Here is a 65246-nt window from a genome sequence, read left to right on the forward strand (position 1 = left end):
AGAAGAAGAAGAAAGTGTACTTTATTGGTCCCCGTGGGGAAAATCCCTCTCTGCATTTAACCCATTCACTCAGTGAAGCAGTGGGCAGCCATTGGGCGCCCGGGGAGCAGTGTGTAGGGACGGTACCTTGCTCAGGGGTACCTCAGGGTAGCTGTTCAGGGGAATCGAACCCCCGACCTTCCGATCATGGGGCCACCACTCTACCTACTGAGCTAGAAACGGGACATCAGAACGTTTCAAAGTGAATTCTGCATCTTGGTTCACTCCCTCGTGTCTTTTCTCTTTTCAGAGTCTTCTCGTCCCAGGTCTGAGCCCATGTCCTTCTTTCAGGGGATTAAGCTGGTGATGGGGTATGGACCATATGCCAAACTGGTCATGGCCTTCCTCTTTACCTCACTAGGTTTCATGGTGCGTACATGAAAGAGCCACACACACTCTGTATATTTTACTGTAAATGAATTTGTATACAGGATAACTTTCCATGTTTGCGTTTTTCAGTCACTAACTTCAGCCTGTTTAGTGTCTCGCATGTTTGTGCTCCCAGCCAGAGTTTTCTTGGCCCCATGTGCATGTGTGTGCGTGTTTGTGTGTTCAAGCAATACACTGAGTGACCTCTCTGTCTCATCCTGCAGCTCCTGGAGGGAAACTTTGCCCTGTTCTGCAGCGCCACACTGGGTTTCAGGAACGACTTCCAGAATATTCTGCTGGTCATCATGGTGAGTAGAGACACAGAGGAGGTGACCGGGAGGTGGTTTATTGTGACAAACACATAGACACAGACAGCTAGGTGCACTGTTCCCATAGAAATGACTCCAGCCACCCCTGGCAGGTGAAACCCAGAGCAGCCCGTTTGTGCGGAACAAAATGAGCCATTAACGTCAGCATGCAGACAAAAGCCTTCTCTGGTAAATGGTCTTCAATTACAAAATCCACTCTGTACTCGGTCAGAAAGGAAGGCTCCTGCATGGCTGTTTCAGTGATGTGTGACTACTCGGCCCGAATGCCACCCCGTTCCCACAGACCGTAAAGAAGCCACAGTCACCTCTGCTTTCATGTCTCTTTTATATAAACCTGTGGTATAAGGGGAACAAAAAGCTTTCATATCAAAGAGTCACGCAAACTTCCCGACGAGTATTAAAGCTAATTAATCCACAGATGTGCTGAGCTCACGCAACGGTATGGGGTGAGAAAGTGCAGGTTAGCAAGGGTGAAGAGATTAGATGCTTTGAGCCTTTACTTCACGGACAGGATTATGTAGCCAAGGTAGTGACCATTAACCAGTACGTGCAGTCACTGAAATGACTTTGTTTAATCAGCACTGAGAGATGGTAATCCTTGATGATGTGTGAGGTGATCTCATTATCTTATAATGGCAACGATAAGATAAACCAAATCAAATTGGCACACGTTATAAAAGCACATGTACCTCACACTGGCTGTCAGTCGAAGGAGCAAAAGCAGCAAAGGTCAAAAGTAATGAATAACTGAGGGAAGAGGAGGAAGGCAGAAAAAGCCTCCTGTGTGGCGCCTGTTCATGTTAGATCCAGCTTGGATGCACAGCACGTACAGTCGTTCTTAAGGATGTTTGTATGAGAATGTTGTGCTGCTCAGTTTCAGTGAAGGCAGTTTGTGTGAAACTCTCTTCAAAGTTGGTTTAGAAGATGAAAGCTGATGCGTGATGTTGATATTTGATTTCTAAGGAAAAAAACAGCGAGGCTCATGGGGGCAAAGGTTTGAGAGAAGTGTTTGCAGAACAGCAAGACTAATTTCAAGTGCATACATTTTAAAACAGAGTGTGTGCTCGTATACTAAAGTGAAACTACATGAAATGAGTCTGAAAGCTACAGATGACTGCACAGAGAGACTGAGGTGACGGGAAGGACATGAAGAGTCCTTCATGTACTTCCTATCGAAGGCATTCAGAAGGAGAGGTGGGGAAATACCGAGAACACTGTGCACAATGGCTGGGTGTTCTCGCCGCCTTGGTCAAACACGCGCAGGTCAAAGCCCACGACGATCTGGGGGCTGTCCCGCCTCTTCATGTCCTCTTTAGGTCAGATGATATCTGAAGTGCTTTGTGACTGCATCAGATGTCTAACATGCTTCTCTTCTTTTATATAACACAGATAAAGTAGGGTTTTTGTTGTTGTTTTTCCCGATATTGACCTGGAATACGGAGGGGCGTTGGAGAAACTTACAGGAACTTCTCTGAGTTTTGGTAAAACAGTTGGTTAACCACACTTGCTTTTTGTTTCCCCCCTCTTTCAGCTCTCCGCTACTCTGGCCATTCCCTTCTGGCAGTGGTTTCTGACTCGTTTTGGAAAGAAGACAGCGGTTTACGTTGGCACACTGGTAAGTCCCTGAAATCTTGTTAAAAGTATAAACAAACCATAAAACTTAGGGGAATTTTTCTTTCATAGGAAAACTGATGCAGTATCATTAAGAGACCTGTTTTGGGATTTAAATCTCTCACTGCTGTCATTTCCAGGCTGTGATTCCTTTCATGATCCTGGTGGTGTCCCTGAAGAGTAACCTGGCTGTCACCTACATCTGCTCCTTTGCTGCTGGCGTTGGAGTGGCTGTCGCCTTCCTGCTACCTTGGTATGCCTCTCCGCTGGCTCGTATTTGATGACTTTATGGATAAAAACGTTTTTTCTTATCAGGAATGCACATAAATGACCAAGCCTCACGTTTTGTTTGTTCAGGTCTATGCTGCCCGATGTCGTCGACGACTTCCAAGTGCAAAATCCTGACTTCACCGGCCACGAAGCGCTCTTCTATTCCTTCTATGTCTTCTTCACCAAGTTTGCTTCTGGAGTCTCTCTCGGCATCTCTACTCTTAGTTTAGAGTAAGCACTGGCACCAAGTTTAAGCATTTGCAGCGATTTGTTTAGTTGAATTTCTCAGCACCTAAAATCCCACATCAAAGCAAGGAGTTCCTTTCCGTTCCATTAGATTACAGTGAGGCTATAGAGTGCATGTGGGTACATATCACATGAGCAACCACAGCAGTGTTTTTCATTTGATGAGTAATTTGTTACTTTTCCTGCACATCAATATCTCTGCTGCGCTAAAAGCTAATAATTTTATTTCTCTTCTTTTTAGCTTTGCGGGTTACATCAGCCGAGGCTGCTCTCAACCTAAGGAAGTGGACTTGACGTTGAAATTACTGGTTTCGGCGGCACCCATAGCTCTGATGGCGATTGGCCTGTCCATAATTTACTCTTACCCGATCAATGAGGAGAAGAGGCAAGCTAACCGCAAACTCCTACAGGACCTGAGGTAAGTGCACAGACCCAAACGCTTCACCATCTTCTGTGTGTGTGTTGCATCTGTGTGAGGCAACCCTCCAACCGAAGTCTCTCGTCTCACAGGGAGAATGAGGCGGACTCTGAAACGGACTCAGCAGAACTAGCCAACGTGGTCTAGCTCATTTTCCAGACAGACCAGTGGGGTGAACGAATGGCACTTTTGCACCGGACGGCACCAACAGACCCGCGACTGTCGGATCACTGCCTTGTCCACTAATGCTGCTGTTCCAGAAGTACTTGATTCACTCAAGTGTCATTGTTTCAGCCACCCTGAGGCCTTTTCTAAAGACAACCCTCCCATCTGTGAATCTGTGATATTTTCCTGGCACACTTCTCTGTTTCTGTTTTTCGTGGGGAAAAAAAGCCTTATTTTTTAGATGTACTGTGAAAAGATCCTTTTCATTTTCTTTGTTTAGTTGGTCTTTCTCTGAGTCAAAAATCACACAAGAACTATGAAAAGCATTAAGAGCATGTTTTCATTAGTATTAATGGTGCTATGTACGCACGTCGATCGTGAGCGACCTCAGGAGGCTCTGAGATGTGAGCGTTCGACACGAGGAACTTGAACAGCGGTACAACCTTAATTTGTTCCCCTGTTTACGGGGTTTTAAAAAGCTGATGCAAACGTCGGGGGGTTTTTTTGTTTTGTTTTTTTAAAATAGAAATTGTATTTTTACATTTTCACTTCATAGTTTACACAATCCAATCAGCCAGCCTGTTTCATCTTATTCCCATCCCACTGGCTTTTCTTATAAGAGGTTATAAATAATGGTGATGTTTGAACTTGTGGCCAAACAGGAACACCTGCGCTCTAAAGGGCTTCTAATAGTACTCCACCGTCACACTGAAACCACTACAGGAGTGAAAGCAGTTATTTTTCAAAAACATAACTGATGTCTGTATATTCAGCAGCTACATTATTTCCATTATTTATAAGGACAGCTGCTGATGGCAGGAAAAACCTTTTCTCTCTCAATGCTTTAAATTTAAGTTACTACAGGCACCTGTAATTTAGTGATATCATTATTTAAATATTTATTAGTTTTCATTTTTCCTTTTCAAATTCATGTTTTCTAGAAAGCCATGCTTCTTGGATTATTTAACTCTATTTAAGGCCTGTAAAGCTGTTGCCAACTGGGCATTCAGGTTTAACCTCCTTTGCGGTCTTTGCTTCATATGCATTTTATAAAAGGGAAGCGCATCATTTTGGAGAAAGAAGAAGGGGGGGGGGAAAAAAAAAAGATGAAGATAGAAAGCGGAGCTCTTATCGATGGGTGTTTATGTTTATCTGTATATATGTTTTTATTGGAGAAGCACATGTCAATCTGTCATCACGAGGATTATGTTTCATGTCTGTCGATATGGAAATGTGTACATTGAGTGTCATATGTTATACATAATGTTACATCTTTGGCATTTGATTCGGACAACTGAGTTGCCAATGTTTATTTCATTCATGCTCGTTTTCTTTACCCTCTGCTGAAGAGGACAGAGAACGTACATCCTTACAATTACTACAGGTTTAGTCTACATCCTGTAAATGCTGTCTTGTTTTAATTTGTTGTGTAGTTTTTGTTTTTTTTTTGTTTTTTTTTTATTTTTTTTATTATTGACTCTTGAGTGAGGCTGTAGCCAAATGTGTGAAGCTTTAATCCCGACAAAGGCACACAGGCGCCTCCTGTGCATATGTGTATATACTTGTGTATATATCTTTGTTATATTTGTGTCTGCAAGTGGGATGAACCCATCTACACTGTGGTGTAGCTATTTAAGAAAAAAAATACTGTGATGGAGGAAAAATATGTTAATAAACACTAACTGATAAATGTCCATTGTGCACTGGGGGGGAAAAAGAAATTGGCAGTAGTCTTTACTTCCTCCTTGTGTGGATTAAAAATAAGGAACTTCTTCTCCATCCACACATCCCATGTGGATGGATGAGATTCCAAGATGCATTGCTGATCAGTTGTCTCCCTCTATGATCAGAGGGGATTTTGGTCTTTCTGGTCCAGGATTTGTAGAGCTGAAGCAAGTTTATAGCCAGCACAAACACTGGTTTGGGCCTCTGGTAATAATAATGACCTGATGCACTCTCACTAATACCTCGGCATGCTACTGATGAGACGGTGGATGGTGTTTTAGGGGATATCCTCCCAGACATGGATTATAGCATCAGGGAGCTCTAGGAGAGTGTGGGGACTAGACACAGAAGATGTGACAGAGGTTCTCACAAGGATTCAGGTCTGGGAAACATGAGGACCAGACAGTGGAATTGATAGCAATACCTTCATACAAAAATTCAGTATTATACCTAGTTCTGTCCAAACAGTCACCCCAGCTGTATTGACACGATGCAGCAGTACCATCTAGTGGTTACACAGCTCAGCAGCAGGTCAAATATGTCAAGGAGTCATTTACCAACTCTGCACAAGAAATTAGTCCCATATTATATATAGTGGAACCCACTGGAGAAGAAAAGTCATGAGTAATAACAGGTAACAGAAGAGGCGCAGCATCAGTCAAAATTATACTAATTTATTAACCAAAAAGGGGGAAAAAAACCCACCATGAACTCCATGAAAAGTGTTAGTGTGTCAGCAGGCGAATGAATGAACACAGTGCGAAGCCTAAACATAACCAGAGCTGGGTGGATGGGATTAGAGAAGCCCGAGGCAGCTGTTTGCAGTTTAGGTGCTGAAGAGTGATATGATCTGTTTTGATATTAGTTCAACTGTATTTTAAGCGTTTTAAGAGAGATCTGCTGAACCGTGTCGTCTTGATTAATCAGTAATGTTTAATTTCATATAATGATACATAATTCGTTACTAACTTCTTTCAAATCAATTTATGACCTTTCAAAGTAATTTGACATCAATGAGGCTTTAGGTGAGAATCGTACTATGATTATGCATATTTTTAAAATATAACATAATTAGGCTGTTATTTGCTATTTTTATTGTAAATATTTATAAGGGGAAAGGGGGAGTAAAGTACACAATGAGGCCCAGCTTATGTCATCAGCTGTGTTGTTTGCCTCCAAGACGTGTCTTCCCGTCCTCAAACGGGGAAGCGAGTGTGCAAGTATACAAGTACAAACTGTGTGTACTTAGTATTGAGAAACACCTGCTGACATATTTGACCAGATCAGCGTCATCCCTGTGCCCTGGCTCTAATGGGTAAGGCTGACAGATTGCAGATTGCCAAGGAACCATGAAATAATCAATTAAATGGTGAAATAATAAAATATGTCTTCAAAAAAGATTAATTGACATATGTATTTAATACACTATTTATTTATTTCCATTTTAATTACGTACTCATCCATTTAATTGCTTAATGGTGTATTTAGTGATATAATTTGGCCACTCTTTGCACTCCAACTATGACGAGAGTCCTCGTCGTATTTTCAGGTGTGGCTCTAGTGAAACCCAGTTTTCACATTCACATGGTTTATGATTCATAATGAACTGATCCCATCTAGTGTTCAGTCACGAAATTGCAATAACTGTTTGGTGAATGTTGGTTTTATTTCGCACACATAAACGGCGACATTTGGATGAATATTTTCTTCCTGGTAGAAGTTATACTTTAAAAAAAAACATCATTACATAAATAAACATTTAACCGTTGTCATCTGCGTGTTGCCGTAAGATAAAACGATAAAAAATAAAACCTGATGTCGTTTCCGTGAACTTTTATTTTGAAAGGAGAACTATTAGCCGGAAGTTGTCCAGTTCCTTTGCCTAAAGGCGGTATTTTATGTCTTATCTCTGACAGTGCGTGCTTTGTGTTTCTCCATAGCGAAGATATTCTATATACCCACATACCCTAAAGAAGCAATCCCGGCAGTCGGCTTTATGTGCTTCGTGGACTCGTGAAACCGGTGTTTGCTAACTGCTTAGCTAACATGGCTGCTAACCCGCCGGGACAGGGCTTTCAGAACAAGACCCGTGTGGCCATCCTGGCGGAGCTGGACAAGGAGAAGAGGCGGCTGCTGCAGAGCCAGTCCATGAGCAGCCCCGGAGCCAACATCCCGCTGTCGTCCAGACCCAGCCTGAAGGAGGTGAGGGACAGCGCCGAGCAGCAGCACATCGCAGCCCAACAGAAGGCCGCCCTGCAGCACGCTCACGTCCACTCCTCCGGGTTCTTCATCACCCAGGACTCCTCGTTTGGGAACCTCATCCTCCCGGTGCTCCCCCGGCTGGAGCCCGACTTTTGACTCTAAATTCTGACCCCGACCCCTAAGACATTAAAACTGGTTATTTTATGGTATTGTTGATCTGATGACTGATATTATATTTTATTCTGCCAGGGAGACTAAAAGACGTCACAGACAGAATAAAATATTTGAGCGTAATGTCCTGTGTTAAGCCCTCACACAGATTATTTTTCATTAATTATGCGATCATGACTGTGTTTCATTCAGATCAGTGTGAGTCAGGATGAGAAGTCTGCTGCTGGCATAATAACAGATTTTACGTGGCAGGTGCTTTCATCTATGAGAGTTGGAAAAAATCCAAAGAAGCAACAGGATGTAAAACGAGTTTCAGAAATTGTGTCTTCAAAAGGAACTGAATACTGAAGATGCAAGTCTGGATAACCAGATGGAAACAGTTACCGACGTCCTGGAAGAGCCCGAAAACCCCAAGTTTACTGCATACAGTTGCATCACCAACTCATTTTGTTGTTCCTGGTATTTTAGAACCGTTTTTTTTAAGTGTGTTGTACTTTCATATGTCACAGTATTATTAACATAGCACATTTCAGCCCAGGGGTACTGACTGGTTTGTGAATATCTGGGCTCATAATTGCAATCTATGGGATCTGTGTAGGTTACAACAGTTATTTGCCCAGAATCCCTCAACAGATGACTTACTATGGAAGCACAAACATGAGATGGGTTTAAATAAACTGTTAAACATATTCTGGCATAATTCATATGTTTAATTATACAATTTTCTTTTGCATTTCCTCATTTTATGTTCATTCCAAAGAAATAGATTTGAAACCTTTGTATAACAACTTACACAGAAGACTATCAGGATATCCAAAAGCGAAGGACAGTGTCCTACAGGTGAAGAAGAGAAGGGAGGGTGGAGTGGGTGTGTCAGAAGGATAGCAGCAAGAGTGAAAGGGAATGTTTACAAGATAGTAGTTAGACCTGCTAGGATGTGTGTACAGAGGCGGTGGTATAAAGGATGCTGAAGGTGGAGCTTCCAGGCAGGAGGAAAAGAGCAGGGCCACAGAGAAGACTGATGCAGGCGATGCAGAGTGAGAGAGGAGAGCGAGTGCTCACACACATACCTGTGTCAACACACCTGTCAGTCAAAGCAACCACTCCCCTCACTTCACTGTCTCTTTCTGAGACAGCCTCAAGTGGCTTAAAGAGGAACAGCAGTTCTCTTTTTTTTGCCGCTTCCTTGTTGGCTTCATTTTTAAATCAAAAATGCAAGAAACAATTTAATTAATCACTGTTCTTCACTTAATTCCTTAACTTATTATAAAAAATAAATAAAAACTTTTCTGCTGTCTCACCTCTGTCAGTTCTCATGCTGTTGCAAGAACAGCATGATCATCACCTCTTTTTAACCTAGTCTCAGCAACTTTGTCCCATAGCTTGCACATCCTTTCCACCTCCATCTTTCTTCTCAGCCACCTGATACATACCTTTCCTCCTTCCTTAAAAGCCAGCCTAAGAAATGTGATTTTATAATTGCCCGATAAAGTAAACTGCCATTTTCAAAAATGTTATCATCCAAATTCATGCAGCGTGGCTAAATTAAGAATGAATTACAAACCCTGGCTTCTTTGCTAACATGATTAACAGCTAAATACTATCATAGTGGAGGTGTAACATTACTGCTAAAATAGCTCATATGAACCCTGATACTGACCTATGTATTTATCAAAACAAATGTTCCGATATTACAAAGAAAACTAATGGTTGCTTTTTACAGTATTAGCCAAGGGCGTAGATTTGGTTTTGGCATTGGTGGGGACGGATGATTCAACCACTGAACTCTGCCCTGTTTCTTATTTTTTTCCTTTTTGTCTTTGCTTCTTGATAAAAAAAGGAGAAATATACTTGCCTACATATGCTATTCTACATGCTTTTAAACCATTTAAAATCACAATTCATAGTTTTATACAGTGGGGCAAAAAAGTATTTAGTCAGCCACCGATTGTGCAAGTTCCCCCACTTAAAATGATGACAGAGGTCAGTAATTTGCACCAGAGGTACACTTCAACTGTGAGAGACAGAATGTGAAAAAAAAATCCATGAATCCACATGGTAGGATTTGTAAAGAATTTATTCGTAAATCAGGGTGGAAAATAAGTATTTGGTCACCTCAAACAAGGAAAATCTCTGGCTCTCACAGACCTGTAACGTCTTCTGTAAGAAGCTTTTCTGTCCCCCACTCGTTACCTTTATGAATGGCACCTGTTTGAACTCATCATCTGTATAAAAGACACCTGTCCACAGCCTCAAACATTCAGACTCCAAACTCCGCCATGGCCAAGACCAAAGAGCTTTCGAAGGACACCAGGAAAAGTATTGTAGACCTGCACCACTGGGAAGAGTGAATCTACAATAGGCAAGCAGCTTGGTGTGAAAAAATCAACTGTGGGAGCAATCATCAGAAAATGGAAGACATACAAGACCACTGATAATCTCCCTCGATCTGGGGCTCCACGTAGTGATGGCCAAATGAAGCTTTCTGAAACACTGAAGCTTGTATTGAAAAACGGTTCATTACTCGAAGCTTTTCAACACAGTCCTGTTTGGTGACATCTGGTGGACAAAAATACAAAGAGCAGCTTGAATCCACAAAATAAAACCAACTGCTTCATTATGATTGCCTACTCTACAGAGTGGAGTTTTGTCTGATATTGGGCCGCTGTTGTGTTGCTTTGAACGTGTATTTTTTGGTGGTTAAAAAAAAGTGTTTTATTTGTTTAATAAATCGTTTTGACCAGTAAACTCTCCTTGTTTAAATATGCACCATGGTGTGGTCTTCCTTTGCTTGTGACTTCTTGATGTTAGTAAATACAATAATTGAAAAATACCACGTTACATATAATATATACATATAATAATGTACAACACATTATGGAGTATGCTTCTGCTCTGAGGTCCTGCCTCCATGCACTTATGCAATTAATCGCTAGACAGGTGTATCTATAAATAATATTATATTAGGGAAATTTTCCCAGACATATTTTTGACCTGGGGGTAGAATTGATTGTGAAATGGAAAGGAAAAATGCTTATGAAATTGCAAATTAAAAACATGATGCATTTAAGGTAACCCTTTTTCATTTTTATTTAAAAAGAGAATTTGTTCTAATGTGCGATGGCCGAACCTGTTCCTTTTCGTGGAGATCATTTATCCTGCCTTAAGGAAAATCCCTTCACATGGCCCAGAGGAGGCTGGAGTGCAGAGAAACTGGTAGAGATGCAGTTTTACAGTCTACCTGGGCCCCACCAACTATCAGCTAAAGAGAATAAATAAATTCAATTGCTGCACATTTGGCAGACTAACATTTTCAGATTAATTAAACAATAATATATATATTTTTACAACATTACATGTAAAGAGTCAAGTGAAAGTTTTTCTAAAGTTATTTAATGATATTTATATTATGGAGGCAGATTTTTGACATTTTACCTTTTTCCCGTTTTCAGATATAATAAACACGCACAAAACAAAAGTAAACGGCCAGAACACAAAGCTGTAAAACCCACCCGATTGACAAAAATCAACTCAAAATTCTCCCACACAACAGAACCTCCTCTATATTCCTCGCTGGCTCCAAATCTCTCAGTGGAATGATCAGTGGTTCGCTGTCACCATCAAAACACTCCACAAATCCCGTGAATGATTCGCTTCCTTATAAACCATTGAATCAGACATCGAAGCAGTTAGGTTCTAAATGAAGCTTCGGACGTCACTGATCACGTGACTCTGGCCAAACGAATCAAGCTTCGATACAGTGCTTCTGAAGCAGTGTGTTGATTTTTTTGACACACGCGCCGGAGCTTCAGCTTCAAGCGGGCCATCACTAGCTCCACGCAAGATCTCATCCTGTGGGGTCAAAATGATCATGAGAACGGTGAGCAAAGATCCCAGAACCACACCGGGGGACCTGGTGAATGACCTGCAGAGAGCTGGGACCAAAGTAACAAAGGTCACCATCAGTAACACACTACAACGGCAGGGAATCAAATCCCGCAGTGCCAGACGTGTTCTGCTGCTGAAGCCAGTGCATGTCCAGGCCCGTCTGAAGTTTGCCAGAGAGCACATGGATGATACAGCAGAGGATTGGGAGAATGTCATGTGGTCAGATGAAACCAAAGTAGAACTTTTTGGTATAAACTCAACTCGTCGTGTTTGGAGGAAGAAGAATACTGAGTTGCATCCCAAGAACACCATACCTACTGTGAAGCATGGGGGTGGAAACATCATGCTATGGGGCTGTTTTTCTGCCAAGGGGACAGGACGACTGATCCGTGTTAAGGACAGAATGAATGGGGCCATGTATCGTGAGATTTTGAGCCAAAACCTCCTTCCATCAGTGAGAACTTTGAAGATGAAACGAGGCTGGGTCTTCCAACATGACAATGATCCAAAACACACCGCCCGGGCAACAAAGGAGTGGCTCCGTAAGAAGCATTTGAAAGTCCTGGAGTGGCCTAGCCAGTCTCCAGACCTCAACCCCATAGAAAATCTGTGGCGGGAGTTGAAAGTCCGTGTTGCTCGGCGACAGCCCCAAAACATCACTGCTCTCGAGAAGATCTGCATGGAGGAATGGGCCAAAATACCAGCTACTGTGTGTGCAAACCTGGTAAAGACCTATAGTAAATGTTTGACCTCTGTTATTGCCAACAAAGGTTATGTTACAAAGTATTGAGTTGTATTTTTGTTATTGACCAAATACTTATTTTCCACCCTGATTTACGAATAAATTCTTTACAAATCCTACCATGTGGATTCATAGATTTTTTTTTCACATTCTGTCTCTCACAGTTGAAGTGTACCTCTGGTGCAAATTACTGACCTCTGTCATCATTTTAGGTGGGGGAACTTGCACAATCGGTGGCTGACTAAATACTTTTTTGCCCCACTGTATGTGAATTATATAATGTTAAATTACTATTAAAGAAATGACTAAGTATTTTAGGCTTTAGTTTACTTCAGCCATATTCCATATAAATCAGGTATCATACAAAAATAACAATAGCTTCAAATACAGTCATGACAATAAAAGAATATGACTTTAAGGACTTAACAACATTACTTCAGTTATAGTGCACCAACACCTGTTATAGCACTAAGGGAACACTGAATGACCTGGTGGTTTTTGTCCATAAAACTACTCATCTAAGATTATCACAAAGTAAAAGATCTCTCAGCAAAATTATGCAACATTTTAGGCACTACTGCCCCGATCAAATCAGTGAGCTGGGATTTCTTATTCTAAACAGGAACTACTGTTACAGCTACTGGTGCCCCACACAACAACTCAATGTCCACTATGTGAAGGAGCCAAACACATGCCTTCTCCTCTCATTAACTGAGATAAACTGCTGGCATATTTGTTTTACATCTATACTGTCCAGTCTCTCCTGGTGGACATGGCATACAGCAGCATTGTTTAATCTCATTTGAGTCATTGTTAACCGTAGCCATCTTTTTAGTCTTCTGAGAGCACTGAAGCTTCTTTCAGCCTCAGTACCTGCGTTTTATCCTCAGATTAAAATTATTATTATGTGCTTGATGTGCCTCACCTTTGGCCCTGGCTCTTCCCCTCTGACTGCACTAGGACATATTGCCACCTGATAAAATAACACATTGATTCGTGCCATATAAAAAGTGAGACGTGTCAATTCAGATTCTTTGTCAAATGTACACTAATGAATATATTTACATCAGCAGCCTAACAATTGTTATGATAATAAATACTAGTTAATCTATAGCACCAAATCATCAGTCAGTCACCTGTGACCTCGCCTCTTCACCTCTGTCCAAGCTACAACATGGCAGAGCTGCCTCTGTCACCTGATAAATAACAGTGAGACATTCCACATACATGCAGTCACACATGTGCTTCAAATACAGTAATGAACCAACAAGTCATCATCCAATTCCACCTGTGATCTTGTATCACCATTACTCTCTGAGCTTTGTGTTGGTTCTTCTGTCACCTGACAAATAGGACAAACATGACAATAAGAATAAAATGTGTAGCTGCTTCAGTGTTTCTGTCAATTTGTGCAGATCTTGACTCATCAGTAATGTTTGTAGGGTGAGTGCATTTGTAAAACAATTTGTGCAAACTGCACTACAAGGTGGAATATTTGTAAAATCATGACTACCTCATGATATATTGTCTCAAAAATTAACCCTGTGAATATGTCAGTGCCATTAGGATGAAATTATTGTGTCACCAACATTTTAACGTTAGACGTATAATTTTAACAGCCTCTGTAAACTAATATCCTGGCTTGCTCGAGGCTGCCGTTTTCTCTGACAGTTTCAATCAAAATTAGAAATGCTACTCTGAGACTGAGAGAACTAATAGTGCCGCCTGTTGTGCAGTTAGTTTCCAAAACACGTTATTCATGGCTACATACAATTTTAGACTGATGTGGGCCAAAGCCTAGCATAGCCTGTAACGTTATTATGACGGACACATTTTATGAGTGAACTTGACTTTAAGTGACTTACAGGTTTCTTTGAAAAATACTTTATTATATCCAGGTTCTTCCTTTTTGCTGCCATCCTGCTCTCCTCCTTGCAGGTCCTCACTGCGCAGGCTTGCCGCTGCTAAAACTAAACAGAGCTCCCTGAAAGGCACAGCCAATCACATTGGCCATATTTGTCACATGACGTAGGACTCTTTCTGCACCACTGGGTGAATGAGACGTTGACAGATCGTTTTTTTTTTCTTTCTATCGGGTTTGTTTTTCTTTACTCGAAGAGATCAAATTATTGGTGGGGACAATTCAATAATCGCTGGACATGTCCCTTCCGTTCATGCCAAATCTACGCCCTTGGGGTCCGCCTCTTTCTTGCTCCAGAAACAGTTCACTAAAAGTCAAGGGTGACATTGGTCATACACACAACACACCGAGTGCCTTAGTGACAGGAGGGTCTGGAGCACTTTTAAAGCGCACCCAAGAAATCCTGGAGGTGACTGAAATTCAAATTCCAACAGCAGAATGAGTTCTTAATTTTACTACAAGCACAGATCTAAAAGTGGCAGAGTGAACTCTTTAGGCCCTTTAGACTTATCTGACAAGAGAAAGAATTGAGTCTAAGCAAATATTCAGATGTCAGAAACTTTAGTAGACCAGTTTTACTTGGAACGCTTCTCTGTTCATTCATATATCTGTCTTGCGTAAAAAAAAAAGTGCGTAAAAAGCTTCCTACAGTCCTAACAAGGACTGTTTTTTGTTTGTTTTGTTTTGTTTTTTAAAGAGGAGGAATCTTTCAGGTTCTACTGCTACTGCCTTGGGTGTCAGCGACTCTTCTCTGGTGCATTGAACTATTGCCAGCATTTCCCCAACAATCCATCAACCTCTGGCCACCCTGGGAGAAAAAAAAGAGTTTGTTTGCCATTGTCTTTAAATTATTAAGTATCACAATTGTAATTAGATCATAATTACCTGATCACTCCCAAGATTTTCTCTGAAATGCTTGACAAGAGTAGAAGAAAAAATTAGAATATAAGTGAGTACTGTACTCTGACAGGAATTAAACTTTCAGTTTCAGACAACGATTAGACAATTCTTAAAAACAAACAAACAAACAAACCAAATAACAAGTGGACAGAGCCTTTTAACACTTAACTTTTAACACTCTGATCATTATATGAAATGTAATGATTTATCATCGTTGTTTTTCCAATAAATCTCATTTCCTAGTGTAAGGATGTTGGAGGGCAAAAAAGAAAAAAGTTTTACCAACCGGTAGGACCTGCACTCTGAACTCGATTACTTCCGCCTAGAATCGATAGCAGAGCGGAGGCTGTCGCTGATGCAACACTGACCGGTCCGTTCAGCCGGTTTCTCTCACCCAGGACTCTTTGAAAGGAGACGGTTTTGAGGTAAGTCGGCTACTGTGCAGTGTGATTTTACCGTAGAACGACATTGCTGTGAGATAAACAAAAAAAATGTAGCAATTAGAAAAAAGCAGCTGAATCGATTATAACCACAGGAGATAGGTAACGTTAGCTGCACATGGTTTCCTCGCTAATTAGATCCTTCATTCATCGGTGGAAGTTAGCTAAATTTATAGGCTACATGCTGAATTTTAGCAAATTTACCGGGGAAAGATGTGCTTTTTCATTTTTATTTTTGGGTTAATTGCGTCTTTTTCAAAACTACCGTTATGTTCATTGGCTAGCCTGCACAGCCTATGGAGCATCAAAGTGAAGTTTATTACATGAATACGGCTTATAGACAGCAAACTGAGCTGCAGTATTTTTAATTTTTTAAAACGCGCAAAATCTATATGCATTACTGTTTTGTTTCAGTGGAAAAAAACATGGCAGTCAGGCGAATGTTAGTCATACCTGTCTGTAGCCAAGATCAACAATAAACCGAAAGCAATTTAACTGGAACTCCCTTATTAAGAACCCCAGGAGGATGACCACTGTGCTTGTGTTACAGTCGGAGTACCCAGCGCCATGGCAGATCAGCTGAGTCCAGATGAGAAATTTAACCTCATCACCAGGAACCTCCAGGTGGGACACGCAGGCAGCTGCTCATTGTTACTGGAGCATACAGGTCACACTCACATGTTTCTGCTCGTGTGTGTGTATTGCAGGAGGTCCTTGGAGAGGAGAAGGTGAAGCAGGTCCTTCAGGAGAGAGCGCTCAGGGTTTACTGGGGCACAGCAACCACTGGCAAACCCCACGTAGCTTACTTTGTCCCCATGTCTAAGATAGCAGACTTCCTCAAAGCTGGATGTGAGGTGGGTGTGGCAGAGCTGACTATGGTTTTATTTGTAGTTGCTATTAAATTAAAACAGCCTTTTTACTCCCTCTTCTACCTTTCCTTAGGTCACTGTTCTGTTTGCAGACTTGCATGCTTACCTAGACAACATGAAAGCTCCCTGGGAGCTGCTGGAGCTCAGGGTCAAATACTATGAGCAGGTTATCAAGGCCATGCTGGAGAGCATCAGTGTGCCTCTGGATAAACTCAAGTTTGTCAAAGGAACTGACTTCCAGCTCAGCAGGTCTGTTTGCTGATTCAGAGGCTGATCTGACATCCACTCGTTCAACTTTACAGTCTCTTAAAACTTGCCTGTAGCTGCAGCTCATACTGAACATGTAGGTGTTACCATGTTTTCCAGGGAGTACACTCTGGATGTGTACCGCCTGTCCTCCATGGTGACAGAGCACGATGCTAAGAAGGCTGGAGCTGAGGTGGTGAAACAGGTGGAGCATCCTCTCCTGAGTGGTCTGCTGTACCCCGGCCTACAGGTAGTAATGCTGTTCATAGAATTGAGACGCTGGTGTCATCACACTGTGACAATGCAGTAGTTGAAGTTTCTCAGATGTGTCCGTGTCACAGCTTAGTATTATTCACAGTAACTGTATCTTGTGTTTTTCCTCATGCCCTCAGGCTCTGGATGAGGAGTATTTGAAAGTGGATGCTCAGTTTGGAGGTGTTGACCAGAGGAAGATTTTCACTCTGGCAGAGAAGGTATCCTACACCTTTGCACATTTACAGAGGTTTTTCCTTTAGTTTTAGCTCAAGTCCTCTGCAGCCTCCCAGCAGCGCACAGCTGCTAATGACTCTTTAGTCATTAGCAGCACTAATGTACTGGATTCCTTTGAATCCAGTACATTAGTGCTGTGACTTATCATACCTTCCACAATAACACTGGTATATCTTGTGAAACTGGTGATATAGTGATGCATTTCTGTTTGCTAGTGTGGGCAGCAATGGCCTAAGCCCACTTATGTCTGAGTGCGAGAGCGGTGTGTGAGCTTCCAATGACGATTTGTTACCTAAAAAGGGAGCAGCTGTATGCCAATAGTGTGGTAGTGGTTTGCCTGTAAGCGGCACGCACTTTGCAAACTATGAAAGTAAACGGTAAACATCAAACCGGTTTCACTACTTGATGCAAAAACGCACTGAGAATATGAAAACAAAGTTGAAGGAGGAAATCCGCGAGAGATATAAAAATATCTCTTATAATATATAAGATGAGGAAAATAGTGGACAATACCTCCCACCCACTCCATGACGTGCTGGCTAGTCACAGGAGCACGTTCAACGAGAGACTGAGATTCCACAAATGCACCACCGAGTGACAAAAGAAATCATTCCTGCTTGTGGCTTATATCCCAGTACAACTCGTCCATCTAAGGCACAGTATAAAGTCAATAGTTACACCCTTTTTAAACATGTTCTAAAGTGAAAGTAACAAATAAACCAACTTTACTGGTTAGAGTTAACTGTCAGTCATATATATTTCATCTCTGTGATATTCTGGATATTCATAATTGAGCTATTTGTATATATTATATTACATCCAGAGAGGAATGGGAAGTTCATTTACTTTCCTCTTCCTGCACTCTTATGAATGTAGTGTGCTGTAGGGATTACTTTTTTAACCCCGAAGTTAGCCTGACTTTGATGCTTCAAAGGTCGTGGTGCTCTCACAAAAAGCCAAACGAGTTTTTCTGTTATAGAAGATGTAGAACATTTATTCTGTTATTATCAGAGCGTCAGATCCAGTTCTTTACCTTTCTGAGAATTTTAAGGTTTTCTCTCATGTCAGCTTCTATATTTAGTTACATATGAAAGTGTGATAACAGACTAGTACAGAATTGATAACGTTCAGCTGTTCAAGCTTTTAACCTGTGTTGTTCGGCAGTACCTGCCCTCTCTCGGCTACGCTAAACGTGCCCACCTGATGAACCCGATGGTGCCGGGGCTGACGGGGGCTAAGATGAGCTCTTCAGAAGAGGTAAGGTCATATAAACTTAGTTTGTCATGGAAGGAAGTGATTGGAGTTCAAGATTTTGACGGGAAATTTTCTCAACACTCCGTCCATCTTCATTTTATTATCTGTTTTTGCTTCCAGGAATCGAAAATCGATCTCCTGGACTCCAAAGAGGATGTAAAGAAGAAGCTGAAGAAGGCTTTCTGTGAGCCGGGCAACATCCAGAACAATGGAGTTCTCTCTTTTGTCAAATATGTCCTCTTCCCTCTACGAGGAGGTAGAAACAATTTTTCAATCTCTTCCTGCAACCTGGCTTCAGACTTCCTTTTTTTTCGGCAAATCAATTTGAATAATCAAATGAGTTGATCATTTGTACTGTTGTGTTTCAGTGTTCTCCATCAAGAGAGATGCAAAGTGGGGCGGAGACAAAGTTTACAGTGTGTTTGAGGAAGTGGAGAAGGACTTCGTTGCAGAGGTGAAGGACGCCTTAACTGGTTTATTTGAACAATGAAGTCTTCCCGTAACGAGCTCTGGTTTAACCTGTAGTTAACTGCTGTTTATAGATGATCCACCCTGGAGACCTGAAGGCCTCTGTGGAGGATGCACTAAATGAGCTACTGGAGCCAATTAGAAAGAAGTTCGAGTCTCCTGAGCTCCGTAAACTTACCAGCAACGCCTATCCTGATCCCTCAAAGACAAGTCAGTGTCAAACCGTGTGGCTGCTGTGGCTTAAAGCGGGAGTGGCTTCATACTGAGACTTAATGCTGTCTTACTTGTGTGTTATTAGAAGCAGGAGGGAAGGGCGTTAAGGCCGGAGGAGGAGGAGATGGTGGTGGAGGAGAGGACGATGAGCTGGCTCCATCCAGACTGGACATCAGAGTGGGAAAGATCCTCAGTGTGGAGAAGGTAAGTTATTGTCATTTCATTATAATCAGAACTTTTACATCATTGGATAATCACTGTGGAACTTAAAAATAATTTCCCCCCTCTGTAGCATCCAGACGCTGAGTCTCTGTACCTGGAGAAGATCGATGTAGGAGAGCCTGAGCCGAGGACGGTAGTCAGTGGGCTGGTGGCCTACATTTCACAGGAGGACCTGCAGGACAGACTGGTGTTGGTGCTGTGCAATCTGAAACCCCAGAAGATGCGTGGGATCGAGTCTCAAGCCATGCTGCTGTGTGCCTCTATGTGAGTTTCATTTTTGGGGGCTGGGTTGTTTTGTTTTTTTGCACAAAGTGAAATTTAGCTTAAATTTCCAACTCCTCCGATCTCTGTTTGTTTTCCAGTGAGGGCGAGCCCAGAAAGGTGGAGCCTCTGGATCCTCCAGAAGGTTCGTTGCCAGGGGACAGGGTCTTTGTGGAAGGGTATGAGTCAGGCAAGCCAGATGATAGACTTAACCCAAAGAAGAAGGTGTGGGAGAAACTCCAGGTATGTTTCTTTATGTATGTTTAACGTTAAACCGCTGTATTTTTCCCCCTCTACTAAAGAGCTAACATTTAAAGTACAGACTATAAAATCATGTGTGTTATCTGGTATTTTAGGTTGACCTAAAGATATCAGACGAGTGTGTAGCTCAGTGGAAAGACAAGCAGCTGATGACCAAACTGGGGCAGATCACATGTAAGACGCTCAAAGGAGGGAACATCAGTTAAACACGCAAACGCTGAAGCTGCTCCTGCTCGCCACAGCAACAGTACTTCCATCGAGTCGCCATGGCAGCAGCATCGAGCTTCATCTGGATGTTTCCTGAAGAGTGACGGCACATGATGCCTTGTGTCTTACATGTTTTAAACTCTCTTAGACAAATTCTGAAAACCTGATTCATTACTTTTCCTTTCTTTGAAGTTGTTTAGTGTTACTAGTACACATATGGGGGAAGAAAGGGCCTTTTCAGTTAAAGGACTCTGGTCTTTATAGCTTATTCGTGGAAGTAGCCAATGAAAAATATCTCGGGTTTCCTAAAAGGGACTGAACGTTTCCTTAGTTACCTGTTTTACTGTTTGCCTTCATGGTAAATGTGAACATCAGGACTGTGGCCAATCTGCCAAATCTGCTTACTAAGCATAGTTTTATGTGTTCCCAACATCCTATGTATCTAAAAATCAATATGCCTTGTACTATATGACGGTTGTATTTTGACTAATGTTGCACAGAAATCCAGATCTGAACATTAGTTGTTATAATCAAACCATGCATCATCATCTCTAATGTGTAATAAACACTGGTTGAAGTCTGAGTGAGAATATCATTTGTGATCCGTGAGAAAGTTTTTGAACTATGAACACAGGAAACAGTTTAATACACTTAAATTTTATTTATAGAAGTAATAACTGCACATATTTCTCTATAATCAGCAAAACAGAGATTTTTTTGACCCTGTGTGAGGAGTCCGTGTAATTCACTCATCAATGATTCTGAGAGGGGGAAAGTTTTGTGCAAATATATTGAGCTGTATTTGTTTTCCACCATAAAAAGGCTTACAGAGTTACAGAACATGTATTAAAGTGGACCCATCGTGCTCAGTTTCAGCTGCATGTCTTTATCAATGGATGAAGTAGTTTGCATGATTCACAGTTCAAAATAATAATGATTTTTTTTTTTTAAAACCCAGGCTTTAATTCATCAACCATCTGAAACAAGTTGTTTTTGTCTCTTTCCCCTCAGTTTAAGCAAACGTTCTCCTGATTGGCTGCTCCTTAACAGGCCTGTGTACTCAGTGCTGTGTGCCTGAGATTCCCCACTCTCACTTACATTAACATCCAAAACTAAAAAATGCCATCTGAAACTGAGGCGTGATGTCTGAGCTTTTGGTTCACAGGGATTACAATAATAGGTCCGCTTTTGAAAACACTGACATCCTGCTCCAGTGTAATGGTCCTCCAGGGCCAGTCACCCCAGTCGTAGCCCTAAAGGTGGTTTTCAGATGAAACAAATTCTTAAATATTTCATATTTGGTAGGAAAAGGTGACTGACAGTGCTACTGGTGAAAACAATCACACATAAATAAATAGGATACTGATGAGCTGGCTTTGCAGTCACCCAAGAATTGCTAAAAAAAAAAGAAAAAAAAGCATCTACTTGATATTTCACCTACTCCCGTATTTAGATGCTTTTATTCTGTTAAGTCTGAACTATTTAGCATATGTTGTTTACAAAAGTGCATCTCGGGAAAACAAAAACACTGAATTCTTAAGTATGCGGCATCCCTTTTTGACAAATGCTTTCCACACCAAAAAGCGTGAATGATGCTAAGCTCAGTAATTTCTTCACTCAGTCTAAGTAAGGAATGGATATCCTGTCCTACAGTGGATGCTTTTGTCAGACAATATTGCAATATATATAATACAAGAGGAGGGGGAAACAGACCATCTATGTACAGAAATGCTTTTTTTTCGAAGACAAGTCGTTTTCTCTGAGTTGAAATTACAACTACCTAATGGAACCTCTGGGAGGCGATCTAACACAAGCTAAATATTTGCAATTCAGCCAATGTACAGTGCTTCACCCTGAGGGGCCTCAGTAGGACATAAACTATATTTTTAGAAAAATACTCCAGAATAAAGCTATTTTAAGAAATTGGGAGTGATACTTTTTTTTTTTTTTTTGCATAAATATTAAGGAAGGCCAATACAGGCTAAGGCTTTTTGGAGGAAATGCACACAAACACTTAGTTAATGTCTCTTAATGCCAGTCAGTCTCTCTTGTGAGTTGTCCTTTTTCTGTTCCTCTGGTATCAGCCTGGTTCTTGTTTAATCACCAAAGAAGTCTTTCAGAACAGTGTTTCAATTGTGTCCGCTGTTACTCTGGTTGCTGGAGGGGGAAGACAAGTGGTGGTTAGACATTATAGCATCACCATAATACAGTTACAGGAACACGCTTGATGAGTATTCCTTCCTAATCTAATCGAATTACTGAGACATGATCACGAGCTTCAGGTTACGGTTAATTAAAGCACATGCTTGCGCATTTAACTGGAGAAAAAAAAAGTCTGTAGGCAAACCAGCAGCATCTGTATTGGGCTTGTGCCGGAGGTGACTCTTATTCTGCAACCTCTGCTTTGCATTCTGCTTTTTCATGGCAAGAGTTGGAAGAGTTATTTATTCATGCTGGTACAGAACAAACCTTGAAGCTGTTGCAAACTCAGCAGCAAAAACACCAATGAAGGCACAAATATAATGATAAACTTACTTGTTGTTTCAGACAGGTTTATTCCACTCCTATGTTCTCCTCCTACTACTGCTCCATTCCCTTTGACATTGACCTCCATCTTTGACAAAGAATTCGGAAGACTCGGTGAAGAGTTGATGCTGCTTTGCGTCGGCTTCTTGGCTACAGGTGGAGGAACTTTATCACACTTCACTCCGTCAAATGTAAACACAGCAGCCTTGGATTGATCGGACACTTGCATGAGCTCAGCTGCCAAGCTTTGCTTTAGATTTGCCTGAGCGTCAGGGGATGAGGCAGTCTCTATGACAACCTTTTTTGTGCTCCTAGAGAAGATAAAGCTAGCAGTAGAAGCTGGAGACTTGTGCATGTCATATCCTTCGTGTGATTTCCGTGGCAAAGCTCCTGGGTCACTGACGCAGCTGTATGTCGATGATTTCACACCCAGTTTGGAGGGCAGACCATCTCTTGAAGACATTGCTGCAGTTTTCATTCGTATGGCTTCCTGTAAGCGCATTGAAGGACTGGTCATTTTCACAGAGGATGATTTAATGGCCTGAGGGGGAGATTTCAGTGACAAAGACTTGCGGATGGGTTTTTGAGGAATGTTTTGAGATCCTTGGATAGAAACTGGGGAATTATCCTTAACTGGTGCTTCCTCATTTGTGGACTTGTCCTCTGGCGGACTTTGCACCTGATCTTCGGTCATGTTGACTGATCTCAGGCGAACCATTTGAAGCAGGGAAGGGGTGACAAGAGGTATGTTAGCATCCTCTTTGGGAATGGGAACACTTTTGTGGCGGGAGAGGAGCTCCTTGGTCCTGGCATCTCGATTTGCTAGGCTGGAATGTCTTCTGAAATTAACTCCATGAGTTAAATTATCTGACGGTAGAGGAGGCGCTACAGGCACAGTCAGAGCTGAAAACTGAGTACTGATGGACACAGGGGGATCTTCAATTTGCAGAGAACCTCGCTTCTGGAAACTGCCGGGAGGATCTACAGCTGTGTTTGGTACTGGGCTTTCTGCTCTTTTCATACTTGGTATAAGAGGCGATTCCACTGGTGGAGGCAATACAGTCTCTAAAACAGATGAAGAAATCTCCTCAAAAGCTATAGATTTTGGAACCTGCACGTCAATCACTGGTTCTGTGTCGTTTATAACTGGTTGTGGAACAACTGGGTGCAAATCTGAACTCTGTACAGTCTGCACATTAGGGTTGCCCAACTCTGTGACGCAACCAGCCATCACATCTGGTGCACTGTCGGTTATGATGGATGGAGGAGGAGGTGGAGGAAAGTCAACCTCATCCACTCCATCAAATACAGAGTCCCCTTCCAAAGGAGGTGGTGGAGGTGGCCAGGAGGACTCTACAATGTGGATCTCCTCCTGTACCCTTTGTAAATCATTTGGAGGTGTAGATACTGCTGAGGGAGGTGTTTTCCTTGATAGAGGCGGTGTCGGGTGGTATGCTGGGGGAGGGGTAGGTGGCGGAGAAAACTTATTGATTCTGGGGACCTCTATTGAAAGTGTTTGCATGGACTGGACTTCACTTCTGTCCGTCTCAGCCTTGCTCTCGTCAAATAAAGCTGTCACACCTTTCTCTAAAGACATGTAGTTCTCCACAGATATAGTGACCTCTGCTGTGCCACTCGTTACATTGTTCTCTTTCTCCACTGACTTCTCCGCCAAGACCATTTCCCCTTTGTGCAGTAGTGTCATGGGTTTCTTCATGACAGGAGGGGGATCTTTCTTTGGAGTTGTCCCTTGACTCTCTGGCTCCTTCATTACAAAGCTACTACTCTGTTCTTGCTGCTGAACATCTACGCTTGCTTTTCTTTTGTCCTGGACGAAAGATGTTTCTTGTTCTGGATATTCCTTACCCTCCTGCACCACATGAACTCTGTCAGGATGCATTGTTGATAGTAACTCAGGCTTTGCTTGAGTTTTGGACAGTTCTATGATAGGTTTGTCTGTAGCTGTTTGAATTTGATCCAAAACCTGCATCTCTTTCCTAGTTTCAGTCTGGGTTCCTGTGTCGTTACTTGTGCTTTCCTGTACTTGTGCTGCTTTTTGTTTAACATTAGGGCAAGGCCCACAGAGGAGCTCCAAGGTGCGTCTGCTGTGGACCCATGTCTCTGGAGGAGGAGGACATGGTGCTTTGACTTTAGGAGGTGGTGGGATGTTCAATAGCTCATTTACTTCCTCTCTAAAAGTTGAGGTATTGTTCTTCAGTGCAAGGTCTTTTGTAGCAACAGTTGGTGAAGATCCCTGTGGAGGCTGATTTGAGCTACACACAGAAACTTCTGTATTGGCAAGCTCAGATGTTCCAGATGATAAAGACGTAACTGAGGATGAAGGAGATGCTGCTGAGGATGAGGCTCGCGACGCTGATCTTTCCGGCTTGACTGGTTTCTTCTTCTGCTTCTCTGGGGAGGTTGGGGAGATCCCTTTTGGAGAAAGTGTTGGCGTGCCACTCTGACTAGAATAACCACTAGATGGAGAAATGGTCCGTTCAAATTTCCCATCCTCTGGTGGAACTTTCTGTGGGGAGGAACTAGATTCTGGAGATAGCCCATCTTCATTTGAAGATGCCTTAGCAGAACTCAGAGGATTGGTGGAAGAATCTGGAGAGCTTGACCTAAGGAAGTTTGATACATCTTCGGGTATCTTAGTGCTATTTGTAGAAACCAACTTTGTCTCATCCTCTGGTACAATATTCTCTCTAGTAAATGTCACCTCCCCAGAAGCAGAGTCATTAAGACTTTTGTTATCCACAATAACCACTCTGGAGTTACCTCTAATCTTATTACTGTGCAGAGAGTTTGATCTACGTGGTGGTGCTGGAGGTTGCTTGGTCTTCATAACTGAAAGGCTACGTTTCTTTTTATTCTTTGCTTCTTCTCCAGCAGCCACCGCCACCGATTCACCAGATTCTGTTGCTGGTCTTGTAACAAGGTTTTCACCTTTACCGCTAGGGCTGCTAATCGCATGAACAGAGCTACGGAAACTAACAAGGTCCTGATCCCCAGCAGTTTGTTTGGTTTGCCCATTTAGACATACTCTCTGTGAAGAGTTACTGCTTTGTGTGCTACCCTTGGAGGACAGTGGGGATGAGTTTGAAATAATGGTCTCAGAAGACTTTGACTCACTCCAGTTTGACCCTGAAGCTGATGTGGCCAGTGTGGAGTCATTGTGATAATGGTTTGTCTGGGAAGTGTCACCATCTGATCTTCTGGATAGCAAGGGGCTGACTGCCGAGTCCCCAGATGCCAGGCTGCTTTTGCTTACAGTGCGAACACTGCTGCCATGGTTGACACTGCTGCCATGGTTGACACTGCTGCCACGAGTCCGGCTGGTACTGCGGTCAATCTCAATGAATTCAATCGATGCTGGCATTACAGCATTAGGAATGATTGTAGACAAGTAAGTGGCCTGTGGAGAGATAGACATCACTGGCCCCTGAAAGAAAACAGAAAATGTTTCATATGTAAATGTGACAAATTGCCAATAATCAACTAGGAATTAAAAACAAAGTTCACACAACTAATTTAAAGACAGTTTTCTTATCTAACAGCTTGATTTAATTCCTACCTGGGGTTCCTGGAGGAAATTAAACATTGAAGGAGATAAAGAGGTGGATGTTGTCATGCCAGGTACTGCAAGAGACTTGGGTCTTAGGTTGGAGGTGGGAAAGAGCTGGGAACCAAAGTCCTGGTGGTCCTGGAGATGCTTCCTCACCAGCTCTTCACCTCTGAATGCCTGCTTAGAGTGGAGTGGAGTGGACCATTCTTGAAATATAAAAGGCATATTAAACTTATAACATATATCAAAGCTATTTACAATGAATAGGTTCTTTCTGAATAACTCTTTACCTCCAGCTCTGAAACATGTACCCTTGCTCCCAACTTATTTGCGACTGGAGTCCCATCATCTGTAGAAATGGTGATGACACCTGATGATTGGCTGTTACTGATCTGTGTGTTGACAGAGACCTCAGTAGAAACAAGCGGCTGAAAGGTGGAGTTTCTGTTTAGGCCTGTGAAAAAGGTATATCACTGTTAGCACCATTAGTAACATGGTAATATAGTTTTAGTTCATCATCAACAAAGAACAATACTTTGAGCGTACCAAGTTCTTTCTGGACCTGGTTGGGAATACCCATGATGGTGGTTCTCCTGGTCTTCTTCCTGCTCTTATCTTGTCTTTTGATTGGATTCAGGGGCTTGAATGTAGAACCTGTAAGTGAAAAAAAAAAACTTTCACATGTGCACATTTCAGGCTTCAATATTCTTGTCTGATTTTTCGCCGCACATTAAAAACTGAATTGTGAATTCTTTGCTTTGCAGGTTGTGCTGTAGAACTGCCAAAGCCCCATCTCATGTTCATGCTAACTGCTAATTGAAATTCTGTTGACTGTCCTTTATAGTGATTAATTATGGTCATTATGACAAATGTGGCAGCAAATTTCAGGTATTCCCACAACCAGGGAGAAGGAGCAAGTTTATGCTAATCCTTCCTAAGAATCTACTCTCATATTTGCAGCTCTTTAAGGCTCTACCTAAGCTAGATGTTACCACCAACATGCTAGCATGCCTATAATGATTATCCTAGCATAGTAATGGGATGCAAGTATGCGGTTAAAAATCTTCTACTTTTTGGTGTAGCCCATTAGAGTGACAATTAGTACCAAACAGTATGAATAAAATGGATGGAAATGTCATTAGTTTTTCAAGTAATACATAACAGATTCTGGAAAAATAAAAACAAATTTAAGAAAAATACTTAATGCCTAAATATTCCGAGCTGGCAGCCAGTTTCAGCAGCTTATTCTAAATATGTATGCACATTTTATGATGGCACTCAAGGAAAGGTCAGTGTTTCAACAACATATGTAGGCGCCATGGATATCTATATAGGATTAATGGTAATGTTTCCAGTATGTACTGACATATTTAAGGGAGATGATCAATCTTAGGGCCAGATTGCTGGCATGACTAAAAAAAGTTGTACACTCATTGGACACTTTAATAGTTACATCTTTTGCCTTCAGAACTGCCTTAATTCACAGATTTAACAAAGTGCTAGAAACAAAGATTTTGCTCAGTATTGAAATGATAGCATCATGTAGTTGCTGCAGATGTGCCATGATGCAAATCTCCCACTTCATCATATCCCAGAGGTGCTCTACTGTATTGAAATCTGGTCACTTTAGAGGCTATTTGAGTACAATGAACTCAATTTTATATTAAGGAAATCCATTTTAAATGATTTGTGACATGGAATTTCAACCTCCAGTTGTTGGAAGAAGTGCACATTGTGGTCATAAAGGAATGGACATGGTCAGCAACAATAATCAGCGAGGCTGTGGTACTTAAACAATGATCATTTGGAACTTAGGGGGCAAGAATGTGTGGCAAGAAAATATCCAACACGCCATTATACCACTGCCACCAACCTGAACCACGCTTTCCATGTTATTTATGCCAAATTCTGACCTTCCTAATTCTAATATGGCAGCAGAGATTGAGACTTGAACTTCAGAAGATCATATTGACCATGTCTACATGCCTACATGGAATGCTGTCATATGATTGGTTGATTAGATACTTACTTTAACAAGCAGTTGAACAGGTGCACCCAAAAAAGTGGCCAGTAAGAACAGTGCTTAAATACTGGGAGCAGTGAAATATATTATATATAAAGTAAAATATATTAGGCACTTTTCTTCTCTTGATAATTAAGTTTTTTTTTTTGTAAATATATGATCTGAATACCAATTAGACTCCCTGCATGCACACACAGAATGGCACGCTTTCCCCTTCAGCTGTGATGTGTAGAGCTGCTGTGATGTCTTTAGATGTTTAGAACTCTTTGAGTTACAGAAAAAAAATCTTCAGCTGTGCATAAGAGTATGTTAGTATGAGTGTGTGTCTGTGTATCGAGTTCCTCCTCCTTTGATTTCACACCATAACTGCAGAGGCACCAAGTAGCTGGAATGAGACGTGCATGCTAAATAAGTACCCACCTATGATTCACCATAAAGCAGTAAATTCAGGAACAAAGCTCAAACTGCTCTCATGGGCACTATGATTAGCTCCTATTCCTCTAAGATGAAGGCAATACATATCCCTCCTTTCCAAGTTCTACACACACAAGCAGAGCTGTTTCTTGCCTTGGCGGGTAAGTGCAGGTCTAGTCATCGCAGCAAAGGTTACTGTGCTATCAGTATTCCCAGAGTTGGCTCTTGACTCTGGAGATGCATCTCCATCCTTGGAGTTGATATCCTCCGGATGAAGAGTGTCTGTGGACTGCAGGGATACACACACACCGACACACATAGAGGTGTGTAGTTAGGTAGCTGTCTTTGCTTTGAGGAATAACGAGTAAAATGATCCACAGAGCTTTTAGGGCACTTACAGCAATGCTTTCACTGTCAGGAAAGTTCCCTCCATTCTTGTGTTCTGAGAGATCAAAACAGACAAGTTTGAAAAAACTGAAGCTCCATATACAATCACTCTTATATAGACATGCAATCATTTATGTAACCATAGATTTTTTTTTTTTTTTTAAATAAAGTGGGATATACAAAAATCTTCAGTTTAAGACCTAACAAAATGTTATGTTATGTCATATTGATATGAAGAATCAAATGAATGTGCCTTACCTTCCTGCTGTTGTATCTTGAGTCCCTCTTGAGCTTCAGTGTGCAGGTCTTCCAAGTACTGAGGCCTGCTGCCCTCAATGAAAACATTCTCCTGGTAGTGCTGCGAGGCTGTATAATGGACTGTCAACCTCTTCTGGTCTTCATTCACCTTGGGACCAGCTGTTGATATAATAAGAAAAAATAGTAAAGGTCAAATCTATTTGGTATTTTATACCTTTAAATGCCTGAAATTCACCAAAAAGAATGGTCTTAATTTTGTAACGTGCACTGAAACGTCCAGGTATATTATAAAAAACGATTTTTGCACTCCAACCATGTCTTGCAACAACTGTGATGTCTACCCATCACTGTCCTGCTCAAGGGCAAGGTCAATGGGATGGCACAGCTAACAACAAAGACACAAAACCACCGGTTTATGCCTGTTAGAGCAGGGGCAACACACTCACAGAACTGGAGTTATATCGAGTTTATATCAATTTGTTTTGGAACCCTATTGTGTGACAGAACCTTTATTCACACATATTGTAACATCAGAACTACTAATTTTGGCAACAGCATTTATCCAGAATTATTCAGAATTAAAACAATAGTGAGACATCAACTCTTTGCACTATCCCAATGAAAGCAGTGGTGTTAGCATAAATACAGACATTTATCAACTTGACAGAGAACTTGCTTCACTTCCACCTGATAAGAATGTGCGTTTGTCAGCGCACCTTTAATGCAGCGCACTTATTAAGTCTCCTCATCCAAGTTTGGCGTGCAGACGTCCCAGTCTGGCCAGGCCCTCGGCAGTAAACTATGGCCTGGCTAATCTCCTGCAGTATCTTGCTTCCTTGTAAACCCCGCAGGGATTACTGCCGATAATCTGTCCTCATGCAAGGATGCTGCAAGAAACCCTGCTGAAATATTAACTACAACACACATACCTCTTACTGATCAAATAAACAGACTATTACAAAAACAGGACTCCTGTGTGGGAACTGGACCAAGCTCTGTCTCTCTGCAGGACTGCTTTGCACGACGTCAAATGACAGCTAAGGAGCTGATCCCAGCTGACACTGGGTAAGAGGCACCCTGGACAGGTTGCCAGTCCATCACAAGGCAAACAAAAAGAGAGAAAAGCAATAATACAAACCTTTAGCTAACGTAGAATCAACTGACCAAACATTCATGTCTTTGGCATGTGGGATAAAATTGGGGCTTCTTGCCTTCTTGTGTTAACCACAGTGATGGCAGCTACATCACAGTGCTACATCTAGGATTCTGAACCACAAATTCATGAAAATCTGCACAACTGTGTATGAACTGGGAAGTCATTTCCATGGGAAATCAGTCATGCAAATTGGCTAAAATCTTAGCTGAGCAAGGGTCAGCGTGAGTTGTTCCTTTTCCTTCCTTTATCGCTCCCACTGGTTCCCAGTTAGGATGGACTACACTCAGTTTAGTCTATAAACTTCCACTTGACAACTGTGAGCATCTCATGACAATTACTCAAATATGTAACACTTTAACCAGTAGCAACAAATAACCGAAGAAGCAGCCCTCCCTGATACTCTGCCAGACCCCTGCAGGAGGTTTAGGGATTTGGGTTGATTAATACGATTCCCCCCCAAAAAGTCAGCAAAGAGCTTTATCTCATTAGACAGGACCTCCAAATTACCTTCAACACTAATTCTTACACATCGGTGTGTTTGTGAACTGTTGAGGTAGATGTCAGTTAAAATGAAAAAACAGTACTTGCTTTTAAGGTATATTTAGTATGATAAAAAGCTTGGTTAAACAATCAATCACAGCAAAGTTAAAGAGATTTACTGCAGCCTCCACGTGAGTCGGCACTCACCCTTTTTCTTGAAGATGGACAGCAGAGAGTGGATGCTCTTCCTCAAGTAAACAACCATGCCTACACCAGTGCCATAACAAAACCCACACTCAAAACGCCAGAGCAAAGCAAAACAGAGTCTAACAAGTCGTCCTTCTGTCAATTTGACCTGCGATTGAGATCCGCATGCCTCGACTGAGGAGGCAGAGCTCGACAGCAATGATCGCAGGTGCTTCTGCAGAGACTTGGAGGGACTTGGGAAGGACAAGCGCACAATGAGATCTGCTTTCAGCCCAGCTGCCTTATCCCCGAGTCTGATACCCTCCTCCCTTCCCCCGCTGCTCTTTCTCTCTCGTGTCTGTTTTGCTCACACAGGCTCCCTCCATTGCTATTCCCTCCCCATTGTCAAATGATGAACCCCTCCCGCCAGCAAGACGGCTGTCAAAGTTTGGCTTTCAGGAGGCGACCAGCCCCCCACTTCACTCAGTATAGACAGACACGTGTGGAGCTTTGTGCACACACTCCACCAGTGCAAACCCAGTTAAAGCTTCCTTATGCTAATTAAAACAAAGCTACCCATGAAAAATGTTCCAATATAAGAGAGCTAATTTCTGCATATTCTACCATAGATTCTAAAACTACCCGCTTGGTCACTGATATAATCTGAAGTTGTGGAGCTTCTACATCCCTACTGGAAGCCTTCAGCAGTATGCATGTGTCTGACACTGTGTCTCATTATCTAAGGGCTACAGGGGCTGCATTTGACAGTAAAGGTTGTGTCCTCACGATGAAAAGCTATGCCGTTCCAGTTTTATTCTCTTATGTCTCCCTCCATCACTTTTTTCCCAGTACCCTCACTCCCCTGCCTGTCTCTGCCAATCTCAACTCCTTTACATCTTTCTATAGTTCTTCCTTCTTCCTGCCTGCCCCTTTAGCCTTATATCTAACAAAGGTCTAATTTGAGTTATAAATAGCTGACAGCGCCTCAGTTCATCATCTGTCTGCGGATGAGTTCCTGCTAATGTTTCCTGACAAACTGCAGAGGGTATGAAATATAACACGGCTTCAGGACAACTCAGTTAATGTGGATTCGGTGCCAAACAAACAATCAGTACTGCATCCCGGGATTGCTTTCCTGCTGGTGAAGATGCAGCACTTTGATTCTCTTGCCCCCTGAATGGGTGTTTTTCTACAATAACAGGGTCACAGCAGGGGGCTACAGCTGGCTTGCACCAGCTGGAGGGTAGTAATGCAATTACCTTCAATCATTCACTTGCTATCCCTCCACATACAGGAATCCTGGCACTGGTAAAATAAAAGCTTCTCCCGTAAAGAAATCTGCACCCCAGTGCCCCAGGGTCAGACTGCCCAGCCCGGGGTGCTGGCAGTGGTTCAACCTCAGTGTGGTGAGCCCAGGCTGGAATATACAGAGGCATTCAGGAGCTTTAGACCTGGGAGCCGTGCCAGAGGATTAACTCTGCCACCAGATTAACCTGTCCATCTCCTCACCTCGTGCTCCCACTTGCCTCACCTTTGTCATCTCTCTGTCTTACCCATTTATGCCATATCACACTTTGCACCACATCTTTGCTCTGCATCTCATCTTCAAGTGTCTGGATGACATCGCCAGGCAACTAATTCAGTCTCATCACTGTCTAATCCATATTAATATCTTACCAATATGAGACAAGAGAGAGCTTACGGGCATGAGAAAGGAGCTTTGTTGCAAGTCGCAAACGTTCCTTTTCTTCAGATATAAATCCCCTGCACACCCACTCCCCTCACCACAGACCTTTACTACATGCCAGTTTTGGGGGTCCCTGGCCCAACATATGCACCCTCCCCCCTCTTGTTAACTAAGACCCCTCATATCAATATTCATTAGAATGCCTAAAGAGACACCATCTGGTCCTGGTGGCGAGGGCAGAGGGGAGCGAGGGCCTTTAGTACACACAACAAACCATTCCACTGCATAAGCTAAACAAAACAGAAACTAACGGACACTAAAGCCTTTCTAACGCAGGTTTCCAAATCAGTTCAAGGTGTCAGGTCAAAAGATGGGGAAAAAAAGCCAAATATTTACTTGTAAAGTGCTACGTAGCCTATTTCCTTCAGCACTTTTAAATCAACTGGTGTGCCTTTTAGGGGACAATCAGAGGTTGTTTTACAGCCTTGTCTTTGTGAGTCTAAAGATAATATCATAAATCACCAGTGCCAGACTGTTGGGCTTGTTTGCAGGTCAAATAGTCTGTGAAAGAATAATCAGAGCTCAGACAGCCAACAAAACCTGCTTGTTAAAAGGTCACAGGCACAAAAATACAGCCCATGCTTCATTAGCAACAGTCACATTTAAAATAACGATAATGACTTGGGATGTTATTTTCCTTTAGCCTTCTGATTTACATCTTGTATCAGAGCTCCAGCCAGGTGTGTGATCTGCTGAAAAGGTAAAGTGTGTGGAGTTTGGAAGAAAAATGTCTATTTGTTTATTTGAACATCCCATTTTTTTAAAACTCATATATTTAAATTCAATATTTTATGGTTTTTAAGATCTCTTCTCACACTCATTTGTCATAATAAACCTTCCTATAGGGTTGTTATTTACAGATGTTTGACTGCTGATCAAATAAAACCACACATTCAAAGTTTCTCTGTGTAACCACGTGAAGCATTTTTCATGTGTCTTGATGCATGCTCAATCATTCAGGTAAAGAAATCCCAAAAAGTTGATTCAGCTTTTTTATGTATTTAACACAAAATACATGAATACATTGTTAATTTAAATTGTAAATGAATAATATTAATCAGTGAGCTTAGAAACAGTACTGACCACTAACATCAACAAACAATTCCAACACAAACTCCAAAGTGGCAGAAACACTGAATTACAATATGTCTTTAAATAACATTTAACTACTGATAACATTATCAGGGAAGGAAACTAAGTTGGGCAGTTAGCTGCTACATTAGCAGCTTTGTTTAGTGATGTAACAACTGATTATTTAAGAGGAAAACAATTATTAGTTCTAGTCCTGGCCAATATTATTTTCTTTTTTATCCTAGAAGTGGACAAGGCTTTCAAACTACACAGGGTTTTAGGTTGGGAACAAAATAAATAATAAATACTGACTCCTTCAATTCCCAAACTATCATTAGAGCCTCTATTTTCATAGATATTGTGTGTAAAGTCTATAATCTGAGCAGATAGATTAGCCCTAATCACAATTAAATGAAATGCATGTGTATTACAACTGTAGAGCATCTTTAAATCCAAACTAATGAGATTAATTAACTCTACTCTTTATCCAAAGTTGCCTGTTTGTAATAAAAAAAATCACTTCAAATATGAAAATAAACAAAACAGACAATACATTATTAAAAACTTCGAAACTGACCTACTTTACAAGCTGCAAGCATAACAATGTTACTATACACAGCTACCTTATCTCTCAGAGCAGCACACAGACATAAGCTTTTTATGGTTTCTGGTAAACATGTAACACACCCATATAGCGTCTTGCTCCACTAGAGAGTGCTATATCAGCTCTGATTCTGCTTGGACTGCAAGTATGAGACTGCAAAAAAAGCAGGTCATTCGATGAGGATGTTTACAGCAGATACACATGGCCACTTTGCATTGATAGTGGCAAAAGAAAAGCAGCTGAATATAAAATATGACTCCCAGTGAGCTGACCAAGCCCAACCATGCATGCTAACACACACAGAAATAAACACCCTTGATGGAAAATTTTATAATTTCATAGTGGTTCATCACACATCCTCGGCTCACCCTCTCATTTGCTGCACACCGCAGAAATGAGGAGAAGAGACTAAGAAGTGATAGCTGTATTGCTTTTGTCACAACCTCAAAATCCGTATCAGGTGAGCACATGGGCCACTGGACCACAACGAGGTACAGGGTTTCCACTTCATGCCTGGCTGGGTTTCAAAAGTGCTTTTGTTTATTACTGGGTGTATGGTTCACTACATTAACACTGGGCTCATTAGAAAAAAAGAGGGGGGGACACCAGGTGACAGTGGCATGTAGAAGTAATGTTTTCCACTGGTTGTGTGTGGCTTTACAAGGCACTTTACATTGTAACGTTAAGACCTTCCAATATTAGAAAGATAATCCCAGTAATCAGAGGACCCCCTATGAGCAAGGACTTGGTGAAAGTGGGAAGGAAGAAAAATCCTTTTTAACAGGAAGAAACCTCCTGCAGGACCAGGCTCAATGTACGATAAGTAAGTGCTTTTAGTCAGATCTGAGTCTCTAAATGCTTTCTTTCGGGCATTTTTTTGCACTCATGGCTCTGTATGATGTCAGCACAGAAGCCCCACCCACTTTCTGTTCAAAACTTCTGTTTAACAAAAAGTAACCAATTAGAAGACAGCTAGCTCAAAGGGTGGAGCAATGGACTTAAAAATGGATTGTTTTAGACAGTGAATTAACTAAGGAGCCGCTCCAAAGTCCAGTCCAGGATAAATAAGGATGACTCTGAAATGTGAATGACACAAAGCTATGCTAGCAGAGAACAACAGCAAGAACATGAGGCTCAAAATGATCATGATAGGCTCCCTTTGAGGTACAGATACAAAACATTCATGTTTTAGCAGTAGATTGTAGCAGAGATAATCAAGCTGGAGTAAACAGAGCTTTCGTTGGAGTCTATTTTCAGTCAGATAAACATACGTTTGCTGAAGTAGTAAATATTTACAGCAGCACAGTGGTGTGTGACATATAAACTACATAGAGCACAGCATCCAGCCAGTGGATCTGTATTTTTTCAATAAATAGTCTGTGGACAAAAACTGAACTCTATACCACAGAGTAACACAATCAGGACTTTAGATGACACCTGCCTTGTCTTATGATTCAGCGTTTAGTGATTATCAGCAGATAGAAAGTGTAAGGTTTGCAGTCGATTGCAGTCGATCTTTCCATCCCTGTACACACAAATGAAGCTGCCACAGTACAGGAAGAGAGGGTTAAAGTGTGACCAGCAATAAACCTCCAATCACCCCAACACAGGAGCACACACACACAGGTGTCATTATTCAAGCTGGCTGCTACACTCCTGATTTGTATTCAGTGGTTGTTGTAGTGGACTTGAGTTATGAGCTCCCCTCAGCTTTTAGTTGTGCAGTATTTACCAGGGCGAAGGAGAGATGAAGGCTAGCCCGACAGCCCTTACACACATATCTATTGGAATATTTCATGTATGTTGTGATAATGTGTCTGGAAACATTGCATTGTTATATTATGCTCATTTATCACTTTATTTATCTGATTACATTTGAAATTCAGAGAGTACGAAAAAAAAATGCAAACAGACAAAAACGAAAACCTGTACTAAAAAAATCATGGGGATTGTGCGAAGATGACAGCAGAAGAAAGAAAATAGGACTAAAGGAAGGTAGAGAGGGGCGGAGGAAATGGGAAGAGGGCAGGAGGATATGGAGAGGACATAAATCACTGTGTACGGTAAATGTCGCTACCCATGAATCACCCACATTTCTGATTTCCTCTGGGTGAGAAACAGAGGTGGTGAGCTGAAGAGGGAACATGAAAGGAAGACAGTGGGTTGAATAGATGTGGTGAGGAGGATGAGAAGGGCAAAGGAAACACTGAAGCAAACAAGGATCTGAAGAGTTGTGGTCAAAATTATGTCATTGAAAGAGTATGACAGTTTCTAGATCATTTAACTACAGGTTATTTGGTTAGGCACAAACATCAATAATGAGCCCAGATTTTATGCCAGGCAGGCAAAAACTCCCATTTGTCAGCATCACTGGTGACTCAGCGATATGAGGTAGTTTAACAACTAACTTACAGAAAAACAGAAAAACAATGATTTAGCGCTCTATGAAGAAGAGGTGGGTGATTTTTTTTTTCTGTAACATTTGGATTTTGCTAAGACTAAAAGCTAGCATGTGTACCAACACAGGCAGCACTAACTGATAGCTAGGTTTGCTAGCTATCAGCTAGGTTTGCTAGCTATCATTATTTTGGTGATGTTGGTACCTATTCAAGCATTTTTAAAGGAATTATCTGATAAATAATGCCTTGTTGTGTGGTTCTGCCTGCCATAGAAGTTTGGATTTTGGTTTTTGTACATGAAATTCTAGTATTTTATTAGTCTGTAATTTAGCGCTAATTGGTAGGTATCTATGTCTGTGTTGATCTTATGGCAGCTTATGGTTGGAGGTTACTAACCAGTCTCGATGGAATTAGCTGGTAACTTTACACTTAACCAAACTTAATCAAACACGGATAACTTGAAGTACAACCAGTGATCATTGCTGGAAAGACTCTAATGCTGGTGCTTTAAAATGCAAACTCTATAGTGTGCTACTGTTTAGCCATTGCACGTCAAGATTTTAGTAGGTAAATAGGTTTTATGTGAAAAACAACATTTTTACTCATAGTTGAAATATTGTAGTGAAGGTTTAGTGAGTGCCAGTAATAGAATATTTACAGGTGCTTTACCAGCACTAATCACTTAACAAATTAGGACTCAGGGGCCAACAATACACAAAAAAACATGTAATAAAGGTGAGATCTCAAACAAATACTGCTACAGGTTCTGAAATGTAAAATTGGTTCATTTAGACCCTCTCTGCACTTAGCTTAAGCACAATTAAATTAATGCAATGCCTTGTTAGCTCATGTGTCGTCTTAACCCACCGGTGTCTATTTACCGGAGATAAATCCTGTATTTGTTGCTTTTCCTAATCCCGACCTGAAGCAGGTGTAAACCTCAGCCGAGGTGACTGGACTCACACACAAACACAGAGCCAAACTTAGGAGCCACACCAGCCACTGTGCTTAAAAATAGAAAGCGTCACTCTTTTTGTAATTATCCCTCTTTCCCCCCTCTGTCTCTTCTCTGTCTCTCTTAACCAGATAAGGGGATTGTGCATATATTTCTTGAAGGAGTCGTGAGCTGTTTGTGCTGCCTGTCGCTTCCATTTAAAAGCTTTTTGTGAGCCAGACTGAAAGCTCTATAAACACATATGGATGTTTCACAGCACACTCACAGTTGACCCGCTATTTGCCACATTCATCTACAAACTCCAAACAAGATAATAAATCTATCTCGTTCCAACTGGTGTGTGGGAGGGAGTGCAGGGGTACCCCGGACTCCTGCAGAGCAATGTGGGCCTCCAGAGAAATCTGCCATGGGAGAAGACAAAAGGGTGCAAGTGTAAAGCATACTGCAATAATAATGCCCAGTGTGCAGTCACACAGAGGTGGATGCCAATGGACCGACAAAACCACAACTGCACAGAAGCTAAAACCTTGGAAAATTCTTCCACTGTTACAAGTGGCATCTCACTTTTTTGTTTAGATCAAAATTCAGTTCATTTTGAACTAAACATAAAATGAGAGTTTCGTGTGTTGTGAAACCGAGTTATTACGTCTAATGTACCTGAAAGAAACAGCTGGATATGAAAACGGAAACAGGTGAGGCAGATTGTTTGAGCCCATGCACCTGTAATGGTGAGGAGTCAGGACTCATCTCTGAGCAGGGCTGGATCATAATTTTTCAGTGTGGGGTTTGCTGTTGTGAATGGGTGCATTTTAACCCAAAGCATGACCTTTTCCGGACACTAACCAAGCAATTGTTAATGGCTAAACCTACCCAAATGCAGCAAAGTACAGTAAAATGTGATTGCAAATGAAATAGATCAGCAAAAATACAAAACAAAAAAGTAAAACCAAGGTCCAAATCTGCAGGGTTTGCCCGAAGACACCAGAAATCAATTTAAGTGGTTAACTTGGTAAATGGTAAATGGTCTGTATTTGTATAGCGCTTTACAACTTAACTCGCTATCCACCTGTAGGGGGCAGCCCACCATCTTCCTGCACAATGGTATGGCCACAGTTATGCAGGTTTCTGATGCATAATTCTTTTCGTTTTCCTTTATCTGAATTTGTAAGCTTTACAAAGAAAACTGATTTTTGTCACAGCCCGTGTTTCATGTTCATGCTTATCATTTTCCTCGGAACGTTCCCAAAATTCGCTTGCAAAATGAAAGCTCACAGGATAACGTGACCGCTGTCTCAGATAAGGATCCTGTCTGAAATTTCACAATAAAACTTCAGCCGAGATAAAGAGTAAACTGCTTGACGTTTAGCAGCTGTTCAAACTCCCAACCTCTTCGACCTTTTTTCTCAATGACAGCAATGCCACAAAATGTAAATGTCAAACTCTGGCTTGACTCATCGGTTGACAAAAGCTATGTCTGCATTTCTTTTCTTTTTTTCCTATTTAACCAAAATGCCATTTCTATAATTTTAGGCACTTATTTTCCTCGAGAAGTTAAAGGAGTTCTTTTTCTTCAAAACAATCACCCCTTGTTTTTCTCCTCTAAATGGATCATCAGTCTGTTATGATGGATAAATGCATGAGAGTTAGCCAGTAGCTGCTGTGAGAGAGGCTGTCAAAGCTGTGGAAAATGTCATAGCTGTGTTTCAAGTCCACTTGTGGAATATGCCAAGGCATTGTGGTATACTTTAGATAAACTTGTTTGTATTGCCACCATTAAATGTGAAAAGCAGAGTTTACATGGAGCAAAAATAAATAAATAAGAGGATCTGCTGACATCCTGCACAGAGGGCTGTGAGGTGCAACGAGGGGGCGGCGATCTTCATTTAAGTGCACGTCATCCGAATCACACCGTTCGCATTAGGCTTGAACAGACGCAGCCTGTTTTCAGCGTACACTACAACACACATGTGATAAACACACACGTAAATGTACCAGCAGTGCAGAGAATGAGTCTAGCATGTGTCTACTAACTTCTGCGAGTGACTTCTAGCCACTGAGAACAACAGCTCATTCTGCTAGCTGTGAGCCTTCATTAAAGTCTTAGAAACACTCTCTCTTGCTCATCACTCTTCCTCTGCGAGATCCCATTATGCACGGCCGATGAGCTAAGCCTCCCTTTCGTAAACAAGTCAGAACCGCTCGGACTGAATCGGCCTGAAAACACTTTTAAACGTGTGTGAAAAGGCGTTTGAGTAAACCTGCTGCCAAATGTTGGAGTAGAAAAAGAGGCTGAAGCTGGCACCGCCTCACAGCCTTCTGCTTCAGTGTATAACGCCTGTGCCTCCATGAATCCAAGGTCTCCTGACCCGGGGCATTTCTAGAATTTATTTATTTTTTAATTGGGCGACCAGACGGGGGAAAATTTGATCAAAAACAGGAAGACTGAATTGGTTGTGAATGAAATAAATTTAATTGTGAACATCCATCCTGCCGCCATAAACATGCAATAAGAGAGCTTTACTGAACCCCGAGAGTCGAGCATGAAGCGATGGTGCTCACAAAATGCTCGCATTTTAGTTACAGCCACAAATAATTATTTTTTATTTTACCAATTTCACACATGTCATCTTGTTTAAGTTGCCCAATTTGCAAAGTGATGGAGCCCAATAAATAACAATAAAGAATAAGCTAATGCTTCAGCTCATTGTAGGGTATCTTCCTCTCTCTCGTGCTCGCATTTATTAAAATTATCAACATAGGGAAGTATTGGGGGGGGGGGCAGTTACCTCCTGCCGGTCCCCCCTTGGTGGCACCCCTGCTGGCACCTGCCAGTGCTTCCCGTCAGCCTGCTAGTATAGGTGCAAGTATATGGTGTAAATTTGAAAATCCTTCACAAGTTATCACATTCAAAGATTTTCAGAAAACCTGACCTTGACTTTGAGTTCAAGGTCACTGAGATTCGAAGTTGTCTGAGATTTTTTGTAGATGCATCTATGGTATGAATTTCAAAATCCCACATCGTTCTGAAGTTATCCTCATTCTCAAGTTACTTTCATTCACAAACATGAGTGACCTCACCGCTCACCCATCCGCCAACATGTCCTTTTACAGCTGAGGGGTAAAAACAGCACATTTTTATCCTAACATTCTGTATATGTGGCACAGCACGGGAAAAGAGATGCATGCAGACGCAGAATCCCGACTGTCCACAATAAACAGCCAAGCAATGACACAATCACAAAGAACTGTCCTTTCCAAAATTTCCAGTGTTTTTCACTGTTTGCAAATATCTCTCAAAACTATGCCTGAAAAACTTTAGCTTACCGGACAATTTCTGATGGATAAATTAAAAACAAACAGCTCACTTCTGTTCAAAATGCTCATTCAGTAAAACTCTCAGTTATCAGGGGGAAACCGACACACTCACTGCAGCCACACACACCACAAATTAGCCAATGTATCGCTCTTATTGAGACTGGCAACTTTTGATGATGCCGTGTGATAACCGGTTCTTGTAAACCTTGTTATGTTTTTATCAAAGGTTTAATCATTTTTTCTTGTTGCTACAAATGAATGTTTATCTATTTGGCTCATAGGCAAACCACAATAAATCAAAGACTGGACACAGTTTGACATCTTCTAGTTAAAAATTCATAGAAAATACACAGAAACAGATGAATGACATCTGGCCTTTTGCATATTAATGTAGTAGTTTTCACATGCTGTCTCACATGTGTCCAACATCAGCAGCATTTATATTATCAATGCTTGGCCACACTTAACTGGATAAGGAGAAGAAATTTACGTTTGTTTGAGCTGCTGGTGAAATTTTCTCGATGCTTTTGCAAAATAACTCCAAGTTTCTATGTTAGTCCTCTAACTCTGGACAGAACATTCACCAGCAGCAATTGTAGCAGCTTACAAACCAGATTTATTTTATCTACATAAGAGGACAAATCTATATGAAAGAGCCCCTTTCACGGATGATTAACTTGAATTAAAGCCACTGTGGTGAAGTTGAAAATTCATCTATTGGCTCGGCAGGACCAGCTTTAATGAAACTGTCGCAAGCTTTGAATTAAAGATCGGACAGAGTGATGTCAGAAAGCGAGGCTTAATGAAAGCATAAAGTATGAGTTTGTTCTTATTTTAAAAAGGTGATCATTAAACCATCAATTCTACAATCACGTCTGAAGCAAAAACACGGACCTCTGAGTTACGATGTCTCTCCCACAAACACCATGGGTTGCATTTGTCTGTGCAGACGAAGACGCTTTGGCTGAATTTATGTTTTAATGCATGAACTCTTTCTGCACTGGAGACAGAGGGATCACTCAGCTGCACTGAAGCTACAAGATTTTTAGCAACCCGATGGATTGTTACTCAGAATATACTCAAAAATCCAAAGATGCAGCTCTAACCAACAATGTCAACACTGCTTTTCCCCATAACACAAGTATTGCCCTTTCTCCAAATGAAAGCAACATTAATTACTCATTAATACATTACTTCAATCACCACTCGTTGTTGGAATAATTGCCATTTCGCATATTCGGTGTAGATACAGTTAAACATAAGCAATAAGCATAATGTTGTGTTTTTGGACCGCGTGAAACACGACGCCGGTGTTTTTCAAGTTTTTGAAAAAAAGACACCCAACAACAACAAACGGTCAGACGCTGCCTCAGGAAACTGTGTTATTTCAACTCACTTTTGCAGGTTAGACAATTATGAGAAAACTAAAACGGGCCCTAAGCAGTGAAGAACTGCAGAGCTGTGTGAAAACTCTCTGTGGGTTTGTTACTGCAGGGCCTTCTTAGACACGATGCACACCATTTTAGTTATTATTAATGCAGGATTGTAGACGACTGTAGCAGTGATTAGGAAAAAAAGTTGCAAATGAATCTGACCTAATTAAGTAGCACGGCTGAAATGACGGCATTTAAGAGCCAATTTTGTCTCCCCCTTCTGGAAGTGAGTGTTATTACATCAGTAACGTGCAGTCCTTTACTTTAAGTAGTAGTTATGAATCTCACGAATTAGGAGTGTATCTAAGGACATGTGAAACTTTATTAATGCAATTTGCAACAATTGTGTTTAGTTTTTCTTAAACATCTTGTTATTTTTCTCTGCTACAAGCTCGTTATTCAACTCTCTGCTTCAGAGACAGTGTGACATGTAGTCACAAGACAAGATTTTCAACTGTGATATACATCAGCTCTAGCCAGCGTTGATACTAATATCAGGAAGTGCATCAATCAGTTAGCAATGACTTGAATGTGCCTCAACTTCATGTAAGATTTTGAGATGATCTTCCCCTAAAAGTAACTGCAGTGGTCAGTATTTGTGCAGGGTATTGTTGGGACCTACAACTGTATTTTACAGAGAGCTAGCAGCCCTGAGAATGAGCGAGTGCATAGAAAATGTGTGCTCGTCCCCCTTTACAGAGAACACTGGTATAATAAATTGTGTATTTCAATTCCAGCCAAACAGTTTTACTGCACAAACTTAACTAAATAGTGATACAAATCAAAACCAACTGCACTTCCTCTCTCTTTTTGCATGCAAAGCATTTGCAAACTGGCTCTATATCAGTTAGCATGCCTGCTTCAAACTATTCTGGAAATGGCATCTAGGGCTAGAAATTTCAGACTTGCCACAATTGTATGTTGCCGAAACTGTCCCTTCCTCAAGGGCAAGAAAACAAACGTTTCTACCGTTAAAGGGCATGGGAGGACAGGCTAAAGGAAGGAGGTAACGATCCGCTTTCATCACTTTTGTGACATTTTGTGCAACAAGTTAAAACATGATGTTACAGGTGGGAAGCTGTGCTGCTAAAACGGGCAGACACTAAAAGGCGGTAATACCTGTGAGAAACAGCGATGAAACACAGGGGTCTGTCTGTCTCTGCAAACTGTACTGACGTGCAGACACAAAGTTGTAGGTAAAGAGGAAAGAGATTTAAGAATGGCAATATCAGCCTGTTTCTCCCCGTTGTTTTTTCTCATAAGGTGGGAAACGCAGCTTCTGAGAGAGTAGGAAAGAAACTGAAAGGAAGTGAATAGATGTGAACTATAAATATAACCTGATCTGTGTCACTTAGCTGCATGTAAACCAGAGGAGATGCACACAGAAACATCAGCACAATGTAACCGATCAGTGCTGAAGGATCAGATGGGGAGAAGGATAGAGGAGGGATAGATAGCGGAGATGAAGAGTCATCTAGTCTTTATCCAACTGTGTGTTGCTAAGCTCCTCTGCAGGGAGTCCGTGACTTTGACAGTGGCGCACAGTAAATGAGATCTTCAAAGGAGGACCAGGAAGAAAGCATCTTAGCCCCGCTTACAGAAATCAAAAGGCTTAGGCAAGCCTTACCCGGCTGGATAATGGAATATGGAATATCACTACCCGCACAAGACAGTTGTAATAAGAATGGGAGGGAAATACACTGGCAGCCTTAGTCACGAATTTATACGATGTGTTCCTCTCTTCTTCTGTCCCAATTATATCCTCTACCAGTATAACCTTCTTTCTATTCTCCCACCCTAATTTTGTCATCTGCGTTCTTTCACTTTTCTGGCCTTTATCAGCTACAACACCACATTCTTTTCCCGTTTTGCCCAGTCCAGGGTAAATATCTGTCCTTTTGAATGCTAAGATAAATAACTCGCCAAGAGTCCAAGGTTAAGAAGATAACCAAACAGAGGAGTGAAAGCCGAACTAAGATTTAGAGGAGTGGTGTGGTTCAAGGATATGTACTGATATTTGAAATTTACAGTAATACCAGTTTGTTCCATGTGTTATTTGACACCTCATCGTAGCGAAGATGAACTCAGACTTCCCCGTGATAAAAGCCAGCTGTGAGGTTCTTCCAGCACAGTGGACAGTTATTAGAAAGTAATATGAAACATCTGCAAGCCCATCAGCAGTCAGTGTGTGTGTTTGTGTGTGTATAATTTAACCTAATCCACTGTAGCCACTGCCCTACAGTTGACATCAGTGGATGTACAGTGGATGTGCCATAAATCTGCTACAACGGCTTTCTTGTAATATGTTCTGTCAGGGTCGATAAAGCCAAGAAAAAAATAATTGAATTACTTAATAACACAGACTGTATTTAAATGATAGGAGTGAAAAATGAAACCAAAGCAAAAGTGCCTCAAACCAGCATGGTTTATTTTGGTCCTCTGGTTGCAAAAAGAAATCCAGTGGAAAGAACACTACATTTATTTTGTAAATTATAATTCCTGTTAAAACCAACAAGTCAGGAAGATCAAGGTATGACTTAAGTGCGTAATTAACTCGTCACTACCCTGTGACTATGCAGTGTCCCTCCCAGTATCCCTCCCTACCTCAGGTCAAGACTTCACCGTGAGACTTTACTAACCAGTACACGATGCAGTGGTGGCTACATCCATCCTTCCTGTATATAAAACCTCTGTTTCACACTCCTGGGCTGTGTGTGTGTTTAATAATAATAATAATAATAATAATGAATTGCATTTATATAGCACTTTTTGAGACCCTCAAAGCACTTTACAGTTCCACTATTCATTCACTCTCACATTCAAGCACTGGTGGAGGAACACTGGTACAAGCTACAGTTGTAGCCACAGCTGCCCTGGGGCAGACTGACAAAAGCGAGGCTGCCATATCGCGCCATCGGCCCACTCTTCCTGTTCCTCATCACCATCTGTCTTCAGCTGCCTGAGGCCCTCTTGTAGGCGCTTTTGAGGAGTTTTGGTGTCCTGACATCAGTGACATGTATGTCCTCCTGTGGCCAGCTTATCATCCCAGCATAGTAATCTGATGACCAGTATGGCATTTGTATTGATAACTCAAATCTTATTACCACCCTTCAGCTTGCTAGTACTTGGAGCTGTCCTGTAACTCCACCCCTTCAGTCTGGATCACCTTCCCTCTCTTTGCAACCATTCAGCCACACCTATCCAGCCTGAGTGACATCCTTATGCCCTTGCTGCACATCCCGGTGAGGTGGATCAGTGAATCAATGCCTTGTTTGTTCCTGGTGTACAGCTTGATGTCATCCATATACAGGAGGTGGCTGATGGTCACTCGACTCGTAAATCTATATCCAGTTTTGGTGATGAGCTGGCTCAAGGGGTTGAGGGCTCTGCAGGACAGTGCATATATATTTATCTTGTGCCATGACAAAGCATTTGCTCCTTTCCTGATTGGGTGTTGCTAGTCACAGTTAACTCATGATTTAACAGTATGAGGCAATTACTGTTTCCCACAGGCCCAGGCAGATTTGGATAGTTTTTTTCCTTCAATAAATGAACTCATCATTTACAAATTACATTTTGTATTTATTTGGATTATTTAATTTATCATATTAGATTTTTTTGACAATCTGAAACATGTAAGTTTGAAAAATAAGCAAAAAACTAAGAACTCAGGATAGCGGCAAATGCTTTTTCTCACATTATGTAGTCTGAGATGTTTAACAGAGTTTGACCAGCCTTGGGAAACATCCCACATTCCAGTTGATGACCTTGATCAAAAATACAGAACAAGTGAGGTGGTGTAGGTGTGACATCCAGTCGTTTCTCACTCTGTCGGGTGCCAAAATCCCAGATATAAAGCTCTCAAGTGTTAGATGAAAGCGAGGCAGGGCTCCGGTTTGCAACGTACCCAGAACCACAGAGACAGAAACATAGTTAACCAAGTTCATCTTCTGTGTGTTTCCCTTTTACACTTACAGCACAGAGCTCAACAGTATGCAATACAACACTCTCTTTCCCTTTCTCTTTCTCTCTAGGCTGTTTTTATTTTGCCTCTTTGTGTTGCAAAGGGCAGCTACAATCACCTCAGAAGCTTCACTTTGACTTGCTCTTCAAAATTGTGGGTTTGTGTGCAGGATGAGTGCTCATGCATAAGTAAATCAGCAGGAATGTAGGAATGCATTCACAGTCTTTCTGAATAAACCCCCCCATGAATGAGAACAGGAGAACAGAAGACGATAACCACGCATGCTCGCAAAGACACTGACCACCCTGAGCGCAGACGTGTATGCAAGCACACAGTAAACCACACAGTTTGTTCAAATTTTTAACAGCAACAAGCATGAAGACACTTTGGTTTGTTGAGAGTGGGATGTCTACGAGACTGTGAGCCAGCTGCCTTCATAAAGTGTTTTTTTAGTTTCTGATCTTGCAAGGTCAGCATTGACAATTTAATCTCCCCATAATGAAAAAGACAGGCTCCAAAAGCAACTCCATCCCCCATAGACTCCCATGTTAAACAGCACAAACAACCATGTTTATAGTCTGAAAATATAAACATATTGGTGACTAAATTGTGGAGCCAGACACCAGTCAGTGATGTCACAGTGGATGTGCCCATCTTTTATATACAGTCTATGAAGGAAACCCAGGCTTAGTCAAAATAAAACCATGTGTGTTGTAACCTAACAACCCCAGATCTAGTTTGTTCTTAACTTTAAAAGAAGAATACAGAGACAGAGAAGAAGACAGGCTAAAGTGACCAGATTTTATCAGTCACCATTACAAACAGCAGAATAAAAATAGGACTGGTTCAGGGAAGAAAGCATGAAACACAAAGCCACTCCAGAGGAATAAATAAAAAGATTATGCCATGGCGCCCTGGTGGAAAAACAAATCTCAGTAGCAGAGCGCTATCTGACTATCTATCTGTTTGTGTCAGGGCTGAACCTGTTTGTCAGGGTTTTTTTCCCTTTTTTTTGCTTTGGGGACAGTTAACAGAGACAACGATCAGTGTGGGACAGGCCAAGCTCTATTTTCCACAGCAGGTATAGCGGTCAGACAGTCATAAAATAATCCCCCACTCTCAGCCCAAAGATAACACACACACTGAGGGTGGTTCAGGATGGATGGAAGGGTGGGGTAGAGGAGCAGTGAGGAACAAAAAGAGTAAAGTTAGCGCTAAAATAAAACGCTCTGTTAACTTGATCATTTGTCAGCAGGAAAAGAAATCTCCACAACACAAACACAGAACTTTACCCACACACAGTCCTCCTGTGCACACTGGTGCAATAAGCAGGAACCCTTGCAGCTGACTAAGGTGAAGTCAGCATGGGAATATTCACCCTGCACATAAAAAGCTGACTGTGGGAACTACTTTGCACAACCTTGCATGAGTAGCCACAACTAAAAGTCAGCTTCATCTCTTCTCAAACTCCTCCTTCAGTTTTAAAATGACAATAAGCAAATGACAAAACCTTACCTGTTGTCAGTTTGTCCGCGTGCCCAAACAGCCAGACGCCTTTAGGTTTCTCCCTGTTGGCACTCAGGCACGAGGATGGAGAGGAAGATGAGCTTTTTTCTGTCTTCTTCTTCTTCTGGATACCGTTTCCCATTTTTTTTCTTTTTTTTTCTGAGAGAGGGGGGCAGTCCTCTGGCCCCTAGAGTGGCTCTACCATGTTTTCCTCCTGTGACATTACATCTGTATCCTTACTCTTAAATCCTTTCTACTCCAGCATGAGCATACACTCTGAGTCAAAGTCAATAAAGCTCAAATCATTCCTGCTGATTCAGTCCTGCTGACACACACACACATGCCACAGTGTGGACTATCTTTGCTAAAGACCCACTGACACCATTCCTGTGCGACAAACAAAAAAAAGCTCCATAAATCATAAATGTCCACTCAAATCTGCCGTTCACCACTGCTAGTCAAGCACAGCCACTGAAGACACACTCAGCACTGACAAGCCTCAGTTTGTGGGTGTGTACGTATGTATGCGTGGAATCGTGTGTGTATGTGTGTGTGCCCCTCCCACTGTGATCGCTGTGCTCCAAAGCAGAGGATTCACACAAGCACCACATTAGACTTATTTCCATCATTTCGAGCCTCACACGCAAACAGAAACCAAAAGCTGCCCGATGAGAAGGGTGGTCTGTAGCATTTACTGCCTGGGAATGAGTAACACAGAATAAGTAATAAATACTGAAATAAAGGAAAGAGTGTGGGCTTAGAACAGCATATGGATGCTTAATAATTCAGCCGATCTTGACAGGTGAAGATATTCTGTCTGGCACTCTTTGAAATTCCCCTTCATCCCACACACACACACAAACACAAACCGAATATAAAAACTATAGTCAGAGGATCAAAGCTTGTTTTGATATGAGATCACTCCGACTACGCTTAGAGGAAATACAAATGCTGAGCCAGACAGATGAGTTACAGAAATAGGGATAATGGGGAATTCTGGGGAAACTAAATCACTTGTGTCGAGTCCAATCTTTTCCTGTAACATCCTCTTCCTCGTTCCCTGTGCTCCCTTTCCTTCTGGCTCCTCCCACCTCCCCGTCTAACCCTAAAAATGAACACCGAGTGACGATTTGGCAGGTTATGTGTCTTGGAGTGATGATGTCATGACCTCTTCTGTCACCAGATAGGAATGACACCATTCCCAGAGCCTGTGGATCGATTGCAGTTGTTCAGAAGGAGGTCAGAGAGGAAGGCGTGTGGAGAGAAAGAGATGGTGATGATGATCACCACCATCACCACGTAGCACGGTGCTCCCATCAGGTGAAAGTGAGATTTCGGTGAAGAAAAAATGCGCACTTCTCATGAGCGAAGCCCTGTTCATGCACAGCCCTCCAGCCCTTGCTCCTTCTGATGTGTAGAGAAGAAGATAAAAAAAAGGCTCCAATAAAAGAAAAAAGCAGATTTACTGTCAGGGGAGGGGGAGCGTGGATCGGGAGAGCTGCTGGGCAAAGAATTTACAATCCCTTCTTTTTCTACAAGAGGAATCGATTTGGCTCTGAGGAGCAGGAGGACTTACTGGGAATTTCCAAATATGAAATATGAATGCTCATGCTATATGTGTGTTAGATTGTGTCTGCATACAGAGGAAGGAGAAAGGAGAGAAGTGCGCTTATGATATCAGCAAGCTTCCTGTTGCAGAGTGTAAAACGATCTTCACTAAAACACTCAGAACGATGTGCTGCCTCCTAATGCATCGCCAACACAACCACACCCAGTGCATCTGCGCTGGTAGAGTACACTGAGCTCCTCGTCTCATCCCTCATAAAACTATGAGATCTCACTCAGGTCACGCACAGGGATGATGCTCTGCAACATGCCTTCACCTGTGAGCAGCAAAGCATAGTGGCAAACGTGCCCTAGATACATTTCAATATGAGCGTGATGAAAGCGTGTGTCAGAGTCAGGAGACAGTTGAGGATCTGACAGTTGAAGGGAACTGAAAAAAGAGAAACATGCAAAGGGGAGTCGACATGCGTGCACGTGCATGTGCGTGCATGTGCGCATGCGTACATTAAAGGACATTTGTGTAGAGGAATGCTGTTGTCATGGAGACCATCACCAGAGTCTCAAAACAGGACTAAGGAATCTCTCTTTAAATGTTACTGTTTACACTTTTATTGGTGTGTGTGTGTGTGTGTGTGTGTGTGTGTGTGTGAGCATATCTGTCCCATCAAAAGCGCCCCATCAGACAGCATCTGTTTAAAGAAGTTGCAAATTAAAAGCCTCCTCGTCATGATACGTTGTTGTGCTGTATGACCTTGATCCTATCCCTTCACCGTGGCACGAACATTTAGTGTGAAATCCTCAAGCTCAATAATTCTGCCTACATCAGCCCAGCACTTCCATCTTGTGGCAATGCTCTGCTATCACTATTTAAACTCCTGAGGACAAACAACGCTGGTGTTGCAAAAGCACTCTGTCATTAACATTCAGCTGCAGAGCTGCAGACTAGCGAAGGTGACAGTTTCAGGTATGATCCTGAAGTTCCCGTCTAAACGGTGACATCTGTTGACTAAAAAAGCAGGTGCAACTGAAGTATTTTTCTTTGGCATTGAGCTGATTTCATGAGCACATCGCTCAAGAGTTGTCTGCCATAGTGGATGTCATACAACCACCAGTTGCTTGGGAAACTGTCAGGCAGAGGCTCCTGGATGTGGTTGGGTGAAATCGTTTGTAAAGAAGGTGTTGCACGAAAGACTCCTTCTGACTGTTTTGGTTGCTAGCAGATTGCTACGGTTGCCTCTACTTTTTCATGTTTGTTTTCAAACACTTACTAGCCAAGTGGTAGCAAACCTTGAAAAAGGGGGACAAAAAGTTTGTGTAGCACTTTTCACATTTGTACTACAGCTTTCAGAGATTTTTCCTTTTATTTTGTTGACAAGTCTTCCACTTCCTTTCAAAGTACAACTGCAACAATATGCTGGTGTTAGCAGTGTCAGGGAGGTTTTTGTCAACTGGTTGGGAAATACATGTTTTCCTTTGTAACTCCCTAGCTCTACTGTCTTCTCCAAATATGGCCATGTCCAGCTTAAAAGATAGAAAACCGGATGGCAAGTGTCAAAATGTAAAACTCAAGCTTATGGGCAAGTTAAGTAAGAAAGATATCTATTCCTGTGTCAGCCTGCATTCCTGCCAGTCTATTCTTTGCATCACTTTTCATTCTGTCGTCATCAATCTGGTCTAATCATTTTCAATCCTACCTTCTGTGAGCCAATCAGCCTCTATTCTGTGTTTTAAGTGTCAGCTCTCTTCTGCCATTCTGCCTTTTACATTGACTGGAATGACTCGCCTCATTTCATTCTGGTCACCTAGAGATCCTCATTCAAACCTATACCTGCCTCATTTCCACCCCAACCAGTGTCTAGCCTCATTGGCATTCCAACGGGACAAGCAAGGTAAGCAGTGCTTGCCGTGTCAAATCTAAAAATAGACATAATTTGAAACTTATCAAAGTAATGCGATCTCTCTCCTTTCATATCAGACATCACTGTGATAAAGCTCCTCGCCTGCTAGTTATTGTGTGCATGGAGCCTTGAGCTGCGCTTACGTAACAAAGACGTAACAAAGATGTGCACGGATGACGCAAAGTGCAGCAGATCAACAAAGACAAATGGAATCGCTGTAATTTACAAGAACTGCAAATATGTTATAGGATTTTGTATGCAAACCTTCGTATGCAGTGGAGATGCAACGTTCGTTCAGTCCCTCCTGCGGCCACACAAGGCTGGCTTCAAAAGCGATTCACTCACTTGATCTGTATATAGTATTCACTGCACAGCAAGCTACATTTATTTTTGCCTAATAATTTAATTAAGAACGCTTCAAAGGGTATTTTATTTACATGTCAGCAGACATCTGTCCGATTCACCTGTGCAGTTGCCTATCAAGCTAGCTAGCATCAGCCGATAACCTCTTAACTAAATATGGGCATAAAACAAGACTGTGACAACCTTGAAGCCAGACGCAAGGCTTCAAGATGTTCATCCACAAACTAGTGCTTACATTCATGTTTACTGTCATAATGCACAATCTAATATTTTTCAAAGCACTTTACACCCCCAAAAAATGAAATAAAGTGAAATGGGGGAGCAGTGTACAACTTTTCAGGAGTGGAGATATGAAGATAACTTATTTTTTGTGAACTAAAGAAAGTTACGACCTGCGCTTCAAATGGAAACACAGCTAGCATTAGCAAGTAAACCAGCTTCAATGATTTGTCCTGGTAACAGATAATTTACTAGATATTTATTTAACTATAGTGGTAGCCAGAAAAGAGTGCAGAAAGGTGAACATGTCCATGTAGCATACAGACAGACAGCACAAATGTCTCTGCTTGCCTTTCTGTAAGAGTCAACACATGCCACTGCAAGAATAGTTGGTGAAGCAAAAGCTCTAAACAACTAAAACTTGGTTCTTTGGTCAAATTTATGAAATAACTAAATAAAAGGTTAACATTAAGCCCAGTTAAGCCCAGGCCAGTTGTGTGCTATTTCACATATACTAGAGATAAGAGTATAGTGATTAATTTGTACATGTTTGTTTGCTGAAAGAAAACCAGTGAAAGAAAAAGAAATGGAATTCACCAATTTTGACAATTCATTGAACCAAACAGAACTTAATATTCAAAAGCAACATTATGCTGGTGTTGATTTCTCCAGTACAAAGTCTGTGTCATATTAGAATTTAATTTGGCTTTATATGTAGGAAACAAGTATTTTATGTACTCTCATCACTTATGCTTATTTTCCTCATGGTTGGAGATATTAAGTAAATATCAAGCTCACACAAGCGTCGTGGAAGTGGACCTTGTAAATTGTTTGAGAAGAGTTGGGAGTTTCAAAGAAATACTTGGCAGGTGGTTTGATGAATCAGCTGTTTAAAACCATCTACCACGTGCTAACTTTAACAACAAAGCATGGGATGAATAATTAATCTCAGCAAAAACAAGCTACACTCTGAAAACCAACAGGCAGTCAGCATAGCAAGCTAAGTAGTTGGCATGTCTTAGTCAAAGTCGCTATGAAAAAGACCTGACCCCACAGTGTATTTCCAGATCAACATTTGTCAAGCACAAGTGCCGATGTGGGATAGCACAACCTGACAACACTGCAGCCTGGTAAATATCTAAGCTTGAACCACAAGAAGCTGGCAAAAGCCTAGATTAGAAACAAACATTGGTGACATTAGTTATTATTCCAAGGTCTTTCATCAAGTGAAAGTTATCAGAACTTTATAGTCCTTAATTTACTCGAGGCTCGCTGAGTTCTGAGTTGTGCTATCATTGTCTTCTTCTCTTCACAGAAATAAAAATGGACAAAGACGCAGCTGTATCCTGTAAACAGCTTTCAACAGGTGTATCTGTTACAACATATTACATAACTGAACCACACACACACACACACACACACACACACACACACACACACACACACACTCTTGAGGGTAAATCAGTTGTATTTCCCTGTATATACAGATGCCCACTCCCTTAGTCCCACAGTGATGTCTTCCAGCTGCTTCCCCACCACATCAAACACACTCCATGTCCTATAAAACAACCATTACCTTTTATTCCATAAACATAACCCCTGCAAGCACATCGGATAATGATCACAAGTAATTTTAGGAACCTCTTCCTACGTACATATAAAGCATTGATGTGACCTGCATGGGAATTCACAAGGAATGTGAACCTCTAAAAAAATATGAGGTACGCTTCACCTTAACCACGACCTGAAAATGCTTAATGTTTCACGACAACATCACCCTATTATTGCTGCCACAGCAACGCGTTCCTCACAGTGTTGCTGCCTAGGAGACGTTTACCTCAGCGACATGGCTTTAGGTCTGTGGTGATGGATGAGGTATCTGCTTACCCAGGTGAAATTACCACACACTCATCAAAGTGTGTGCGCATTGGTGATGAATGATGTTCGAGGGGGGACGCAGTGGGGATGCATTAAACTTTCACACCCTCTCGTTGCCCGACACTCACTGCCTTCATCCTGTCAAACTGCATTAAACCAGCCCTGAGTTGTGGCCTGTAATAAAGCGTGGGCTGTATACAATGTTCTCAATGTAATGAGATGATTGCTCTTCTATTACCCTGCTAGGTCTGTAATCTACATCCCAGTTTGTGAATCTACACACCCTGACTGTATTCTGTGATGTGGCAGCCGAACACACACATATAAACCCGTAGCAGATCCAGAAACTCAAGTACTGAGTGGGCTCCATTGCAAACACATTTAGAAAGCCACATGGAAAAAAAAAGAAAATAAAAAGGAAAGGCTCACACGGGGCTGTACACATGCAGAAAACAGTGACTGCACACACAGACGCACTCGTGTGGAATCCCGGGGATTGCGCAAAATGACCTCACTGCACAAAAAGCCAGCAACCAAAGATGGGCTGTGCTGGACAAAGCAGGTAGTTGCGGGGGGCTCTACTCAACCTCGAATGTGTGTGTGTTTCTTTGTGGAGGTGATGTAATGAATGTTGGCGCCGCCCTAAGCCCAGCAATATGCCGCTGACACACAAACACAGAGATACCCTCTGATACAGGGCAGCTCTCGGTCACACGCCCTCACACGCAGCTCAGCAGACGTCCAACTATAAACACATGCTGACTGCACAGTAACAATCAGCGAAGGCCAACACACCCACAGCGGTGCTGAAAAGAGCGTTAAGCAATCTGAGAAGTGATTAGAAGATAAAAATATTCTTTAACGAGTGTGAAAAGAGGCTGAAAAACCTAGGAGACACAGAGATGTGTGTGTCTGAGTGCATGTGTTTGTGCTGAGACGTTGCTCTAATTAAAAAAGCATTGAGAGAGTGTTCCCGAAGAGTCCTCTCAAGGCTGAATGGAGCTTTGTGATTCGTTGTAATCTCTCCTCTACATCACATAACTCTAGGCCCAATCTGGCATCCAGGCTAACACACACACACACACACACACACACACACACACACACACACACACACACACACACACACACACACACACGCACACACACACAATCCGCTGTGATACAAGACTCCCAGGAATTCAGCACATCAAAGACAGTTTTGTTTTTCTGTTTTTTTTAAGAAGAAGAGGAGTCTCTGTAAAATGTAGCCAGCAGTCGGTGTTGAACTGCAGAGCGCTCCCTTTCAGAGGAGACGGTCTGAATCAGTCATGCACGGATGACGCAGCTAATGTAAACCAGCAAAGATGTAAGTGTGCCGCACATAACAAAGATGTGCACGGATGACGCAAAGTGCAGCAGATCAACAAAGACAAATGGAAACACTGTAATTTACAGGAACTGCAAATGCGTTATGGGATTTTAAGCAAACGTTCGTATGCAGTGGAGACGCAACGTGAGTCTGGTTCGTTCAGTCCCTCCTGCGGCCACACAAGGCTGGCTTCAAAGGCGACTCACTCCCCATTAGCTCCCTTGTCTCAACCACGCACCCAACTGTACAGCAGAGAAACACATGTTTGCAACCGGGTTGAGGAAACTGTTTTATTCTTCTACACTTAATTTACGCCTTTGAGAAAACAAATAATTTTTAATAAGTTGACATTTTTTAAGGCTTTGATGTCACGGTGGCTTTGAGCTTGATCTGTTTATAGTATTCACTGCACAGCAAGCTACATTTATATTTGCCTAATAATTCCATTAAGAACGCTTCAAAGGGTATTTTATTTAAATGTCAGCAGACATTTGTCCTTGCTTATCAAGCTAGCTAGCATCAGTCGATAACCTCTTAACCAAATATGCCCAACCAACAAGACTGACAAACTTGAAGCCAGACACAAGGCTTCAAGATGTTCATCCACAAACCAGTGCTTACATTCATGTTTACTGTCATAATGCACAATCTGATATTTTTCAAGACACACTACAACAATAAAAAACCGAAATGAAGTAAGTGGGGGAGCGGTCTACAACTTTTCAGGAGTGGAGATATGAAGATAACTTTTATTTTTTGTGAACTAAAGAACAAGAGCGTGACAATAATGTGAAAACTGCGCCCAGGACAAAAACAAACAGGGCAACTCTTTGCCCTTTAAAAAACAGACAGCATGCCAGCACAAAGCCAGGGAAGAACCAGGAATGATGCTGGATGTATGTGCACCTCAGCCCTGCAACAAGACTTTAGTTTAGTCGGTAAGAGAAGCAGCGAAGCGCAGTTAGCTTCTAGCCTCCATTTTTAGCACTTGTTTCTACAGTGAAATTACACTGGTTGTCACTTTAACGCTTCTTTGGGATTCAGTGTTGCATTGTGTTCAGACATAATCACTAAAACAAAGACTGTATGTATGTTCATTAAGATGGCAATTTGTGTCAGTGTGCGGCACTGTAACCTTAGTATTATATTATTAAATTAACAGGCCATGTTACATAGTAATGCAAACATAATGTAACATTATTTTCCCCAAGCAGTAATTAAGTAACATAATGCATAACAAAAGTAACAAGTAATGTGTATTATATTGATTTTATTTTATTTCATTTTATCTTCAGGTCTTGGCAGATGGCCGCCCCTCCCTGAGCCTGGTTCTGCTGGAGTTTTCTTCCTGTTAAAAGGGAGTTTTGTGTGTGAGTGCACTTTTCTTGGTGGAGACTGATTTTTTGTTTCCTCGGATTGAAAAAGTCACCTAGCTGGTTCTGAAAGAATGAACTGTTGTGAAAGAAAAGTAAAGGTGCAATGCACCGATTACTGACAGTTAGGAGACCAAGTGCCAAAGAAATCAAAAGCAGTTCATGCTTCTGAAACAGCACGACTGTTTTTTTTCCCCTTAGAATAAGATGGAAGTGCAGAGGCCTCAGACCCCCTGTGCATGGTGAATGCATGTGAACTTTGAATAGATGCTGACTAATTTAAATAGCTGCTTGAGCAATGTTTGGAGGATTAGAACAGGGAACTATGTCCTGTCAATGCTCCAATTTCTGCTTTTCAGATATCATGGATTTCTTTCAAATGAAACTTTCAGATGATAACAAACACATGTGCAGCTGCATTACGATCCCACTGTAGTCCATCTTAACCAACTGAACTCAAAGAGAACACAGCTAGTGAACACAAAGCTGCATCAATATGTGTGCTCATTTTCTGTTTGCAATCTGAGTCTTCTCATATTCACATCACTCCCTTTTTAGCCTTTATAATGGAAAAAAAAACATGATGCCAAAACCAGGGTTCCCACACATTCTTCGCATCAGCCTTTGACCACATCCTTTGCCCGGGAATTATTAGCACTACTACAAGTTAATCTTTGCTTTCAAATGAAGTCACTGTCTGTTACCCATCCTGTAGTCATAGTTCTCCACGGATGTGACAAAACCATAGCATTAGGCACGGTAAGGGATTGTGGAAGCCCTATTTAGGCAGAAGAGGCACAAAAAAACCACAAGGGAGGTGACCAAGAAAGTTTAAAAGACTCAGAATCTGGGTTTCCAAGACTTGCTACAGTAACACACACAAGTGCAATGACAGAGGAGAAATGGATGGGTTTAGAGGTGGAACAAAAACAGGAAATGGGAACTGTGGGTAATCTCTGTGCAAGCAAACAGTGAGTAAACAGAAGAGAGGGGATTAGACCCCGGAGTCAGACTTTGTGTGTGTCGGTTTTGCCAGGTTTTAAATCTAAAGACTGATGTCCCGATGATAACAAAATCTCTTGTAACTTTCCATCTTAATCTCAAAGTCAACATTCCTCAAAAACACATCATGACCACGAAGTCTGCGGTCATGACAAACAAAACAGGACAAAATTATACGGCAGACTCACCAGACAAACCAAAAGTGGCTTCAAGATGCTGAGCCTTGTTTTTTCCCCCTACGTCACATAAATTCACAAAAAGGGTTATCTCAGCACACTTTAGATTATAAGGTAAAGAATTCTCTCTGACACTTTCTGGCATGTTCACCAATGTTGAAAGGTGCTTTTGCACTAACCAATCAGCAAACAAGGGGGTTTGTGCCTCAAGCCAACTAGACTTTGAGTAAAAACAAAAGTAAACACACAGTGAAAGAAAAAGTAACACGGACTAATATTTTGCTGGTTGAAGGCTCTGCTTCCAAACAGGGACTTTATCAGTCCTTGTAAGTTAAAACAGTCCTCTCTGCCTTTCTAGGAACAATAACACTACTTCAAATGGTAGCAACAGGGAGTCCACAAGCTAGTAGCTAACCGTCTCAAGCTTCAGATGGGATTTTTTTTGTTTGTTTTTTGTTTGTCTCTGGGTTTGTTTGGTTTGTTTTTTTCAGAAAACAGCATGTTGCTATGGTAACAAGGGAAAGTTACATGCCGTAAAACCAAAAGGATGAGCTAAAAGACGATAAAACACTACACGGATTTGAGGGGAACTGCAGAGTCTGTGTAGGTTTGTCACGACAAGCAACATCTTATAATTGAACAACAGAAACATAATCTGATCCACTGTTAGTGCAAACGTATAATTAGAGTATAAATGCTGCTTACAAATGCAAACTGTACTAGAAATAGGAAATCATTCTGATTTAAAGCTATCAATCCTCGTGTGATGAACAATATTTATTTTATCTTCTATTTTAAACTATTTATATTAAATATTAAGAAAACATTTATTCAAAATCTTTAAATGTCCCCCAGCAAACTGTTTATGAGCTAGAATTTCTTCTAGTCTTACTGTGTTTGGCGACACTTAAAAAAGGTCAAGTTCAAAATGACTCCTCTCTCACCTTTTGCAGGCTCATGGTTCTGGTGTCCCAGTTTGGCATCTGTCACAGCACTCCCATTGCGGTTCAGTCCATTGCCGGCGTTCTTTTTCCGCCGGCTCCCCTTTAACCAGCTGAAGGCGCCTCCAAGGGAGCTTCCTGGCTTCCTCTGCCCACGCTGAGCCTTCGCCTCACGGGCTAAGATCTCAGTGATGTCCCTGGGCACCAGGTCACCTGTAGACCTCCTCCGGGACATCCTGGAGGTTGGTCCTGGAGGCTAAGGAACTGTACCTCCACCTGGATCAAGGCGTCTTACTGTTTGTCACAGGACCTGGACCTCCCTGGTATGTCGGGTTTGATGAAACCTCCCTTCCCTGTTTGGCCTCTCTTAGTGTCCGTTTATCCTTTCCCCCCCCGTCTGTCACCACCTGGGACAACAATGAGATCAGCAGGATGAGACAAAGAGCGCAGAAGAGAAATATATAAAAATAGGCTGGAAATGAAAGTCAGAGGGAGGACAGAGTGGCATGGGAACTCAAGAACAGAGGAACAAAGTTAAGGCTGGGTTAATGAGAATATCCAAACCCAGTCAAGATGATCAGGAATGGAATCGAAATAAAACATAAACAGAAAAGAAGAGAAAACAAGAAAGTATAACCGTGAACCGAGAGTATTTCTACCCTGTTCTCCCAAAGTTTTCCTGTTACTCAGTCGCCCCCACTCTCCCTTTTCTATTCTCTCACTTTTCTTGTATATGTCCTGGCCCTACGGGAGCTCCAGACCTCTGCAGCGTCTCTGTATGTGTGTGCATGCACGTGAGCCATGTGGTTCACATCAGCAGAAAAGTGCGTACGGCTGAGTTAGAGAAGAGAAAGAGTGGAAGAAAAAGTTTAAAAGTCAACTATTTCTTTTACTTTAAAAAGAGATACACACAAACAACACACACACACGCACACACACAAGCTTCCTGTACGTGTCACATTAACAAACAATCAAACATTTGTAAACTTACAGCGTGAGCATGCTGTCCTCTCCTCTGCTCCACTCCTTTCTCTCCGCCTGAGAACAGCTTTACAGAGCATGTGTGTGTCTGTGTGTGTGTGTTTAGCACAGTGAATGAAGCTCCATGCTCTCTGAACACAGTCCCTCCCTCTGTATCGGAGCCAGCCTTTCCTCCACCCTCTTACAGTGCTGGTAGGAGTGAGCCATTACAGCGCTGCTTGTTCCTCTTCATGTTCATAGCCAGCTCTCACATTTTAGCTCTCGTGTTGAGTCCTTTACTTGAAGCTGCACAGTTAGGTTTTTTTCTGTCTTTCCTCTCAGCCTCGTTTCTGTGGATCAGGTTCAGTCGTCTCCCTCTGGAGAGGTACCCTGGTGTGATGATCCATCATTGAAGCTTTGAAACAAAAATACACCCTTTGGAGCCGTGTAACCATAAATAGAGCGCTCAACACTACTGTGCCTCCTTCCTGGGCTTCATTTTGTCTTATTTATTTGGAGAAAAGGAAAGCTCCATGGGGAGACTACCGAACAGTCACCTGTCAAGGGTGAAGTGATTCAGCCGTTTCACCTGAAAGACAGGGTTTCTCTTTTCTACCTCTTTCTGGCCAGGTAGAAACTTGACACCACTTGTTAAATGTGACACACACACACACACACACACACACACACACACACACACACACACACACACACACAGAAATTAGGGCAATAAGGCAAGTTACAGGGGAGCACCTTTAAGCAGCATTCAGCTGTACTCACCTCAGAAACCTGACCTGAGCTTCAAAATTCACTGTGGTGGGGAACGAGCCGAGCCGACAACAGCATGTTGTTGTGTTGTGGGACTGGCTCGTCTGGTCTGAATGTGGAGGAGACCCAGTAGGGTAAGGAAGAGGAAGCAGAAGGTGGTGTCGCAGCCTTCTGGGAACAGACTGAGGCAAGCCTGTGACTGCAGTCTCGCATGCATCTGGTTAATTGGCAACAAGGGAGTTTACTGTAATTTTGGCATTTTATACTATGAGCACCCAAACCAACCTTTTGTATTTTGTAGCCTGTAACTCACACAAATACTCATCATCATCAAGAGTAAACATGCTGGTTAGAGCAGAGATCCAGCAAAAACATCACTTAATACATCCCATGCCAAACGCAGGTATAATTGTGATGCAGATCTTAGAAAGCTCCTCAGGTACACGTGTACACGCAAGTAGCCCAACAACACGGGATTAAAGTCTTTCTTATTCACATGGTCGGCCTCATCATGAGCTGTGGGCCACGGTCTTGATTTAGCTCCTGAGATGAGGCAGCTAAATTACCTGTCTCTTGGGATTCCTGGGTTATTTCTGGCACACGATCTAAAGATATCGCTGTCAGTCAGCTTTTTTTTTCTTTCAGCACATGGTTCTCATATTTAACAGCTTTAACAGCCTCATGACGATCATGTACTGTCAGCGCTCGTCAGAGGTCTTTCTCTGTCTCACATCATGGAAAAGAGCGAGCCAAAAGTAAATTAAAACATGTGGAGGGAATTTGCTTTGAGGCACCGTGTCACTTGTGTTGCAGTAAAGACAGGGCGGCAGTCGGTTAGCTGTTCTCAAAAATTCGACCTGTGTGCCGGTTATGAATGTGAGATGATTCATGGTGAGGTTTTGCTTGGTGAGTGTGTGTGAGAGGGAGAGAGTGGTGGAGGGGTCCATGCTGGATGTGTGTGTTGGAGTCCTGGGAGGGGTTAAAATGAGTCATCGTTTAGTTCACTCAGGCCTAACAGATTGAAATGTTTTAAGGTTTCTATGGCAATTGAAGAGAAAACAGTTACCCTCAATATGTCTGCAAGTGGGCTACGGAGCGCCTGTGTGAAATGTGCATGTGCAGTAAAAATCATTAACCACGAGAACATCATGATCCTGCTGGGTAATGTGTCACCTATCCTCCCTCATTCTGTTCCCATATGTAGCTCTCTGTGTAACAACTGCAGCTACATATGCTCCGCTATCCTTTAACAAGCATTACAAGAGACAAGTGAAGTGATGATGGTCTTACTCGAGGTCTCAAAAACTCATAATGTTATGGCATTAAGGGCAAAAAAGCTTAAGTTGAAACAATTTATTTAAATGTAATATTTTTATAATTCATTTTACTCTTTTATATATGCTGAAAGAGTAAATCCACTTCTGTACTCCTCCCCAGTGTTGGGAGTTAACTCGCTCGTTACTTTCTGCCTCGGCGGACAGAGGCGGTTTCTCGCAGCTTAAGTACAGTTTTTTGTTTTAAGGCGTTTTTTCCCGAAGTCGCAAAAGTATGACGTCACAACATTCCGATTGTTCACTTGCAATGTTGATCCTGGAACATTTACTATGATGATCTGGGAACAACACCAACACGACGATATCAGATCGTGCCAGGTGGGGGACGGTTCCTGAATGCAGTTTGAGATGTGACGAGAAGAGATGCACTCTGGTACTTTAAATAGATGTATATTTTTAGCTTTCACTGGACAAGCACTGCTTTCCTTGCTTGCCCTGAGAGAATGCTACTGGTATAGAGTTGCATCTTACTCAAAATGACTTCTAAATATGCAACTTAAGTGTAAATTATCTTGTTGAATTGTTTTGTAGAAATGGAACACCAAGAGGAGATGTTTATTAAACACTATAGCAGTATATAGATATTGGAAAAAGTTTTGGAAGCTACTTTTTAATTTCACAGTTGCACAACACTTTGTGAGTGACCTGTGTGTATGTGTGCGAGTGTTTGTGTTGGATGTGACTGAAAGGAGGCTGCAGGCAGGAAATCCATACTGCCGGTTGGGATAAGCCCAGCTCTCTCGACCCGGCATTATCATTCTCGACCTGCTTTTGTCCTGCGACAGACGCATTCTTTCTGCACCGACTGTTTCTCTGTTTCTATCCAGTTCTCAAACAGGCATATACAACATTTAAACGCACAAAATAAAACCAAACACCAAAATAGGTCTTAACTACTCTAATCTAACATGTGCATTTTCGTCATCTAGGAATACATTTCTAGGAATTAATTTAGAAGTGAAAAAGACCAAAAAAAGTCCAAATACATTCCACAGTCCAATTATTTATAACATCAACCAGCTAAGATGATGTTAAGCCATGAGGACAGAGAGAGAATTGTGATAAGTAATAATAGTTTTAAAGCATGGGGAGAGATTCCAGGTTGATACTCAGCTGTGAAGGGAGCAGAAGGGATTCCTCTGTACAGAGGAAGCTTTGTCTAACCAGTCTATGGTTATAATAGAAGTCAGAGACTCTGTTGGCAATGAGTTCGGTTTGATAAGGGATTTTGGAAATAAAGAAATTTAAGCTGAGAGGGGAAAAGTGCAAAGAAAAAGAAGGAGAATGTAATAAAAATGCTGGTTTTCTCTCTCCTGGCATGTCTCTTTTCTTCTTGGACAACTTGCTGTTACTACCCCACTCTTATGTAGGCAAAAAAAGACTGGGTTATAAATTGTAAAAGCTAGAAGAAGCTGCCCATTTTACTGCCTCTAAATGCAAAAGGAAAGTACCAGAAATATCACTGAGTCATGTCATACAGGGTTGAACCTACTGAAAATGAAGCTGGAAGAGTTTATTGTGCCTCTGGGAAACACTTTTTTAGAGTTGAATGATGAAGGGGTCATTTCGAAAAACAGTGAAACCGAAAGAAATCAGTTTCTCAGTGCTGCAGTGTGGATATCTGTATTGTCATTATTATAAATGACTGTCACTAAACCTGTGACTAAACCAAGATCAGCGTTTAAAGGATTTACTTCTGTTTCATGCCTTCATGAGAGGAAGCATGTAAAGATGACCAGTTTAAGCTGACATGACCCTTCTTGAATACACAAACATGGCCATGGGTTAAGCAAATTAAATAAATGGCAGATGGTAAAATAATAAAACACGATCCAGGCAAACACACAAAGCTCTGCGTGTCCGACGTCAGGAATAATGCTGTTTTTGTAGTTTTCAAAGTATTTCTCAGAATCTGGAAGCAGTCAGAGCCAAAACACACTGGCTGTGTACTGAGCCATCTGGCCTGCAATTCATACAAACGCATATACAGAAAAACGCACTTACATGCAGAATTGACTCAAATAATAACACCCAATTTTCTACTTTTTGTTCTATTTTTGTTTCAGCTTTACTGCCCCATGAGCACGCTACTTTAACTGAGTTACATTAGAAAGCAACACTTTTTCATTCTCCTTATTTTCTGGCATCAAGTTTTTCTAAACTATTTTTTACTGTTATTTTTGTCCTCATTTTTCCTTGTGTGTTTTTACTGTTGCATCACATTTTGCACGCAGAATATTGCAGCATTAACCTCAATATGAAGGCTTTTTAAATGAGATATTTGTAAGGATGAACTACTCCTTTAAAAACATGCCATGAAATATTTTTGCAGCAGGAATTCCTGAGAGGGTGTGGTCACCGCTGGGTTGTTGGGGCTGGACAAAAACAGGCCACAGCTTTCCATCCACCTCGTTCTTTCTTTCTTTGTGTCTCTCTTCCCCGTTTGTCTTTCTTTCCCCATCTGCCTGTTTTGAGCGTCCCCTGGGGGTCGTTCAGATGAGGCTCCGACCTCACAACAGGAAACCTGAGGTGACCTCAGCCAGTTCTCTAATAAAATAACAGGATTGCCACTTGCTCAACATCAGATTAGGAGAGCTGAAAACAGCAGTCTGTCACTCTCTAGTAAATCCATATCTAAAAATATGGATTAATAGATTTGTGCACAACATCTTTATTAACCTTTGCATTGTCATGTGCATTACATATGCACCATTAAATGCCTTGAAACAACAAACTGTTTCGTTAAAGACTGAAAAATAATCATCTAGCCTCTACCACCCACTAAAGGTTGTTTAAATACAACCTCGGATGAACAACAGTACATAACATATTACACTGTTTCATTAATTATTTAACAAAAACTACAAAAGTGAGAAATGAAGTACACCACATGATTCAGTAGCTTGCAGAGCCACATTTAGCAGGGATAACTAAAAGGACTCATTTTCTGTGACTTTCAGTCATCCTGGATGTATGTTGGCCTACGTTTTACAGCGTTGCTTCAGTTCATTGAGGTTTGCAGGTATTCGTTTATGCACAGCCCTCTTAAGGTCTCTCCATTGATTTCAATCAGGTTATTCTTTGCTGCTGTGCTTGTCTTGCTGTATGATGCAATTTCAGGCAAGTCTCGGCTGTCAGAGTGATGGCCTCACATCTGCCTCAATACCTGCAGGGTACCCAGGTTCTGTGGCTGCAAAACAAGCCCAAATCATCACTCCTCTGCCACCGTGCTTGAAAGTTGGTATTGTTTGGTTTTTTTCCAAACGCTGTGCTGTGCATTATGGTCCGATATCTCCACATTGGTCTTGTCTGTCTAGAGCATATTGTTCCAGTCTTGTGGTTGAAGATGCAACGTGACAAACCTAAGCTATGCTGCCATGTTGTAGAGAAAAGAGGCTTTCTCTTGGTAACCCTTCCAAACAAGCCAAACTTGCTCAGTCTTTTTCTAATTGTACTGTGATGAACTTTAACATTTAACACAATAACAGAGGCATGTAGA

At 41.8% G+C, this 65246-nt stretch overlaps 4 protein-coding genes and 1 long non-coding RNA gene across 8 annotated transcripts in view; 3 read left to right on the plus strand and 2 right to left on the minus strand.

The window, feature by feature from the left end:
• Positions 1-5141, plus strand: part of mfsd2ab (MFSD2 lysolipid transporter A, lysophospholipid b) — a 14776-nt gene extending 9635 nt beyond the window's left edge. The window contains exons 8-14 of the mRNA XM_082521658.1: positions 290-408; positions 633-716; positions 2269-2352; positions 2489-2601; positions 2706-2849; positions 3106-3282; positions 3375-5141. Of these exons, the coding sequence (XP_082377784.1) occupies positions 290-408; positions 633-716; positions 2269-2352; positions 2489-2601; positions 2706-2849; positions 3106-3282; positions 3375-3429 (776 nt within the window). The 3' untranslated portion in view covers positions 3430-5141. The remainder of the gene's footprint in view (positions 1-289; positions 409-632; positions 717-2268; positions 2353-2488; positions 2602-2705; positions 2850-3105; positions 3283-3374) is intronic.
• Positions 5142-6903: 1762 nt separating this feature from the next.
• On the plus strand, positions 6904-8234 carry LOC309698788 (SOSS complex subunit C-like). The gene has a single exon (XM_082521465.1). The coding sequence runs from the start codon at positions 7219-7221 to the stop codon at positions 7528-7530; it is 312 nt and encodes a 103-aa protein (XP_082377591.1). The 5' UTR covers positions 6904-7218; the 3' UTR covers positions 7531-8234.
• Positions 8235-12399: 4165 nt separating this feature from the next.
• LOC309698910 lies at positions 12400-15237 on the minus strand. Of its 2 annotated transcripts, XR_014274214.1 has the most exons (5): positions 14982-15237; positions 14041-14904; positions 13464-13517; positions 13312-13371; positions 12400-13148 (listed from the first exon to the last, which is right to left on the minus strand). It is a non-coding gene; the product is annotated as an uncharacterized lncRNA (long non-coding RNA). The 2 variants fall into 2 exon arrangements; XR_014274215.1 differs by having other exon boundaries at positions 14041-15237.
• A 70-nt stretch (positions 15238-15307) lies between these two features.
• On the plus strand, positions 15308-20509 carry yars1 (tyrosyl-tRNA synthetase 1). Its single transcript, XM_082521657.1, has 14 exons — positions 15308-15421; positions 15987-16060; positions 16144-16290; positions 16379-16554; positions 16672-16801; positions 16944-17024; positions 18205-18297; positions 18415-18550; positions 18663-18748; positions 18837-18972; positions 19061-19179; positions 19268-19461; positions 19560-19701; positions 19815-20509. The coding sequence occupies exons 2-14, from the start codon at positions 16004-16006 to the stop codon at positions 19923-19925; spliced, it is 1608 nt and encodes a 535-aa protein (XP_082377783.1). The 5' UTR covers positions 15308-15421; positions 15987-16003; the 3' UTR covers positions 19926-20509.
• A 58-nt stretch (positions 20510-20567) lies between these two features.
• nhsl3 (NHS like 3) lies at positions 20568-59929 on the minus strand. 3 transcript variants are annotated; one of them, XM_082521654.1, is made up of 10 exons: positions 59677-59929; positions 58689-59092; positions 29103-29261; positions 28856-28899; positions 28611-28746; positions 26567-26674; positions 26311-26474; positions 26030-26200; positions 22462-25897; positions 20568-22083 (listed from the first exon to the last, which is right to left on the minus strand). In XM_082521654.1, exons 2-10 carry the CDS (start codon positions 58918-58920, stop codon positions 22043-22045), a joined length of 4491 nt encoding a protein of 1496 aa, XP_082377780.1. In that variant the 5' UTR covers positions 58921-59092; positions 59677-59929; the 3' UTR covers positions 20568-22042. The 3 variants fall into 3 exon arrangements, with proteins under 3 accessions (XP_082377780.1, XP_082377781.1, XP_082377782.1); XM_082521655.1 differs by having other exon boundaries at positions 26030-26197; positions 59677-59928; XM_082521656.1 differs by lacking the exons at positions 58689-59092; positions 59677-59929 and adding an exon at positions 47928-48636.
• Between the last annotated feature and the right edge of the window lie 5317 nt (positions 59930-65246).

The sequence above is a fragment of the Aulonocara stuartgranti genome (genome assembly GCF_965226115.1).
Source record: "Aulonocara stuartgranti genome assembly, chromosome: 22".
NCBI lineage: Eukaryota > Metazoa > Chordata > Actinopteri > Cichliformes > Cichlidae > Aulonocara > Aulonocara stuartgranti.

Excerpts from the sequence above, each read along its gene's own strand:
- yars1 (XM_082521657.1), top strand. The coding sequence starts at position 16,004 with ATGGCAGATCAGCTGAGTCCAGATGAGAAATTTAACCTCATCACCAGG. Across the intron at positions 17,025-18,204 it reads TTTTCACTCTGGCAGAGAAG|TACCTGCCCTCTCTCGGCTA; the intron begins GTATCCTACACC and ends GTTGTTCGGCAG. Across the intron at positions 19,462-19,559 it reads ATGCTGCTGTGTGCCTCTAT|TGAGGGCGAGCCCAGAAAGG; the intron begins GTGAGTTTCATT and ends TTTGTTTTCCAG.
- LOC309698788 (XM_082521465.1), top strand. The coding sequence starts at position 7,219 with ATGGCTGCTAACCCGCCGGGACAGGGCTTTCAGAACAAGACCCGTGTG.
- nhsl3 (XM_082521654.1), bottom strand. The coding sequence starts at position 58,920 with ATGTCCCGGAGGAGGTCTACAGGTGACCTGGTGCCCAGGGACATCACT. Across the intron at positions 29,262-58,688 it reads GAACCATGAGCCTGCAAAAG|CTGGTCCCAAGGTGAATGAA; the intron begins GTGAGAGAGGAG and ends TTATATCAACAG. Across the intron at positions 26,475-26,566 it reads CCAGGTCCAGAAAGAACTTG|GCCTAAACAGAAACTCCACC; the intron begins GTACGCTCAAAG and ends CCTTTTTCACAG.